General features: G+C 43.4%; 4 protein-coding genes across 13 annotated transcripts in view; 1 reads left to right on the top strand and 3 right to left on the bottom strand.

The window, feature by feature from the left end:
• Nucleotides 1-231: 231 nt before the first annotated feature.
• LOC118233343 lies at nt 232-20,945 on the bottom strand. 5 transcript variants are annotated; one of them, XM_035428953.1, is made up of 10 exons: nt 20,232-20,945; nt 11,453-11,473; nt 11,269-11,339; nt 10,582-10,599; nt 10,137-10,415; nt 9,527-9,823; nt 9,111-9,398; nt 8,744-8,922; nt 5,478-5,570; nt 232-5,305 (listed from the first exon to the last, which is right to left on the bottom strand). In XM_035428953.1, the coding sequence occupies exons 2-10, from the start codon at nt 11,467-11,469 to the stop codon at nt 4,883-4,885; spliced, it is 1,665 nt and encodes a 554-aa protein (XP_035284844.1). In that variant the 5' UTR covers nt 11,470-11,473; nt 20,232-20,945; the 3' UTR covers nt 232-4,882. The 5 variants fall into 5 exon arrangements, with proteins under 5 accessions (XP_035284844.1, XP_035284841.1, XP_035284845.1 ...); XM_035428950.1 differs by having other exon boundaries at nt 11,269-11,772; XM_035428954.1 differs by lacking the exon at nt 11,453-11,473 and having other exon boundaries at nt 20,232-20,944.
• Nucleotides 20,946-24,840: 3,895 nt separating this feature from the next.
• On the bottom strand, nt 24,841-29,749 carry LOC118234106 (tubulin beta chain-like). The gene is made up of 4 exons (XM_035430427.1): nt 29,504-29,749; nt 27,565-27,673; nt 27,164-27,274; nt 24,841-26,879 (listed from the first exon to the last, which is right to left on the bottom strand). Exons 1-4 carry the CDS (start codon nt 29,558-29,560, stop codon nt 25,822-25,824), a joined length of 1,335 nt encoding a protein of 444 aa, XP_035286318.1. The 5' UTR covers nt 29,561-29,749; the 3' UTR covers nt 24,841-25,821.
• A 972-nt stretch (nt 29,750-30,721) lies between these two features.
• Nucleotides 30,722-45,746, top strand: flot1a (flotillin 1a). The gene is made up of 13 exons (XM_035429983.1): nt 30,722-30,875; nt 36,639-36,699; nt 37,253-37,328; nt 37,566-37,656; nt 37,866-38,009; nt 38,686-38,805; nt 39,242-39,337; nt 40,095-40,247; nt 40,828-41,009; nt 41,452-41,497; nt 42,006-42,143; nt 42,227-42,391; nt 43,477-45,746. The coding sequence occupies exons 2-13, from the start codon at nt 36,657-36,659 to the stop codon at nt 43,495-43,497; spliced, it is 1,275 nt and encodes a 424-aa protein (XP_035285874.1). The 5' UTR covers nt 30,722-30,875; nt 36,639-36,656; the 3' UTR covers nt 43,498-45,746.
• A 3,565-nt stretch (nt 45,747-49,311) lies between these two features.
• znf384a (zinc finger protein 384 a) overlaps nt 49,312-60,948 on the bottom strand; it is a 17,131-nt gene continuing 5,494 nt past the window's right edge. For 4 of the 6 annotated variants that reach the window (XM_035430865.1, XM_035430863.1, XM_035430864.1 and 1 more), the window contains 7 exons: nt 56,841-57,007; nt 56,653-56,729; nt 56,069-56,293; nt 53,746-53,913; nt 52,931-53,009; nt 51,866-52,024; nt 49,312-50,803 (listed from right to left, as the gene is read on the bottom strand). In XM_035430865.1, the coding sequence (XP_035286756.1) occupies nt 50,420-50,803; nt 51,866-52,024; nt 52,931-53,009; nt 53,746-53,913; nt 56,069-56,293; nt 56,653-56,729; nt 56,841-57,007 (1,259 nt within the window). In that variant the 3' untranslated portion in view covers nt 49,312-50,419. Of the gene's footprint in view, nt 50,804-51,865; nt 52,025-52,930; nt 53,014-53,745; nt 53,914-56,068; nt 56,294-56,652; nt 56,730-56,840; nt 57,008-60,948 lie in introns of all 6 variants that reach the window. The other 2 variants (XM_035430868.1, XM_035430869.1) reach the window with 2 other exon arrangements.

Genomic DNA, 60,948 nt, shown 5'->3' with positions numbered 1-60,948 from the left:
TACAGCTGGACTGATTATATGCTGGTTTGCACATTTACCTGAATTCATGCAACTTTTGTCCACTCTTAAAAAGAAATGCAAGCGCTCATTTTCTACCCACACAAACACAATTTGGCAAGTTAGTGAAAAATGTTGACTGAATACATTCTGCATGCATTCACATCACCTCTCTACAGAAAGTTTTTAAAAAAAGAAATGAATCACAGGAGACAGGACACTTCCTTTCTTGCGTGTCTTTTCAAAATCATTTTTTTATTATTACTTTAAGTCATTCCTTCAAGAAAACATGTTTTACAAAAATCTGTGGCAGATGCAAAAAACAGTATCATAAGATCTATAAATGTAAAACATCACATATTGTTCATTAAAAACTGAAAATAGAGTTAAGGTTTATACATGGTAGTGAAGTACAATATGAGTCAGTGGAACATGTTTTGAGAGTGCAGTACTCATTTTTGTGTCATAGGCATTGTGTCCTCAGTATACAACAATCCTTTAACCATACTACGAAAGTTTCAGCTGTTGATTAAATATATAAATCATATTTTAAGCATGCTGTACCATAGTATAACTTCAGTGTGTTGCCATACTGTAATGTGTTCAAAACATATCGGAAAAAAGGTTAAGTGCAAAAGCCAATACTGTTATTAAAGACTAAATTAATTCTGTACTTTTCAGGCAAAGGCATAAGAAATATCAATGACCTTTTATGATAGTACTGTTCATGTGAGATCGAATATATGTTTGTATATCATATTGACATACCCATTTCAATAGTAATACTACTCTGACTGTACAGGCAGACACTGATTGGTAAGGTTACATGTATATTAATGCAAACTTGCATAAAACTGTCTTACAGGCAATCTAAAAGCTCAGCATGCTTCAGCAATCATAACATTTTTATTTGTAATTGTGCGCATAATATATGACAGGAATTATTATAAGAACGAATATTTATTATATTAGGTATATTACTAGTCGCATTTGTAATCGTGGCAATAAAATATTACTCCTACTGTGCCTAGCAGTATCAAAATAATACTCTTGTGTATCTGGGTTTGGGTTATGATTCAATGATGATGGCTCTAATGGCTCCTGCAGAAAGAGCCACCAACATTAAAAAAAAAAAAAAAATTGTTTTGATCTCTCAGGCATTAATTCACAAAATCAATGAGAGTAATTTCTTAATTAACATTTATATTAGATGTAAATATATTTGCATGGGATGGGAAAAGAATGAGGATTATTGTGCCCTTTGGATGTGAAAGCTTGCATAAGATTTGCATAAGTAAACAGCTTTATCTCTACGCATGCAATATATACAGAGATGACTGAAGGGGTCGTGGTGTTTGTATGTACTATATACCCTGCATGCAAGGTGTGTGTGTATGTGTGTGTGTTAAAACAATATTGTGGTTGTGGATCAAATCAAAACCTGGTCCCTCTCCAATTCACATAAAAGGAGAGGTCTCTGCTCTGAGTCTAGACACTGTAGGCAGTGTCACCTGGGATTAATGGATGCTTTCTGACTAGAATGACTAAAGGCCTTTTGCAATGCCAGTCACAATTATTAATCTAATCAAAATCCAGGAAAGTGTGACAAATCCCTATTTCTACACCCTGCAATGAATACCACAAATTGAATGTATATATAATATAAATGTACATACAATTGTAATGCCCTTATGAAAAAGGTATATGCCTGTCTAGAAAATCCAAAGTACAAGGAACAGCTCAGTTATTGTCAGCATCTCATATGTAGCTTTATACTTAATTTTAGAATCATCATATCAATCATTATTTAAGCTGTTTCATACACAGACTATAAAGCACAGAATGACACTTATTAAGCTGACAATACCCCAGACAGTGTTGTGTTTTATTTTTTCAAACATCTATTCCTTATAGTTTGGATTTCACTTGTTTCATTTGTTGGATTTCATATGCATTCTTTTTTCATGTGTGAAAAAGACACTCTCCATTGTCATATGTTCACATCTGCAATACCAAATCTTTCTCTCATATTGTATATGCTCAAAAAAGCTCCAATTGTAAAAAGAAAAAAAGAACATAAAAGAGAAAATTGTTTAGCTTTTGGCAGATGGATCTACTTACAAGATACAATTTCATGATGTTATGAAGTTTTGCTTTGAACTTTTGTTAAATAAGTGAGTTTTTGTAAAATCTGTGCTTTTTGTGGAGACCCACTAAATGTGTTTGCCTCATTGCTTTGAACTAGAGGAATCATCCATGGATATCTGTGCTGTGCTGAAATGGGAGGTAGAAATGCTAATTCATCCCAGCAAGATGACTGTAACCTCCGCGTATGTCATGTGACAGCGTCCCTCTACTTCTGAAATGAAACCTGGGCCTTCAACAAACCTGTCCACCTGCTCAACCTTTCCAATGCACTAAAATCCACATCCACCCTTATACTCTCTGTAGTAAAACACACATTCCCAACACTGAATTGGATGAATAGTTCTTCAAGTTGGCTGTACCCTGACTGTACCCATGTCTATTTCCTGTGTTTCCTAAAAAAAACATCTCATATCTGCAGTCTCATATCTGGGTTCAGTAGTGATTGGCCTGCTTTAACTCAAGTTATAATTGAGTGACTTTGAGCCTTTTAATTGGATGAGAATATGTTTCAAGTGGACATCAGTAATTTGGCAAACAACATCTCTAAATAACCTTTGGACTGTGGCTCCCCAGGATCACAAGTGAGCACTACTGATTCAGTCCTTCTGTGGAAGGGGTGAAAACCCAGGGTGGCTATCTCGGGGGTGGTTACATGGTCCTCAGGGTTTTACAGGCACCAATGAGGGCGGAGGTGGAGCAGTGTGATGTAACCATCATGCAGTCCATCGTCTGTGGATCTGCAGGGCTGTGGCACGCTCTGCAATCCAGGGGGTGCCTCTCTGACATCAAAAGGGTGTCGGTTTGACGAGTATTAAAGTGCTCAGTGTCTCATTGATGTGTTCAGTGCCTTGGATGATGGTGAGCAGTTGTAATATGGAGATATCCAGTGGGCACGGTGGGTGAGACATGTTAGGCTGTTGTGGGGCACAGGCATCTAGGTGTTCAGTAGGTCTGCGGTGTTGCTGCTCAATCTCTTTGAGTATTATGATGTTGCCGTCATCGCAGTCCCTCCTGTTCCTGCTCTGCTTTGCCCAGGAGCTAGGGCCACATGGGAGATCAGAAGCGTACGGATGGGGTGACATCCAGGGTCATTCAAAACTGTGTCCATTGCCAGGATATGTATAGTGGGACGAGTTTAGGGATCCCCTAAAGTTGAGGGTTTGACCTCCCAGTTGGCTGTTAGTACAGAGAGGAGGGCCACTCCAGAAATGCCACTGGCTGACTCCTGGTAACCTCAGCCACAGGGGTGAACTCAGCTGCATCTCCAGCACCAGGTTTTGCGTTTTGCTTGCGTACGTAACACTGGATCCCAACGACAAAGTCACAGATCGGTTTAAATGCATCGCTAGATGCAGGACAAGAAATTGCGGAGCTGTGATCGAGCCACCTTCCTGTCTTACATTTACATAAGGAACCAGATGGCAGCCGTGGGATGTGTTAGAGCTGGACTAGGTTCTTTCAGTTTGGGCATACGGAGGTTAAATACTATCAGGGCTCCATTTATATGGGAGTTACATTCTTGAGAGACTTCAGAAAGACACATAAAACTATAACAAACAACTTTGTAAAGAATTTTAACTGGCAGCTTAGCAATGCTGATGTTGTGAATAAACCTGATGTGAAAATTCTAACATGGCTGAAATGGCTTACTAGAGAATCTATCCAACACTGCCACTTTCTTCTTCATCTATTTCAGATTCTAAATAGCGGTAAAGGCAGTTGGCTGGGTGACCTTTATGAGACTGTGTCCACTACCACACAGTACCGGAGCAGTGCAGTGCTATCAAATGAGCAGCTGAACACATACATTCTGGCGGCTCTGCATCTGTGTAACCATGGTTCTATGCCATGCACAAAAAAAGGGACATGATTAACTGACCATGCTTATCTGACATTTCCCCCAAAGAAATAACTACAGTGTAAATGGAGACCTGATTAGTCTCACACATTTGGGGAGGTTGTGTTGCGAGTCAGAGTTTGGCGAGGTTGGCATTTCAATGTTATCATTTTGTGAAATGCTGTCTCAAGAAAATCTGAGTTTGTAATGGTGTCTGTTAAGTGCAGCGGGTGGCTGTTCATTTGAGAGAACGTCTGATTTGGAGTGGAAGCTAACAAGCTGAGGGTTTTCAGGCGCTGTGATCCAATGTTCTTAAGTGTTTTCTGCTCTTTTCTCGACGGTTTCATGTTCTGCCATTTATTTTCTCACTGGTGTTTTGTGTGGGATCTGTAGGTATTCTTAATAGAGCATATATAGCAATAACAAGTTCTTTGTAGCATAAGCTATACAACGTTGAAACCCAGCGTTTTAATGTATGGTTCAATGTATGTTTTTTTAGAATGAAACCCTGGGTTAGTATTTGTTTGGCCATGAACCAAGCATTTACCTTATTGTACCAAACATTTTGGTTTTCTTCAGCGCATAGTTCATTTGAAGCATACCTGAACATGTACAAAGACTGTAATAAACTTGCTTGGCCTATTTTCAGGTAGATCAAAGATGCAAGTTAACATGTGTGGTTAGTGACAGTCATGCATCATAATCTCAAAGAACTAGAAGCTGTTAAAGCGTTACCCATGGATTTTGTCCCTGCCGTATTAGCAGCGAACTGAACTTAGCCGTGTGCGTTAGGGGGGTCTATTTGCTGGGGAGCAAGATTGTCAAGATTTTGGGGGTTGGGGGGCGCCAAGCTTCTAAAAGATCGGGGGGCGGGGGGGGGATGGGGGGGGGGGTGGTCCCTTAGTTGGCAGCTTTCTCGCCGTTGCCATCCTGACCGGCGCCGGCATCGCTGGGCGGGGCGGAGTCCTTGTCCGCCTCGTTCGCGGGATCAGCTTCGGGAGGCGGAGCCGCCATTTCGTGGCCGGCCCCGGGGCTCAGGCCCACCTCCGGTGAGGACCCCACCCTGGGCCCCTGCGCGGTGCCGCCGCTGCCCCCACCAGGTTGAGAGTCGGGGGCCTGCTTGGTGCTCTGGACGGGGTCTGGGGCGGACGTTCCATTGGGCTTGTCAGAGTCCAGGAAGGATAGGTACGACGGGGGCACGTCCGTGTCGCTGTCCAGCGGGAAGCCGGAGATGTTGAACTCCACCCCCGAGTCGCTCGTTTCGAGGAAATTTTTATCCGAGAGCAGGGTGTGGTAGCGCCCCCCTTTGGACACCTCTAGACCCTAAGGGCAATAATTCAACATTTTGTATATTAGAAGCAAATTATTTCTATTATTCTGTTTCTTACATCTGATTTACTTAAGGGGTTAGCTCATTCAGTGCTCATTCAGTTATAAGTGTTGCACAATTATACCACCCCTCCTCCCTCCCGGAGCTGTATTGGACCCCGCCCACCTTGATGTCAGCTTCTGTGTTGTCGGTGTTGCTGTCCCACTGGGACTTCATAGTGGATTCCTCAGTGAACCTGGTGTAGGCCTCATGGACCACCTGCCACCGAGAAGAAACAGAGATACATCTGCACAGGAACAGGCTTCACAGTAAAATCCACAGCAGATGCAGCCGTACAAAATACAGCAGCACGCTCACACAAGGACCACACACACTAAGCTGACACGAGAAGCGCCTTATGCGTACAGATTAGTGAAGGTTCTAAGAAGAGAATACGCATTGCAATATTGTGATAGGCTCTCGGTGGTGGAAAATATAGTTCCGGCAGGCTTGAAATAAGGACTAGATTCTTCGAGGGCCCACCTGCGATGGCAGATGTGGACGGTGGGCGATTTGTCTCTGGGAGCGGAGATTGCAGGGATTAAGTCAATCGATGGGTTTACAGGGGCTGACTCTAGGGGTGGCCCGATAACCGTGGAGCAGAACAGGAAGCCCATCAGAGAGCTCTGTCCTACTCCGGGATTTCCCGGGGCTCTCCTGTATCAACAGGCTCTTTGATGGCAAAGAGTTTATCGAGCAAACAAAGAAAAAGCCTGACCATATTTAAAGCCCCAGCTTAAATGCATCCGAGAGAGAACCTCAGGAGAGCAGACCGAGCCCTCACAATGCCACAATAGCCAATAAGCCTACACAGGCTTTGAAAAGAAACATTTTGAAATGCTAATGATTCACACGTTGGTGAAGAGCGCCTGGTACACAAAGTCACACACATGAACATGAACATACGGAGAACAAACAATAAACAAGACACATAAGTACACATACTTTATAGGGCTGTCAGTCGATTATGTTTATTGACTGATAAATATATATTTTTTGCAGATTAATTTTGAATAGTAAACCAAAATGGATTTGCATCATTTACTTGATCCATCCATCCATTATATAATTCACTTATCCTGCTCAGGGTTGTGGGTTAGATAATGTATGGATGGATGGATGGATGGATCATTGACTTGATTGGTTTGCACAATTACTGTGCATTTGCACGCACAAACAAGGTCAGACATTCAGACAGAATTGTGCCGCTGGATCATTACAGTACATCATGTCTGCTGGCTAAGCCTTTTCCCGCAGAAAACCTACTTTTATCTAATCAATGATCACATTCTTTATATACCACTTTACCACTTTAATTAAAATAATGAATGCATGACAATAAATATGGTAGACACTGTTTAAAACAACATTAATCACACTTAGTGGATTGATCTAATTTATTACCCAGTAATCGCTACAGCCCTAATGTTTAGACACACAATACACAGACATCAATCGACAAACAAATACACAGAAAGAAGCTTCACACCATTAAGCGTTAAGACACAAAAATAAATAAATGAAATGTGTGTAAAGAAAGTATCTTCATTTTATGGAAATATATGACAATATATTTCTCAGTATGTCATGTTCATATGACTGCAGTTATTATAAACAAATAACTGTAGTTTTTAACATATTTACAAAAAATTCAAACGGAACATCAATTGGAGCACAAAACAAGTGCTAAACCTATGCGATGTGTATACTGAAGAGCCATCCTAGTGCAGTAGCACAAACACCAATACAAAACCTTATAACTATGGAATAAATCAGGAACACGGTATCTCACCAAGCAGGAGTTCCTTCTGATGCTCCGACAAGAAGAAGAAATGTAACGCAAGTCAATAGTTAACTAACCTTCTCCAGCAAACCGCTGTGTGAGACATTTAAAACACTCCAACATCGACTCTAATTAGTCCCCCTGTTTGCGCAGACAGGGAAATGGCGTTCATTCCAAACCGCTGATGATGATTAATGGAGTCATGTGCGCCGACGACTACACAAGCTACACAGGAAAAGCGAATGGAACACATGGATGTCGTTAATTGGTCTCCATGGCAACACACAGGATGAATGGCCTAGGCGTTTTAGAGGATGGGAGACGGGTCTCATCCTGAAGCCCGTGTGCTACACCCACCTGCAGGAGACACCGGGTTACGGTTCGAGTGGGATTTCTACTGCAGCTGTTTTTGTTTATTTTAGAACATCAGTTCTTTGCAACATGGCGATGGAGTGCAATGCACAGCATATTTATAAGAAATGTAACGCAGCCTACAGTGTTATACAAATATCAAAAGTTTAGTATCGTCGAAACAACGGGTCGAATGGGTCAAACAACAAGTACAGACAAAAAGGGAGGGAGAAAAAAAGAGAGAGAAAGAGAAACAAACACGGAGAGATCGACAGACAGACGTGCAAGAAGACTCAAATTCGCTAAAAACGCGCGTGTGCACCTCGTTTCCATTAATCGCATTCGGCTACACCTGAGCGAAGCCAGCGCGCTATCCTTCAAAATGTCGGTTTGAGTTTCAGTCTTTTTTTTCAAATCCGGTAACCACCCGGGAGATTAGCTGTCCTTCGCTCAATGGATCCGCATGCGGTTGGAAAAATAAGTCCCTTCTGGCACACTGAAAGAAATGGAAATCATTTCTTGTCCTTACGCCACATTACAGCACAAACGGCGCTCAGGTGGTTGAGTTATCCCACACGCTGCCTGTCTGTTACTGTTGATGGAGCAAATATGTTTTCCTTGCTGATGACTGCAGTCTGCACAGCCGCTGGGAAGCTCCCTTAATATCTTAGAAATCTACCGACTGAAAACATGCTATAAACCTATTCTCATGTATGTATTTTGGTAAGGAAAAAAAAACTCCAAAAACCTTTTTTTGGCATTTCAGCTATCATTGGCTGTTGCTGTTAGGCAAACCGATATGGCTTTCAAGGAACCAGAAAGAAAAAAAGGTAATAAGAAGAATGCATCTCTGCCTAGGAGGCAAGCGTTATTAAAGGGCTTGTCAAATAAATTGAATGTGAAATGTTTTTCTTCTGGACCAGAAAATGAAACAAAAAAGATGAAAATGAAAAAAGAATAGCTATATACTGGAGTAGCTATAGATCTGGAAATGAACATTGTCACAATAGCACCTTGAGGTCAAGGTGCCACGCTTGGGTCTACCACAGGTAATGAAATACACCTGGGGAGGTGTAGCAGTGTGCTGAGGTGTAGCAGAAATTTGCCCGATGGAAACAGGGCTGCAGCTTCTCTACCCTGCTGGCTTTCACATTAACTATGCGCGTCACGTTCCAGTCGGTGACTGCCAATCAGCAGGTCCTCCCTGCGCTACAGCCTTTTCCAGGGCTGTCAAACGGGGAGGAAACTGGGGTGTTACCTGGCGGAAGGTTTCGCCGTCCCCCTTGCCAGCCTCCTGGGCGATGCGCGCTATGGCCCTCGCCCGCTTGGCTCGATAGTGGACCTTCGCCAGGCAGGACAGCAGGCACACAAACAGGAGGAAGACGAGCAGCGACAGGAGAGAGATTATCGCCACGTAAAGAGGGGGCAGCTTGTAGGCTGAAACGGGGAAAGAAGGAGCGAGGGAGAGGGAGACAGAAAGAAAGGAGGGAGGAAGGGAGAGTGAAAGGCAAGGAGAAAGAGAGTAAGGGAAGGAAAGGCAGCAAGAGAAATAACGGAGAGAAAATGTTAAAAGGCTAAGGTCAGAGTAAATCCTCCGCTTCCATCGATCGAACCTCCCCTCTCACCTTCCACCTCCACTTCGGTGTTGGAGATGACGAAACCTTGCAAGTCGGTCACCGTGAACTGCCCCGAATCACTGAAGCGCACCCGCTCCAGGATTAACATGGACCCATCCACTGAGAGCCTTTTATCCAGGCTGGGCTCCCCCGGCACCACCAGCTCCCCCCGGTCCAGAATGAGCCGCGCCCTGCCGCTGGACCTCTGCCTGTACTGCACCGTGACTTTGGAGGGGTCCAGAATCAGGTTGATCTTCAGTGTGCCGGCGTACGGTAATTGGACAAAGACCTGGTGCTCTGAGGACCAGAGAGTGAAGGCGAGAGAGAGTTTTGGAGAAGGGAAAGAAAGAAAGAGTCGAGGGGTTAGATGGGAGGGAGGAGAGAGAAACGAGCTTGTTCTCTTTTTCTCTCTCATCCCTTCTCACCTTTCACGTTCAGGCACGTCCTCTTCCTCACTTTCTCGTCAGAGTCCAGAATGGTGTAGCTGCCCTCGTCTGAGCCAGTCACGGTGTGCAGGATGACCCTCTTCTCTGACGCGGTCAGACGGGCCTTGTACTCCTCGCTGGGGGTCCAGGTCTGGTTCAGGAGCAGCACCGGGCCGTCCGAGGTCTGGTTGAGCTGCAGCACGCTGGACCGGAACTCCAGGGTGATTGGGCCCAAAATTTTGCTCAGGGAGATCAGGTACGTTTCGCCATATTTAAGATTATGCTCTATGGTGCAATCTGAAAGAGCCAACAGGGGTACGGTCAGACTCATCAGAAGCTGCAACTGTACATCCATTTGCAACATGCAAGACAACTCTCTGTTTTGTACAGTGTATTACGCCCTCTGGGTAAAATGCACTTTAATTTCAAATAAACTTTAAACAACAATCATTTTCACTTTCTTGTTCATGTGCTAAATATTCTTAGTTATTTTTAGTTTGCGTTCCAACTTAATCATCGGATGAGACGCAGAATATTAAAATGGGGAAGAGGGTGACAATGGGGTTGAATCTTCAGACAGAAGATGAGGAACAGGAGGAGCTTCAAGTACCTCTGACCATGAGAATGATGTGCTTGACGTCCTCTGGAGTGTCCGTGTGTTTAATGACATACACGCCCTCGTCCTTCTCCCCCACGTCCTCCAGGATCAGGTGACTGCGTTGGGGGTTCAGCTTGGCCCGAGAGCCAAACAGCACCCCGTCTCTCATCAGAACGTCCTCGGAGCCCTCCGGGCCAACGCTGGGCTTGAACAGCACCTCCGTGGTCTTCAGAGAGGGAACGGGGAGGTGCACATCTTCTCCAAAAAAAGCAGTGTAGGGTTCTTCTTTCACTGGCAGCAAGAGCGAGGAACAGAAGCCGAGAATTTTGACACAGGAAGTGGCAACGTGCCTGAGTAAACTCACAGTAATCAGCGCTAATTTACAGTGCGGTTATTCTTGTAACTTTAACAATAGCTATGGCTCATCGGCAGGATGATGACAAGCTGAAATGCTCACCTTCCAATCTCGCAGACGCTGTGAAAGAAAGAGAAATAAGTTTATTTTAAGAAAACCTTTTGTCCTGGTATTTTTTCCCCTCCAGGAAAACAAAGTTTATTGTGTATTCACTTACAATTCATGCAAAAAAAAATTCCACTTTTAATTTTGGCATACAAAATGAGGACTTCTCAAAAATATGAAACATTTGTTTTTTATATCCAACTTAGTCTCTGCAAATTGTGAATCAGAGAATCCATATGACTCCTTTTTAAAATGAGAGGCCTTAAAACATTTGATTCCACAGGTTCTGAACAAAACACAAAATCAATAGAGCAGATACTGGTAAATTATATGCTGTCTCAGATTCTCAATGTCCAAAATAGAACAACAGTAGCAAAAAAATAGAACTGCTGCTTGGTATAGATATGGATAAAAAAATAGAAAAGACAGATGGTAAGGCAGTCACACCCTGAGATGGATGTGCCTGAAGACTGACGCAAGTTCAACCCTTTATCTCCCCCTGCCGATCATTTCTTAGTATAACAAGTTACATCTCTAATACAGTATATTCACAAATCATGCATGTGGAGAAAAGCCATAATCTGCATGTGCTATTACAAATACACACTTAACACTATATCTATGCACCACATACACCACACAGCTTATGTTTATTCATGCAGTTGTGCTTTTTATGGTACTTACCCAGGAAGAACACAACACTGAATACAACCACTCTAGTCATTTCCATTTTGACCAAACTGACCATTTGTCCTCTGAAAGAACAAAACCAAAAACATGGCTTATGAAATGGTAGACACATCAGAGACACATTACTCATTTCAGACCAGGGGATCAATGCCATTGTATCCTTGAGCAACATACCAACCTGGCTTCAGTAGGCATCCAGCTATAAAAAGGGGTAGTATATAGAAATGTAAGCTGTGTTAGTCGTTCTGGAAAAGCCATAAGCCAAGAAGATAAATGTTTCAGTGTTTCAAGCAACTAAACCAAAGCACCTATAATAAAACCATACAAAACCAACAAAGTTAACCAGTGAGCATGACTGTGCTGACTTTTGTGCATTTTAATGGAGCAACAATGATAGGGTCTCATTGGCTGGTGTCATCATAATGAAATCAATTCACTTGCGTGTCTCAAATTAAGTTCTCAAGTTCTTGAAGAACTGTCCTGTTCCTCAGTTCAACACTGAAACACAGGATGAGTACTGATATATAATCCTTCACTGAATGCATTATATTGACCAGGTTTAAGAAACAGGACACTTTTTTATTTTACGATAAATGTACAGTAAATGGCATAAAATCCTTGTGTGAACATTGTTTTCTGAAAGCATTGTGCAATGTAGGCTTATTACAACAAATCATAACAGCATTTCAATTTTTTTTTAAATGCAAAAAATTACAATGACCCTAAAATCACAATCAAATATTAGTACTAGCAATAAGAACTGTATACTAATGACAATAAACCGAATTACAAGTGTGATTTTCTTCATTATGAACTCAGAGATTGTGCAGTTCTCTCCTGTCCACATTATGCCACCTGCACCTAACACAGGGAGCCCTGCAGTCGAAGCGTGTGCACTCATCCGAAACTCTCCCCCGCGCCCCAGTGACACTGCAACCCACAGGGAATGCAGAAGAGTTTGTGGGGACCAGGGAGTGGCCACGTCTGTCATCCCCAAGCACTACTCACCTGAGGTCAATTGGCAAGCAATTGGCCAGCTGCTAGCCCTTATGAAGCAACAGCCCTGGCCTGCATACATCCCTGTTTTGTGCTGCCAGTGGTACACTGCAGTCCTCTCCCTATTCTTGGGGATCAGCACCATTAAAGACGCTGCTTGTTGCATTCCACAGTCTGTTGCTGCTGGAATTTGACTGAAAATTACCAGAGCTCTTTGTGAGCAATGAATTTGCTTAAGCGACTCAGAAATAATGTTCAAACAGTGTTCCTTGTTTTTATTTAATTGCTCGCACATTCATGCAGAATGAAAATTAAATATTGTTTGCCTGTGGGATGAATTGAATTGTGACAGTGTACAGCTTGAGATACAAAATTGTTATCTGGTGCCCTTGTCATTATGTGTACACAAAATTCTCCAGAAAGCAACCTATCCAAAGAAGCCCGCCTCCCCCACCTGCACAGCACTCTCAGACAAGGCCAGTTTACAGAATTGAGTTAAATGTGGGGTTTTTTTGGGTGGAGAGATGCTATGGCATATCTGGCAACGCACAGTCACAAATTAAGTGCAGCAGAGGGAGAAATTGAACATGTGTTTTGCTCAACTGCGATGAAAAGGAAGATTTGGGTAAATACATTCTTTTTCACCAGAGCAATACCAAGAAAGATGAGGACAGATTGTTTCACAAAGATTGTGACAGCACTTCATTGTGATAATACTATTTATATATTTATTAGATAATGCTATAGAGAATCTCGCCAGGACAGCTAATACGTGTACTTATTCTGTATTTCAACAGTGAAATGTATGTAACTGTATCCCATGCATCTTGCTGGGTGTTCAGAGATTAAGGAAACTGATACTTTTTTAGTTGGGTCCTTTTATATGATGCAATATCTCTTCAATTCATCAAAATGGTGGGTCGCTTCTATACCAAGTAAACTTAATCATCTTAAACAAAATGAGACTTGCACACTTGATATTGTGGTCCAAAAAATAAAGCTTTAATACAGCACAGTTAATGTTTTGGCTTGCAAGCCTTCATCAGAACAGTCAAAATACTAACTGTGCTATATTAAAGCTTTATTTTTTGGAGCACTATACCAATTGTGCAAATCTCACTTTGTTCAAGTATTAATAATCTTTTGCTTGTGCACCTTAGCTATTGGGCTGATGTGCATGTATTTCTTCAGACATTACAATAAACTTAATCATCTGTCATCTGAGTCTCAAACTAAAACATCAGCTTTATTCATGAGTTCAACAACATAATTAGAACATTACAAGAAATGTGCCCAGCAAACTTGAAGTGGCAATACATATGTATTTGACAAGAAGAAACAGTGCCTCCCCTAACAAGCTTGAACCTCCACTGGGCTTAATTTGTCACGTTTCGGTAACAAGTTCAGTCTGGGGACAGATTTCTGCGTCTTGGCAAGCAGTGTTGGACTGGGGGTTTTTTATTCTCAGGAACAAACTTCAAGAGGGTATTTGTCTAGTAAAATACAGTTCCTGCATGATTCATCTGAGATTGAAGAAGCAAGGCATTCAAAGCATTGTCACAACTGCACACCTGTTTAATTTCAGGGACAAAAAATGGCCTGCAAGTTTCTATTAGCTCTAATATTAGTATATACATGTCTCCCCTTATGAAACAGTCCTACATATTAAATAAAATATATCACAATTAGAAGACATTGATAATGTACATCTTGTAATAGAAAGGAAAATATATAAATTGTTAACACTTTTGAATATTGGAATACATTGTTTTTAAAATACATTGCTGTGAAATACATTTATCTTTATATTTTCTGCACATTTACAACATATTGCACAATATTCCATTTCTGTATCATAGATATACCTTTCCAAAACTGGAAAACATGACTATTTTACTTAACTCATAGGCCTTTCATATAAACTGCAGACAACTGCTTTATGATGCAGATAAGAGTGGAAAATAATTGTGAATTCATTTGATTTTCATTGCTAACGATCACTTTGCTGTCCCGTAAAGTCGTTTCCACAATGACCTAAAAAAACTTAAATAGACCACATGGTATCACGTAACCCCTACAATCAGCTCATTGAAAGCTGATAAATTATTTAGCAAAATGGTACTGGCAAGTTCTTATTTCGAGTTCAATTGATCAGGAAAAGCTTTTTCAATCAAAAGAATAATTAAATGGTTTCTAAAACAAGAATGAATCTGGAGAAGCTACAAGTCCCTAGTACCAGGGTAAGCATGTCACATGATGAGACTAACAGCAGGCTGAACCAGGGGCACCTTGGCCAGTATGGAGCAACTGATCAACCGGTGGCCCATCATGTGAACCCTGTCCAGTGTCACTGGAATCAGTGGGAACAAAGGAAAGGCATAGAGTGTCAGTGGTGGCCACTCATGGCCCAGGGGAATCCAGGCTAAGGGTCCCAGGGAGTCTGACATGCAGAACCAGCAGGGCAGGTAGGTGTTCTACCAGGAGGCAAACAGGTCCATCTGCACCTTCTGAATCTCTCCCAGATCTGCACTACCTGAGGGTGAAGCCTAAATTCCCCCTCCGGTAGGCCATCTATGGAGAGTATGCCTGCTGCTATGTTCAGGGTTCCAGGGATGTAGGCTGCTCTCAGTGAGAGCAGACAATCCTGGGCCCACATTAACAACTCAAGGGTCATTTTGTGCAGGCCCTGAGACTGTAAACCACCCTAGTGATTGATGTGGGCCTCAACCGTGGTGTTGTTCGATTGCACCAGGACATGTTGACCAGGCAGAGGAGACAAGAAAAACTAGAGGGCCGGGTGAACTGCCCTGAGCTCCAGCAGATTGATATCCTGCCTGGTCCGGGGGAGGGGGGGGGGGCTTCAGCGGCCACTGCCACATAGACCACTCTGTATACTGCAGCCCAGCCCTCTAAAGAGGCATTGCTGCACACTAATTTCCTGCAATGGTCACTGCTCACACTCACTTCCTCTTTCAGAAAGAATAGCACCACACACTCTGGGCTGCCATGCACTCAATTGTCACCAGAAGTGAACAGAACCACTGTTAAAATGGTTGAGATGTTGAGATGGAGGAGGCCCAGGGGAACCAACATTCAGGCCGTCATGAGTGAGCCGGATAGCTGCTGGCACTCCCAGACAGACCAGCCCTGTATTGCCCATGGTACCCAGTTGTGGAAATCACAATAGCAACAACAAACTCCAAATGAAGTGACTAGATAGTTAGCTGCCCCAAGCTATGGAAGAGGCGCAAGTATACTTGCAAGTATAGAGGCGCAAGAAACAAAAAGCTCTTACCATTGAAATGGAGTGTGCCGAGAAAGGAAAGAGGAAGTGGCAGTCGCAGCACTACCCGTACATCGGACTAATTGAGAAATCCTATCTCAGAGCGTTTCCTGCCGCACAGAAGGATACCATAGTGGGCTGATCAAATAAAGTGAAACAACTCTATTTTCTACACAAATACACAAAGGGAGAAGCACTAGGATAAGTAACATTAATTGTAACTAAAACTTGTTGATGAACAGGGTTATAAAACGACATTTCTTATAACAAATATTTACAATACTTGAATTGATGAAACCCATGGGCAATCAACCCGAAGTGACGTTATTGATTGCTGAACTCAATGAAAGCTATGACTGAACTTGAAAAGTAAGGATCGTCATGCTTGACTTGTAATATGGCATCAAAAAGGACTTACAGTATCCTTCGGGATACCAAAAAAGAAGGTCAAGAAAGGAAAACTTTCACAGAGAAAAGATACAACATTCATTTCACCTATAACCTGTTTCTATGGAAAATGTATTTCTGTCAGCCAGCAACTGTTACGTCTTCTTGTTTTGTGGGGTTTCTGCCTGCCTGTGTCTGGGTCTTCAGCTAATTGAAGACCTGATTCCCTGATTGCTGATGATGTGCACCTGTGCCCACCTGACAGCTTAAAATGAATAAAAGCCTGAAGACATTGCAGATATGGGGCTTTCTTTGACTTCTTGGCACTAGTTTTTGGCTGGCTTGGTTGTGCATTAGAACACTTAAATTACTGCGTTTTGCCATATGATTTGTTTTCTGTTTTAGTTTTGTGTGGGTATACTTTTCTGTTGCAGTTGGCCAGGCAGTTTTTTCTTTTTTACTTTGTTTTCAACACCTTTTCAGATAGTTAGGTCAGAGTAGGGAAGTAGGGGTTTGCTGGAAGACTCACTCCTTTTGCTTTGCCCCGGTAGGGAGGGTCAGTATTGCAAATTGTTTTAGGTAAGGAGTAGTTTAGCTTTGGCCTGGTTACTGCCCGGGCCATCCTGTCAACCTACGTATGGTAATGTTTTGTATGTTTGTCTTCATCTTTAAATCTTTTTGTTATATGTAGACGTTGACTCCTTTTCTGGTTTGTGGCATTTATGTGTTACTGTCTATCATGGTCCCTGGTTAGACTTTTGTGATGTAATGGAAACAAAAAGAATGCTACCAGAACGGCTAGCTAGCCAATGTTAGCTACGACCTAATATGAAGGAAATCCATTGATCTAGCTTGCTAACCCTATAACATTCAGCTGTTTCTCCAAGATGGCTAAGCTAGTAAACTGGCAAGGTCAAACTAGCTAGTGAATTTAACAAAATCATCACTTCTTTTCTACAGAACTCTGACCACTGAAAAAGTTGCCCACTGCAGCTTATATGAAAATATGCTCACTTGTAGTGCCACTAACTATCTCGCATTAGCACTGATTGCCAACTAGCGAGCATTAGCCACTACTAGGTTGCTTGCTTTGGCAAGAGATCCAGAGGTAAAATATATTGCAAAAACGGTTGCACATTGCACTTATGAATTTGATCTTAAATGCCTTATTTTTGACATTACTGTGTCTTGTTGTGTATTGGTCATAAATATATTGCAGCCCTAAAATTGCCTACCTTTCTCTGGCTAGTTTGCTAATGTGTTGTCTATAGTAACTTAACTACTGAGGTTCCAATGGTTATGTAGCTAGTTTCATTATCTATGTAAATTTAATAATCATTCAAAAATAGAATTCTAGGCATAATATCAAAGTATTAGCTATTGTATACTTACAATAGCAGGGGTTAGGTAACAGGAAATCAGGATTTACAAAGGAGTCTTTGCATTTTCTCTGTCCAAAGCCAGCAGCTTGGTACAGTAGTCTCATTCTCTGGTGCAAAATGGAGGGTGGTGGAGCTCATTTTGTGTACTTTCCTTAACTGAGAGTGCACAAACAACTTCTGTATTGTCAAAGGATATCCTCATGTGGCCAGTGTAAGTGCATGAGGGAATTGGACTGCAGCCTAAGGACACTCATTTGCGCAATGAATGACACTACTTGGTACACATTTGTGGTTGTGTAACTTCCTGTCACAGATATTTTTCAAACCGCTGTATTGTTTTTCTTTTGAAATGTGTGATACTGAGACCTATATGTTCAGCTAATGACTTCTGGCAAAAGGTTGGTAGCAACAGCCCATCTTTGTGCTTGGCATCAGGAGTCAGGCATTGGAAATCTTCAGCCTTCTTAAAATTGGTCTTACTATAAATTAAGTATGTCCAGTGTCCACATCTTGCATATCCAACACATCAAATATACTTGCTCATCGAGAGCCATAGTTCAGGGCTTTGTAAACTTCGTCCTATGGCCCCCACATATGCTGTTTTTGTAAAGCCAACTTCTTTATCAGTTAAGGATTTTGGAAACATTGGGTAAGTTATTTCCTCATTTTTCCCTTATTTTAACACAATGCAGGTTTAGTTCATTGTTGCTTGCTTTGTTTATGAACAAATTTTCCACAAACTTTGGAGGATTAACTCTAAGTAGGCGCACACACAAAAAGTATTTAACGTTAAAAATCCTGTTTTACAAAACCATCTGTATGCTCACCTGCATGCAATTTTCTCTTGGAAAAACTTCAGTTTCTGCGTAGGTGCATTAGCCTAGTATCCCACCCCATTAACTCCCACAATTACCCATAAATGGTTCATGGAACCCCCATTATGAATATTGATATGCGTTGCATCTTAAAGCGGCACAGTTTCACACAGCTGCAAACATGAAAGTCAGATACATCAGAATAAAACATACAGAGATTGCATCAGCCTATAGGCTATATCTTCCCAATGAAACACCTCACCATCAAAATGAAATCACATTGTTGGACCTCACATTCAGCATTCGATTTCAGAATAAAAGAGCCTTTTAACCTTATGATTCTGTGCTGTGGGACTCGCCTCTCTGATGGCATAAGCTAAAACTCTGAATGTAACACATGGGAGGTGTCGCTGGCGATAATATCGTTTTTCAGACAGTCTGGGTGCTTAAATATGGACTTTCTCTGTAACATCAAAAAGACTGAAACTACTTCAGCTTAAATGTTCCTCTGACAAGGGACGTGATTAATGGAAGGCTGTGTATTTTTATATGAAGTGAAGGGATTTGAGTGAAATCTGTGTGGAAAATGTGCATACACATGGGTCATAGTTTGCATAACTGTATGTTTTGATGTCAAGTTTGTTCTTATAAATCCCATATCCACAGGGAAAGTGGTATACACATATTTTTTTGTGTGTAAGCACTGTTTATAAAATAGGTCCTAGGCGTACTGTTTAAAAATTTTCACCTCTCTGTCTATAAATCAATTATGCATGTTACCTCTGTCAGAAGGAATCATTTGCTATACAGTGCATGACAGAAAAATGAAAGAATTGCTAGTCTGAAAAGTATTCTGCCTGATTCAAATTCCTAGAGTGAGCATATGGGACATTCATTCTTCAAGCCATGCTAGCTATTTCAGAAATAATGTGGTTTTAAGAGAGTGAATCATCCCTCAATAGTAAGTTTGGGAAGCCCTGGTCTAAATTATTTGTTATTGCATATTTGTTGCCAAAATGAGGATTTAGTTTGAAACCTAATCCATTCTGTAACTTGTAATTCTTTTGAGTCTTTGCATTATGGAACATAAGCTTAGGCTACACTTGCAGTTACCACAATTTATTATTTCCAGCAGCTATGGAATAAATCAGCTGTTGGCTCATAAACAAGATCAACACTACTTTAAAATCTGTGTTCACTACCTTCACACCTTAATCCACATCACACTTTAATCCACATCCACAGGAAAATTAAAAGTACAACTCCTCAATGCTTTTACACATTCCTTCATCCTTTCTCCTCATGCACATTATTACATAACTATTGCACAAGGTTAGCCCAAGAAAAAAGGAGTGCACATGATTTCATTAACAGTACAAGGTTGACCTGAACACAGAAGACATGAAGCTCAACTAAATGGTATCCGAATTATATCCATTCATTGAAAATCTCTTTAGGCACAAAGTAATTACCACATGCAAGTATAAATCGATATATTGTTCTACATCACTAAAGAGCGCAACAAACGAATCTGCGGGGTTTCTCTCTCTGACACACACAGTATAGTATAGGCCATATAAAACATTTTCAAGAACAAAACAACGGAAAATGTGTTAATTTAAAAAATGCGACGCAAATATTTGAATGGTAAACTGATGAATCAACACGAACTAACGCCTGTTCTTCGTATTGTAATAAAATAGGATTCAGTGTGGTATTACATTAGTCTAGTTCGTTGAATGTTGCCTTGTGTTAATCCATATATTCAGATTTTATTAGTATACAGAAAATATAAAGCGTAAGATTTTCCTACTCAATATTTGAAACCAATATTTAACGATGTATAATTCCTCTTTTAAATCGCAGAGAGATGTTGCTAATATTTTTGACACGTTTATTGCGCTAACAAAAGTAACACGCCCTAACGTGACCTAAATAGATAATAACCAACCACCTAGGTTATCAAACCCCAATGCAATACGTAAAATTATCTGACGACCAGAGCAAAAACTGCAGAATTTAACCCATCACTCTCCCAATTTAATAAAAATCGAAACCATTACATGCATATGATAAGTAATGGGTTGTAATTACCTTAAATCAACGAAATCCTATCCGAAATGGTTGGATAAAGACAGGATTTTAAAAAAATTGCTAGAGTATTTTTGCTCTCAATGTATCGGTCTTTACCTCGCGCAAACCAGTGAAACGAAAATATTAACTGGGGTTAGATATAGAGAAAAATCTGTACTGGGTTCCTCAGTTGTCGCCTTGAAGTAAACATCGGATGCGCTCGGGATACCTCGGTCATCTACGGCTATTCAGTCTTCGAGTTCATTTTAAAGTGGCATATCATCACGTTGACAATTAATGTTTTTAATTTCACATTGCATTTCAATGTATTTATTTTATAAAGCAAGAAAGGGAAATAATACGAAGTTAATGTAATTTGCGTTGCCGAGTAATGGTAAACTGTGTAGCAAGACACATTTATGAAGCCAGCAATATGCTGACAACATGATCAAGGATCACGCACGCGCGTTCGTTAAACTGTATTTTCCGCTGATATGTCAAGCATGCTGGAAAGCCAAAGAAAATCACATATGGAATAATGAACGACAAATACAGATAAATGGTGACTGCTTACGTCTATGCATTCTCTAGATTATAACAATACAGTAACGTCTCCTCGTTTTTGTTTCCTCACGATCGAGTGGAGGAAGTTGGTTGGATTTAAGCAGTAGCCCGTCAGCGAAGGCGAGGCAATTACCCTGCTGAAAGGCAGTCTGACCACAATAAGCATTTTTCTTTTTGTTGTGTAAATTAAAACAATTTGTGAATTAAATGAGATGCCTCATTGTATGTGAACTACATTTTGTTATATCTGGATTTAACATCTTCATTCTGAAAGGTTCCACAAGCTGTAGGCCTCAGTGTTTTCCTTTGCATTTATGGTTGACTTGCTTACACTTGAAAAACTCTTACCATAATATAACTGCTTTAAATGGGCTGGTAAAAAAAATGATTCCACATTTGTTACCAATGCCTGGTGGATGAATGTATTATTAAGATCATGCAAACCATTGTAATTTGTTTGGTAGGTATCTTGACAGGAGGAAAATTACGCCCCTACCAAATGATCATTATTCCTTTATCTTTGTGTGGGGAATATACATACAGACTTGGTTGGAGATGTGCAAGTGAAGGCCTGGTCTTGGACTCAGATTTTACCCGCACATAGCCTACAGCTGAGTGCTTCCTGCAGAAGTTTCGTGTTTCAACAACCTTGCTCAATCAATTTAGGTCCCCCATGTCGTAAAATAGACAGCGGTGGCATTTTTATATACTGTGTCTTAAACCAGTAATAATGAGCATACATTTTTGTTGCCATTGTTGATTATATGTTCAGTCATATGGTGTCAATAAGGTTTTCATCTGTAACCTGGACATTCTAATTAAAAACCTGGTGTCTATCATCACTTTGATCAACTATGATCAATAGTCCACAGTTTTGGGACACAAGTGCCAAAGGGTAGCATTGGCATAAGTCAGCCAGTGTACCTTAGAAAACTGCTGCAGTTTGTTCCACTGTGGGTAGCCTCACAAGCCAGTCTTTTTCACTTCGTTCAACAGACACTGTGGGTAACCAGGCACTCACATGCTGCTAGTCGTCATAAGTGTGGCCACCAGGAGGCCTTAGCTTGAACGAGAGCAATTAAATTAATACAATGCCTACAAGAAAAATGCACCACTGTTGCGTGGTAATGATACATGCATTCAAATTCAACAAATTCAATTAAGGACTGCGGCTGCACAAATAAGTTGAGGAGCTTCCAACACGGAGAGAACTATTGAAAAATACATTTTAAAAGGAGCTGGGTTAACATCAAGGAATCTGTCATTTAACAATTCAATGTAACACCGAGCATTTCAAACAGACCGCGGTGTGGATGGGGCATCAGGCGGGCGTTGTTCAGAACGAAAGCTCAGAGCACACAAAGGAAAGGGGAGGGGGCGAACATACAGAGACCACGGGTACGCCCTACCTGCTAGCAGCTACTCCTGGGTCCTAAGCACTACTGGTTACATGAGTAAGAAATACACCCCTTCTCCAGTCAGCCCAAGCTCTCAAAATAGTCAAATAATTATATTCATTACAATCTGTTGGTAGAACATTACTCTCTTTGGTTGATGTAAATCAGGTATAGCTGAGTCACAAATAACCATTCAAAAGTTCAGAGTTATACTGCAGGAGTCTAGTTGTACACATGGATAGGAGGAAGGTACATCAGTAAGAGTGACTAGGATGACAGCCCTGTCTATCAATCATGTTTAATTTCATGCTTTGGGTATGAATGTACAGGACTGAGTCAAGGGATATTTTTGGTTCTGTTACTATTATCCATCTGTTGCTCTTAAATCAGTCAACACAATGCATGTATTGTCATTGTTAAGCCATTTTACTTGGTGAATTACAATAATATATCCATTCATACCTAAACTGATACCAAGATGGAGCACTGTTGTTGTACCCTTGATAAAGATATTTAACCTCAATTGTTCACAGATTGTATATAAAAATGTATTCTTTGTAAATGTATCTTTATCAGATGGTATCTTCACGACACTCCTCACCACATACCATCACAGGTATCCAGTCTTCCATCATATCGCTCTCTCTCTCTCTCTCTCTTTCACACACACACACACACACACACTATCTCTCTCTCTCTCTCTCACACACACACCTTTGAGGTATACAGACATGTACAATGACACTGAAGGGAACCATGGCAGTTTTAAAATGAACAGGAAACACTTTCATAATACAGACTAACACTGTTACTATATGCGGAGACAGTGAGGTAATGAACGGAGCATATTTATTGGATCTTGGGAAAGGCACTTTGCGCTCTGAATGAGTCAGACCACTGACGGGGAGAATGGTTGAGAGAGGGAGGAGAAATATGTCAGGCAACTCATACAGATGGCAAATTAAAACAGGCAGATACCGGTTGTATAGGAGTGGGCACCCCTCAGCTGACAGAGGGCATTCTGGGAAACCAGCAAGCTTGCTGTTTACCCATCTGTCATATCAATAGTGACTGAACTGATTTGCACTCGACAGTTTATAAAAAAAGTATGGAATAGAAAATTATGGATATTACCAATAATAAATGAACATTTACAGCATTGTTTTTTCAGATGTGTTTATTGTATTGGGACACTGCCAAGGCTGCTAGTTAAAATGCACTCATAATGAGGGTACATGTAAATGTACTGCATTATCTTTGTTTGTTTTTGGACTAAAGATGTATAATCCAGCTTTCCATAACGAAGGGCCTAATCTACATACCTGAGGTATGGACATAACACAGTTGTGCAAGGTGGAGGCTGACTAATTAAACGTGCAAAGCTGGAAGTGTACAGTCGACTGCATCCATTTTAGTCCCTTTGAAGGAAAAAAAATCACAAAAAACCTGAGCAGGTGAACACCGTATTGTGTACACTGAATATAAGCTAACAAAAAGGATTGGAAAAAAATGTTAGATTTGTAAAGCAGCCCTGTGTTCTTGTAGGCCTCACCTTACAAAAGGCAGTAGTCAGTACCTTAATGGCAGGTGTGACAAAGGCAACATACGTATGATTCAACCTCAGGAATACATGTGTACCAACGGCTGCCACTCTCCTAGGTCCTTCAGATCTGCAGCATGTACGTACCATTTTAGGAATAAAGGTACATGCTCACTAATGAGGAAGCAATGCTGTTCTTCTTATAAAGGCAATGCCAACAAAACAGACTTGCATTGTTACTGTATACTGATGAACCAAATAGAAACGGCACTTATCATGTCTATATGGTATTTGTGGGAGTGTTTGCCGCATTGTTGTTTCATCTAATGAGCAGTTCGGCCTTAGCTACGCCACCCTGGAGTATACCTCCTTCAATCCACGCTGCGGTGGCCACACAGATGGATGCCGCTGTAGGGTTCTTGTCTGCCAACTCCTACCACAGGGGGTCTTTGTTTTGGTTATTTTTCCAGCTTTTAACTTACTGCGATGAGTTCATCACTCCCTGTACTGCGACGTGCCCCACAGTCCGGAAGCAAATTCATACCCTACCAATACTGCGAATCGGAGTCCAGCAGCGTAATGGCTAACTGTAAAGCACCCTCGGCATTTGATTGTTGTGTTCTCGACTGAATATGCGGGTGCTTGTTCTACATATTTTCCTACATATTACACTTAGAACTGACAGTAGAGAGCTTTTCCATTTTTAGAATGATGTTTTTTATTGACCTAGAGAGACTGTTTCCTTTTGATAATTTGATGAAATAGTTTTTCACTTCATTGAATTGTAATTTTATACACTAAAACGGAATAAAAAATAAATCTGACCTTCACTCATGTCCACTTCACCGTTGGGCATAGCCATGAAGATTACAATAAGATTTATGATAACTCAAAGCTACCCGTACCACACACAGACTCACACTGAACTACCCATTACCATAGCGGATATACTAAATCTTGACTTAATATGTACTTGGATTTATAACCTTTCTTTGTCTGCCTGCAGCATTTAAGCTGATTTATTATTGGATCAATCTGTGTTCTGGTTCAGTCACCCCAATTTCCATCCATATGTTTGCACTGTATAATGGATGTGTAGAATGCAGAAAAAAAATCAGCCTAAATTCAATTTCAGCCATCACGAATTTGCCTCATGGCCATTTAATAAAAACATAGGACAGGGAAAATAATTGGTTGTTTGAACATGAGAATAAAAAAACTGAATCATTTACCGCAAGATACATCACACAGCTGAAAATAATTTGACAACTTTATATTCTCAGGATTCCTCCTGTCTCTTCTTAGCAGTCTTAACGCATTTTCTTTCAGTGAGATTCACTCTCTTGGTCTTTACTTTCTTCCATGATTGCGCCATCCTTAGCTTGACATGTGTGCTGATTTTGTGTCATTGCGTTCCTCTCACCAATTTTTTAAGCTGACCCCACTTAACCTTTGACACCACTCATCTACTGTTCTCATAGCGCAGTGATAGCACTCGCATCACACTCGCTGGTTGGTTAGGCTTCGGAGTGTTGTTGCTATGGCTCGGTGAGCAAAACATGGCGGTGGAACAAAAGTAAAGTGGATAAATAAATGGATAAACTTTCTTATTCGTGTGGTTTGACCTCTTGGCTCTTTCCTTACATTGACCCTATGACATCTCCATATCCCTCTTTCTTCAAAGTTAATGTGGCTGGGTTGAAAGTCTTTTCCGTCGTTGGTTATCTTCATTCGACTGATCAAAAGGCTAATAACCTGGCTCTTATTTTGACTTTACTTCAACCTGTAGCAGCATAGCCAGAAATATTTGTATAGTTTGGCCTGCACAGAACTAGGTGGATCAGAACTATCTAGGCAGGCATTCACACCTGGGTGCTGTGGTTCAGCCAAGGCCATGATATTATTTAGCTGGCTGTGGCCCACCCTGGTCCACCCGTGCCCATGCATTGATTCATTTATTTTTCCCCTGGCTGCTTCCCATTTAACCCATTTTCTTTTTTTTTCTCACTTTTGTGTTTTTGTGTTTATTGTTGCTTATATCCTTATTTCCTTACTGTATGTGTCTACCTCCCTCAAATCAACCCCAGATTTCTTCTTTTTTATAATTTTTTCAGTCATCTTCGTCAGCCTCCTCTTCAAACTCTCCCTCCTCGTCAGCAGTGGCGTCCTGGTACTGCTGGTACTCGGACACAAGGTCATTCATGTTGCTCTCGGCCTCCGTGAACTCCATCTCATCCATGCCCTCTCCAGTGTACCAGTGGAGGAAGGCCTTGCGCCTAAACATGGCGCTGAACTGCTCAGAGATGCGCTTAAACAGCTCCTGGATGGCCGTGCTGTTGCCGATGAAGGTGACGGCCATTTTGAGGCCCCTGGGTGGGATGTCGCAGACGGCGGTCTTGACGTTGTTGGGGATCCACTCCACAAAGTAGCTGCTGTTCTTGTTCTGCACGTTCAGCATCTGCTCGTCCACCTCCTTCATGGACATCCGTCCGCGGAAAATGGCGGCCACGGTCAGGTAGCGCCCGTGACGCGGGTCGCAGGCAGCCATCATGTTCTTGGCATCAAACACTTGCTGGGTGAGCTCAGGCACAGTGAGGGCATGGTACTGCTGGTTCCCCCTGCTGGTGAGAGGGGCGAAGCCGGGCATGAAGAAGTGAAGGCGGGGGAAAGGCACCATGTTCACCGCCAGTTTTCGGAGGTCGGCATTCAGCTGGCCAGGGAAGCGCAGGCAGGTGGTGACGCCGCTCATGGTGGCGGACACCAGGTGGTTGAGGTCTCCGTAAGTGGGCGTGGTCAGCTTCAGGGTGCGGAAGCAGATGTCATAGAGGGCCTCGTTATCGATGCAGAAGGTCTCGTCCGTGTTCTCCACCAGCTGGTGGACTGACAGGGTGGCGTTGTAGGGCTCCACCACAGTATCCGAGACTTTGGGGGAGGGCACCACGCTGAACGTGTTCATGATGCGGTCGGGGTACTCTTCCCGTATCTTGCTAATCAGCAGGGTGCCCATGCCGGACCCTGTACCCCCGCCCAGGGAGTGTGTGAGCTGGAAGCCCTGCAGGCAGTCACAGCCCTCGGCCTCTTTGCGGACCACATCAAGGACCGAGTCGACCAGTTCCGCACCTTCGGTGTAGTGACCCTTTGCCCAATTGTTTCCAGCTCCACTCTGACCTGAGAGGTGACAGAAATAAGGAACAGGAAGTGGATGGCAACAGGGAACAGAGAACTGATACTTAGGTCTCTACATCACATCCTTATGAGAAAAATGACAAGAATCAAACACTCCTGCTGGGTAACTTCCAAACCTCCCTCAAAGGAATACTTCCCCAATTTCCTTCATCCCACAATTCTGCACACTTCTATTCTATACAGGTAGAATCATCTTTGGGAAAAGGTTTTGCCCATGCATCCTCCAATATCCCACTGTTCTTACCTTCAGTTTTACATTGACTTACCAAACACAAAGTTGTCAGGCCTGAAGATCTGGCCAAAGGGTCCGGACCGGACAGAGTCCATGGTGCCAGGTTCCAGGTCCACAAGAATGGCTCTGGGAACGTACTTTCCACCTGCATTGGAGACAGAAATAGAGGAAAGACTCGACACCAGCTCAACACAGTGGACAAACATATCACATCATGTCAGGTGTTCATTAAAATACACGACAGCAAAGTGAGTAATCCACAGTTATGAGCATTATACCCTCATTACAGCATGTGCAAATATCTGCCACATTAATATCGCAGAGGATACATCCATCACCTTCGCCTCTTCTTCGCCCAGGCCCAGGCTAGGTGCTTTTGCACTATGCAACTTCACAGCAGTGACGGAGGTAGGGTGTGGGTGGGTGTGGAGGTACCTGAGGCCTCATTGTAATAGACATTGATTCTGTCCAGCTGCAGATCGCTGTCTCCATGGTAGGTGCCGGTGGGGTCGATCCCGTGCTCATCACTGATCACCTCCCAGAACTTATTGAGAGAGAGAGAGAGGGGGCTTTAAATGGTCCATTATAGCAGTCTGAGAAGCACTTTATAGGATTTCCATGATCCAATAACATAACATAACATAATGACGAGAAGAGGCCGTTCAGCCCAACAATGCTCACCATTTTCCTGACTAAACTGTACCTAGTGCTTGGATTACCGACAGACTAGATAGTATCTAACATGGTATAAAGCACGGTCTTGAAAATCCCCCTCTACTACATGACCTGGCAGGCTATTGAACACATTGACCACTCTCTGCTTGAAAAAAATGATTCCTTATGTCTGTACAGAATTTACCTTTAGCTAATTTTCATTTATGTCCTCTCGTTCTACTAACAGAACTTGAAGAATCTCTTCTAGTTCACTTTGTTGATCCCCTTTATGAATTTAAAAGCCTCAGTCAAATCACCCCTAAGTCTCCTTTTACTAAGCCGAATCATGGAACACATAGTTCATCTTAACTGTTTAACTGATTGCTTTTTAAATCAAATTTGTCATTATTAGTTTATACTGTTTGTGTATGCTCAAAACAAGGTCATTATATCAAATAGTATACCATAAAGTACCACTGACACTGAGTGTCCAGATCAGTTTAACACTGCACAACCTAGGCAGTATAAAACTGTCTCCTGTTCTAAAAACCTCCGTAAAATTCTTTTCATGTGACCAAAAGCTGCATGAAGATCATGTGCATCCGTCAAACCATTAGTGTCAACTGGAATCTATGGATATCGACCAATTATTTGAGTATTTATCGTTTACAATAATAAAGAATATGCACTGGCTTCCCTTTAATTTCAGCCATTCATCTCCTTCTTTCACCCATTTCTCTCCCCGTTCATTTTGTTCTTGTAGGCCATTGATTATGTCGCCATCAAGTGGCAGACCAAACTTTTTAAATTCACACAATAAACACGTCATAACCATGAATTGTTATACACATCCCATATAAAATTATATGCATAAATTTCTGAATATATTCCATTTACAAAAACATTGACATCAAATAACTGAAAATAAAATAAAAGATGACAAAAAATATCATGAAATATCTATTCAGCATTTTAAAAATCTTTGCACAATTTGAGTGTTTTTACTTTTCTGATTATTGTGTAGTTATACTGAGTCTAATAAAGAGTTTAATTAGTAAAAGAAAGCTTGGAATTTCTTATGAGGTAGACCGAGAGATCCTCCCAAAACTTTGTAGTTACAATAGAGGACCAGAAGAGACATACATTTACAAGAAGAGCAGACAGTAAAATGTCCAGTGTTAATTTAACTTTTTACAGATAACATTTGTTCCCAGATTCCAGAGCGGGACCAAATGTTATCTTTTAAGAGTTCTCCTACGTAACTTCTCCTACGTTTTTCGAAGGGATTGCTAGCCTACTGATTAGATCATTTCAGGGACTGAGAGCAGACGAACAATGAAAAGACCCTACATACGCCCAATACTGAGTCATAGCCAAACCGACTGTTGGCTTATTTTCTAGCTGTCCAACGTTATGTGATAATACGGTCTGGGGATATTTCAGTTAACATATCTGAAAAAATATTAAGCCTACTAAATCTGCCATTAATTGAAGAAAATATTGGGTTTATAGTTCACTTAGACACTCTATAATCTCACCATCACGTGTCATCGTGTCAATGATTTGATTTGTTAACTTCTGGAACACTGAATTTTCATTGAAACAGCATACAGTAGTAGGCTATTGTAACTAACCTAAAGCTATTTTATATTTTGACCATTATTAACTTGTAGCTTGCAATATTTAAAGTAGTCTATTAAAGTAGTTTATATTTCCTTACCTTAGCCCCAATTTGGTTGCCGCACTGGCCAGCCTGTATATGAACTATTTCTCTCATTCTGATAGGATTTTAGAAAGGTTGAGTTCACTCAGACAATATATTAAGGACTGCACCAATTCGAGTCCACTACTGATCCAAATCCCGATCGCTTTCGCTAGTCAATAGCAGACACCGCACCAGTTCTCTAAGACGGGACAAAGGCTTTCTTTGGACTGTAGTCAGACCGCAGAACTCTATGATATGTTCCTATATACGCTCTATGAGTCAGACAGAGACAAGCCATTGTGATTGGCCGAGGTTGACAGAAGTCAGTGAATTTTAACAGCGATTGGATTTCGGGCTATGGGGAAGGGGCTTCTCAGCAACAAGGCGAAAAGCATCGGAAGTGGACAGGGAGTGCCGCCGGACGGTGTTGCCGGGACAGGCTGTTCCTATAACATTTTTGAGCAGGCGCAATGCAGGAACCACGAATAATAATATCACATAAATAATACGTGAAATCATTTGTCTGAATTCACTTTTGTGCATTCTGGCAACATAAAGATGACGTCCTTAAAATCAAATCAAAATCACACTTTCCCTTTAAACGTCCTTGAATCATAGCCTACAGATGCTCACATTTATGGACGACAAAACGAATCAGCGTGATAGGTTTGTAAGTCTATGTTTGATCCATGGTCATTAGTGGTGAAACGAAATAGCCTGTTGATAATGACGTGGCATAGGCTAGTTTAAGGTCCTGAGGGAGTTTTGAAAAAGGAAAATGGCAACAATTACGTTATAAAGTGTCATACGCGGTCAGCATAAATAATGTATCTATTTTTTAAATTATTTTTTTAAAGAATTTGTATCCAAATGGCATTGGCATCACACGCTCTTTGGTATAGTATGAATAAAGCACAAACAGCTTACTTTTTGCAGGCCTGCATTAAGTAGGGCAGTAACGTATTAACTGCAGCAAACAGGTCTCATGTCGACAGGCTGCCAATGATTTGTGCTTTTATTCCCTGTAAATGCACATAAAATCTTACGTTCATTAGCAGACAATTCACCGCTGAAGCTTACTGTACTTAAACATTTACTTTATTCCAAACAAATAACGAGGAGGGTGTTGCTGAATGAAGTTAAAGAACTACAAAAAATCTACAAAACATCAATGTAACGGTATTGACAAAACACAAGTAGTTATTGCACCATTGCGAACAAAAGAGGGCGAACGAGTAGTTCCTCGCTGCCTCGCAGTGGGCGTGGACATATTGCGGAGGGAGAAGTGGGGAACAGCACTTGACGTAAACCCAGCAGTAAAATTTCTCGTTTGCTAAATATTTGACAAGTTTCCACATTCTCTATTTTCAGATCCAATCCACGGTTGGTAAGTTAAATCTCTAAACATCGTTTCGAGCGTGTACAAATGATATGACGTGTCTTTCTCGCTGTGGAACCCAGGAATAGCTATTCATGGAATTTAGCTAAACAGCTAACTACTTAGCTAGCCTGTGTTAGACACGGACACTGGATAGCGAACATATTGAACTATCGTAATTTTATCTAGCTGGCGTAACTGGGCCTCTCTTGGGTACCACATTTGCCAGATTGGTGGGCGTTGCTATAATTAGACAACTTGCGTTGCGCTAAGCTAATAGATAGCTAGCTAGCGAGCTGATTGTATGTTTTGTTGATGTAAGTTAGCGTAAGTGCTTGACTGTAGCCCATGGAGTCAATGTGCCGTTTTACAGTCGCTTGTTAATTAGATATACACAGCGTAGCTAGCTATCTGATAAACAGTTGATGTATCGGCAAATTTTGGATGTGGTTGTATTCGAAAATGCAACATATCACATAGACGACAAGCTAAATATCAGTGTCCCGTAGCTAACTACATAAACTGGTTAATCTACAGCTGTTTATAAATCGTGGCTAAAGATGGAATATATATGCTAACAACTGCTGAGTCGGTCAGGCAGGAAACGAAGCTAGTTAGCTATCGTTACCTGGCAGTAAATACAAAGGGATATTAAAAGTAACATTATTTCAATTAACGGACAGTTAACAATAACCCATTTACATTTTGTAGATTGAGACACGCCAGCTGCTAGCTAATGCCAATCAATTTAAGTTGTAGGCTGTACCCGTCGAGTTATTTAAAAACGCCAGACCATAATCAAGACATAGCTAATCAAACCGAATAACCATGTATACGGTGCGCACATGGGTGCGCATCAGAAAGAAATAGGCGTGGATGCCGTCTTCGAGATATGACTAACTTCACCGCAGTCGTCGGGCAGTAGCATAATTAAGAAAGAGTCGGTCTTTTTCATTTTAAGTTAAATGTCCACGTTGCTTTATACATTTGCACCAAAAACAAATATTTGTCACGGATTATACAATTCCAGTTTACCAATGGGATTTATAAGTGTTTTTGCCTTTCCCAGAGCACAGATGGACAGGTCTGATTCTGTAGTGATCTTATTGAAAGGACACCATGTATGGTGCCAACCCGAAAGTGGTGAAGGCACTGGCTTAAATTTATGCAGTGTAGTATTTGATAACACGGGGGAAAATAAACTTTTGTTACACAACAAGTACAGTTTGACTTATTTGGCAGTCAATTGTGACGTTGTAGTTTGGAATTCTTGAACCAACATGGTAACCATGGGAAAGATACGGGGAGCTCGCTTCAGTCTCAATACATCAAACAATTGCATTTTGCAACATTTTAAGTCTGTTTAAGTTGAAGGTCGTTGTACCAACTACCGTCTGAACGTTACTAAACGTGCATGTAAATGCATGTACATGTTAGTGCGTGACGAAGCGTTTAAAGATGACGTGCTGTACGGCAAGCAGTGCACAACGGAAGAGGCCTTCCGCGGGGCATAACAATCTGAGTAGTATATCAAATGCAGTGAACTTCCAGTTTATCCTTATCATATTATAGGATTCATTTTGAAGATTTTATTATTGGAATGTTACAGTTTGACAGGGCATGTCCCATACGTATACTGCACAGATAGTTTGGCACTTTTCAGGGTTTCCTACTGAAAGAACCACAGTGACCACAGACCCTCAGCCCTTAAGAACATTACCTTCTGTACCCTCTGGCCTCATGTAAATGCACAGAATTCAGACACAACTTCACAGGTCCACGCAATAAACCCCCAAACGGGGGTTCTTTTCCATTTTTTCTGTTTTTCCTGCCGATTTTGTCATCACAAATGCTCCAGTCCTGCAATCAGTAATTCTCCCCACCGGACATTTTGCTACATCTGCCAGTAACAACATTTGATCAAAGTTAATAGCATCAAGAGTATCTATCTACAGCCTACAATACTACGAACTACTCCCACTACAAGAAACGCCTACTACAAGGAACACCCACTCGAGAAAAATGCCACAACGTATTGGTCGACTTTAATGCCAATGTCAAACGTGTTAATCCAGTCATCTTTAAAGGCGTTTCACATCGTAGGCTACAATTTTGTGTCCATCCGGGGCATTCTTGGAGAAATTACTTGTTTATGTGAACAGTACTTGATTATTAAGCCTACATAAAATTTGGAAGTTTAACAACTTCAAGTTCAACTGCATTTTCAATCAATGAATGAAATAAGATTGAAAAATGTAACGAGAAATGTATTAGCCTTTAACGTGCAGGCTTTGTCCAATGATAGGGAATCACATTATATTACATTTATTTGGCAGACACTTTTATCCAAAGCGATGTACAATAAGTGTATACCAAAGGTAATTGGAACAACTACAAAAGACAGGTTCAATAAAGTACATTGAATTGAATTGCTACAAAAATTATTTAGGCTTATGTCTGACAGGCTAATAAATCTGCTAGATAAATGACAAGTGGCTTAAAGATCCAGAGAAAAACAAACTGGTTTGACTTAACATGTTATTCACATGCATGTCAGTGTGTAATTCTGCCATTGTGATGATGTAGTAGGCTAATTCAACCCTTTTCTGTATGAACTGAATTAGCATAAATTTTTGTTGGTTTGTTTGTTTTTTGTTAACCTACATTTTGTGTATGAAATGTAGGTATATGTGATGGTTAAATTTATTTAATGATAACTGATTTACTGCCAATCTCACAAACAGAAGTGCAACCGAGTCTTCACAGTGCATTCAAACCATGAACATTACACAAGTACGGCATGTCCGCGATCTGAATTGAGTCAAATTTAACGTGGCTTTATAGTTACAAGTTAACAGCTAGCTACAGCTACAGAGCCACCTTGTTAGCTAGCTTCATAGCTAATAGAGCTACATACAGGCTTAGTGAACCAGCGTACCTGTAACTTGTATGTACCCATGCGCAAAACAATGTACTGAAGTTTAAATCATATGATAGCTTTTTATCCAATAAGGGGTTGACTGGAACAGATCAGAAGAGGAAGGCAACTGTTATTGCACCCAGCAACAGGTTTTGCAGTGATAGTGTTACTGGATTTATTTGAGAATTTGTATCTATTTTTATACAATCTATGGTTTGTATCCATAACATTAGCTAGCCCAGTACTAGGCCAAGTAATAACTTTAAGCCAGGTAGAGTTCAGTACTATACTACATAAACCACTGATAATATAGATAAATTATCAACTTCGGTAACCATACGTTACCTTTGTATGAGAAGTGCTTTATAAATAAATAGCAATAATGAAATGGTTATCTCCACAGAACATTGTTACTGCTCCATGAAGCCAGTAATGTCAAACTCTCGTTCTACTCTGACATCCCGTGTGGTTCTTTGGTGTGATTTGGAAACCTAAAAATTACGCTTCCTCCTACAAGACAAGTCTCCTACACGATCAACCCCTTTCTTGCAGTCCGCAGACAGACCCTTCTCAGATACTCGGATACACTAGCAAAATGGATATATAAGGAAACACGCATGTAATGCTATTTCAGGAAATATAACACGTTTTTAAAACTTTGTGGTCTTCATCTTCGTTGTGTGGAAGCTAGCTTGCTTGCTAACTAATTATTGTAAAAAATTAAAACAATTGGCTTTACAGCTGTATAATATTAGTCCGAAAATATATATATATATATATATATATATGGAATGCATTCTGTATCATTTCACATGCAAACCACATATCGTTTCATGGCTAGGGATGGGATCGTTAGATTTTGACAATGCTCGTGCTAACACAATACTTTTGAAATGCTACGGTGCCCTTGCGATTTGGTTCGCTAGGTACCAGTTGTATGCGAACCTGTGCCACGGTGCTACCAGATTTCTGTACCCAAACAATATTGGCTACCTTAACTCACACAAATGAAACAAGCTCTATTCCAAAGCAAGGCTACTGAATGTTTCCTTAATTATTCCATGTAACTTGGCCCTGTGTTTTCTTTCATCTTACCATCCGAAGGCTGAAGGAATGAAGAGAATGTAACATAAAGGTAGAATGTCTACATTCTCTTCAGATGGTAAAATGGCATTGCTTTGGAATAAAGCTGGTTTAATTTGTGTGGGCCAAGATAGCCAATATTGTTTGTTGTAACTTGGCCTCATTGTGATATCAATAGTTTTAATGACATGCCTAGATCTTGCAAGTTTTAATTAATGACTTATAGACAGTGCTTTGTAACATTGTAACTTTGTAACTTTGTGGCATTTTTGTACATTGAAAAAGTTTTTTATTGAGATTGTTTTTTACCCAAACAGATACAATCTTAAAATACTAGTTTCAATGCCCTTTGTTCACTTAAGAAACAGCTGTGACAACATTAAAGCTCTCTTTTCTAGTAGAGTTCTAATGGCATCTCTTGTGAATGGCCGCTCCAATTTTTAGAATTGAGAGTGATGGTTTGAAATTTGCTTGTTGGGAATACATTGATTTAATTAATACACAATCAGAAGTTCTATAGGGGTTTCCTGCTGTGCAATAGGTTTATTGATCCCGTTTTTGTTGCTATGGCAATTGACCTGGCTGCATCTTAAGATTCTTGAATTGTAGTGCTTGTGGCAGCCCCTTGCTTCTTGGTTGGGATCTGTACTTTTTATTTTCTTCCAGCCCTTCTCTGTGCACTAACACCTATTCTTGCGAAACTTGGCATGCACTTTTTTTTTTTTACATGATGCAGCTTAAATTGCTTGTGCTCAACCAGTTGGTAGGAGAGGTAGGCTAGTCTAATTTGGCGGTTATTCTCTTGAGCAGCCCCACTGTACTGAAACACCATGCAGAATCCCAGACGTCCAGTTAAGACCGCAGTAAATGTCAATGAAAAACCGAACATCCTTTCATATTGAAAACAAACTTGTAGAATCAGCCGTGGAAGCATATACATTTCTCCACCAGCCGAAGACACACCCCATACAGTCTGCACTCAAACATGGCCACGCAAAACAGGACAGGGCTCTGGTTTTGTTGTGAAAACACCACCCTGTACACCCAGTCTTACAAACGTGCTCGTCTATGGCACAGGCATTGTCTGAGAGCTGGACATTTAATCATGTGGAGAATAGCCTGAAACTGAATGGGCCCTGACACTAACTCCTCTTAGACCCAGCTGCTTTGTTCCGGTTTGACTCAGGGACGAATGGACAGTGGGCTTCATCTGCATTCAGGACCACTGCTGCTTAAAAGGGGTTTATAGAGAATGCAAACTCGAAATTTTTGTGGTTTGTGGTTCCAGCATGTCCATTAGAAATTTTCCATTTGTTTAATTTGATAAAATTACAGTTATGTTCAGTCGATCAGTATAGCAGGACTATCCAGCTGGCTGACTGGGGACTTCCACAGATGTGCTCTTGGACCTTAGATTGTGAATAAGGGGGGGGGGGACATTATTCACATGCATCTGATATTGTGACTCTGTCCAGATCTGTTTCTGCGGTGTGTGCACAGTCCGTACTTAGTGACAGAATAAGACAGCTTTACAATAAGAAGGCCCCTGCTTTATTCACACACGTACAGCACATATGATTCATTCAGTGTCATGAATAGTGCAGGGAAAATGTATGTACTGCATATACACCATTTAAAAAAAAAAAAGAATTTGACCCACAGGAAATATTTGAAGATTGTGCAATACTGTGTTTGTACTGTAACTCTTTTCTGGTGTTGGTGCCTTTACACAGTCATGTTTATATTGGAGCGTTTGTGTGTGTTTGCAGCTGCTGCCCAGAGTGAAAATGTTCTACACCTGCGGGCCCAACGAGGCGATGGTGGTGTCGGGTAAGGCTTAACGTTGTGTGTAACCAGTATTACCAAGCGCTTAAAACGGCAGAGATGTTACAGATGCAGACGGTTGGATGCTCTGCACAAAGTTGCATAACCAATGGAGTTTCCTTCCCTGTAAAAAACGACCTTTGCCTCACTGCAGTTTGGTGGTGGTGCTGCTGTGAGTTCCTGTAAAGATGTAGCCTAAATCTTAGCATGTATCTAAATAATGGACAAACACTGAATTGGATACCTCAAATGTGATTTCCACAAATCTTTAAAATATTGGTTCAAATGCAACATCATGTTCTTGAGTATTGATATTTTGACACTATTTCTGATTTCATTATAATTCTCCTTCATTACAGTTTAGGATCGATGGCTTATTTATTTTTGTTCTGTTTGCTTTTAAATGGTTGAATATATGGAACTGGCTTGTATAGAATTGCAGGTAATGTTGTTCATGTGACATCACAGCCCATGTATGTGAATTCACAGCCATGTGTGCTTCACAGCCATACTGTATGTGAGTGACCCCATTGGCTGTTGGGTTCTGTCTGTCTCTCAGGGTTCTGCCGCTCCCCTCCTATGATGATCGCTGGAGGCCGGGTGTTTGTGGTGCCCTGTATCCAGCGGATCCAGAGGTATGCAGACCATCGCAAACTGCCCTTTTCTGTGTGTGTGTGTGTGTGTGTGTCTGTGTGTGTGTGTCTGTGTGTGTGTGCTTGCCTGTGTGTGTGTGTGTGCGTGTGTGCACGTGTGTGCGCGCGTGTGTGTGTGTGAGTGTGTGTGCTCGCACGGGTGCATGTGTATCCACGTGTGTGTGTTTGTGCGCGCGTGTGTGTTCGGGTTCTGTTTGTTAACCCTTTCCTTTCTCTCAGGATCTCTCTGAACACCCTGACTCTGAATGTGAAGAGTGATAAGGTGTACACCCGACACGGAGTGCCCATCTCCGTCACTGGCATCGCACAGGTCTCTGCACTTCCTCTTAAAGCATGAGCTTTAGGTCTTGGGTCAGTAAGCATGTATTCTGTGATACCCTATCAGAGATCATATTAATGTACAGTACCTTAGTGTGAGGTGGGTAAGCATGTTTACTGTAGTAATTCTCCATGAGGGTTAATGTACTGCAGTGTGAGGAAGGTCAGTGTGTCTGACCTGCTGTCACATCTCCTCTCCAGATGAAGATTCAGGGCCAGAATAAGGAGATGCTGGCTGCGGCTTGCCAGATGTTCATGGGGAAGTCCGAGCATGAGATCGCCCAGATCGCCCTGGAAACGCTGGAGGGCCACCAAAGAGCCATCATCGCCCACCTGACTGTGGAGGCATGTCACTGTACACCATCTGATAAAGAACTACACACTGAGACACTACACTGTCTGATAAACAACTACACACTGTGACTGTACACCTCCTGACAAACAATTACAGACTGAGACACTACATCGTCTGACAAACAACTACACACTGAGACACTAAACTGCCTGATAAACAACTACACACTGAGACACTACACTGCCTGACAAACAACTACACACTGAGACACTACACTGCCTGACAAACAACTACACACTGAGACACTACACTGCCTGACAAACAACTACACACTGAGACACTACACTGCCTGATAAACAACTACACACTGAGACACTACACTGCATGATAAACAACTACACACTGTGACTGTACACCACCTGACAAACAATTACAGACTGAGACGCTACATCGCCTGACAAACAACTACACACTGAGACACTACACTGCCTGATAAACAACTACACACTGAGACACTACACTGCCTGATAAACAACTACACATTGAGATACTACACCGCCTGACAAACTACACACTGAGACACTACACCGCCTTATACATAACTACACACTAATACACTACACTGATACATAATTACACACTGAAGCACTGCATCACACTAGGCTTACACAGTGTAGCAATACTACAGTATACAGTGGTATTCATTTCTTCTCCCTCTCTCCCCAGGAGATCTATAAGGACCGCAAGAAGTTTTCTGAGCAGGTGTTCAAAGTGGCCTCATCCGACCTGGTCAACATGGGCATCAGTGTTGTCAGCTACACCCTCAAGGACGTTCATGATGACCAGGTGGGTCCGTTTGTCCTCACTTCCTGCATGGTCATTGAGTGCTGGGTTGAATCAACCTTGAACCTGAATGGTCTTGTGTGTCCTTAATGGATGTCCGTGCTCAGTGTGTGCTTTGCTGGGTGTGCCTGGATGCTGGGTGTGTGTTTTGCTGGATGAGCCTGGATGCTGGGTGTGTGTTTTGTTGGGTAGCCTGGATGCTTGGTGTGTGTGTGTGTGTGTGTGTGTGTGTGTGTTGCTGGGAAGCCTGGATGCTGGGTGTGTGTTTTGCTGGATGATCCTGGATGCTTGGTGTGTGTGTGTGTGTGTGTGTGTATAGCTGGGTAGCCTGGATGCTGGGTGTGTGTGTTGCTGGGTGAGCCTGGATGCTAGGTGTGTGTTTTGTTGGGTGAATCTGGATGCTGGGTATGTGTTTGGCTAAACTCTCTGTCTCTGTCAGGATTATCTGAACTCCCTGGGGAAGGCTCGAACAGCGCAGGTTCAGAAAGATGCCCGGATAGGAGAGGCCCAGAACAAGAGGGATGCTGTCATCAGGGTGAGTCTACCTCTACCTCTCTCCTTCTTTTTCTCTCTCCAGCCTCCCTGTGTTCCTTTTCAAACTGTGCACACATGCACACACACACACATGCACACACACACACATGCACACACACACACATACATATACACATGCACACACACACATACATATACATGCATGCACACATGCACGTATGCACACACACAAGTGCTCACATGCACATATACACACACATACACACACACACATGCACACACACACATACACACACACACATACACACACACACATGCACACACACACATACATATACATGCATGCACACATGCACGTATGCACACACACAAGTGCTCACATGCACATATACACACACATACACACACACACATGCACACACACACATGCACACACACACATACATATACATGCATGCACACATGCACATATACACACACATGCACACACACACATACACACACACACATACACACACACATGCACACACACACATACATATACATGCATGCACACATGCACACACACACATACATATACATGCATGCACACATGCACGTATGCACACACACACATACATATACATGCATGCACGTATGCACACACACACATACATATACATGCATGCACACATGCACGTATGCACACACACAAGTGCTCACATGCACATATACACACACACACACACACACACACACACATGCGCACACACACACACACACACTCCGCTCATGCGTGTCTCTGTCTCTGTGTGCAGGAAGCCCATGCGATGCAGGAGAAGATCTCTGCTCAGTATCTGAATGAGATTGAAATGGCCAAAGCTCAGAGGGACTTTGAACTTAAGAAAGCCGCCTATGACATGGAGGTGTTCACCAAGCAGGCTGAGTCAGAGATGGCCTACCAGCTGCAGGTACGACAGACCGTGCGGCACAGCCATACTGCACAGCCACGTAGCACAGCCAGAAGGCACAGCCATACAGTGTAGCCATGCAGCACAGCTGTAAAGATGACATCGAGCCTGCCCACTCTAATTTGTTTTCTGCAACAAATATTTTGACGACTCCAATAACCATGTTGATTTAATGAAAATTGTGAATTTTAAATGGCCCAGTTCTTTGAATTGAAATGGTGAGTTGTTCCAAGAAATATTGAAGAGGTCCATTTGCTTGTCATTTAAGTCCAGTCTGTGGCTCCGTTTTTAGTCATTGTTACTCCAGCACCATTATTTATTCCCTTGTAAAATGTAGAAGTTTGCAGATAATGTTGAGCTGAACTTCAGGTGTGGTTGGTGGTGGCTGTGATGGTACTTGCTTTGCATCCATAGTTCAGTGAATCAGTTCTGAATATGGCTAGGGTTGTTTTGGCAGCTGTTTTGCAATAAGCAGCACAAACTGCGCTCTGTGTTTCTTAAAGTTTTTTTTTCTAAGTGGATCTAGCCCTCAGTGTCAGCATGTGAATACCAAACTGCAGGGACTGTCTCTCGCCCCCAGGTTGCAAAGACCAAGCAGCGCATCGAGGAGGAGAAGATGCAGGTGCAGGTGGTGGAGCGCGCGCAGCAGATCATGCTCCAGGAGCAGGAGATCACCCGCAAGGAGAAGGAGCTGGAGGCCAAGATCAAGAAGCCCGCCGAGGCCGAGAGGTACCGGCTGGAGAGGCTGGCCGAAGCCGAACGGTGAGTTCTGCTGCCCGAGCAGCGCCCCCCGCTGCCCCGCCCACTCCCCCTCTGCCCTGCCCACTCCCCCACCACCCCGCCCACTCCCCTGCTGCCCTGCCCCTTCCCCCACCACCCTGCTGCCCCGCCCCTTCCCCCACCACCCCGCCCACTCCCCTCTGCCCTGCCCACTCCCCCTCCACCCCGCCCACTCCCCTGCTGCCCTGCCCCTTCCCCCACCACCCTGCCCACTCCCCTGCTGCCCTGCCCACTCCCCCTCCGCCCCGCCCACTCCCCTCTGCCCTGCCCACTCCCCCTCCACCCCGCCCACTCCCCTGCTGCCCTGCCCCGTCCCCCACCACCCCGCCCACTCCCCTGCTGCCCCGCCCCTTCCACCCCCACCCCGCCCACTCCCCTCTGCCCCTCCCCCCCTCGTGTTGCTGACCGCTCTTTGTCCCCGCAGGATTCAGCTCATCATGGAGGCCGAAGCTGAGGCTGAGTCTATCAGAGTGAGTGCCCTCCACCCCCACCCCCCCTTCGCCTGCCCATCCGCCGTTGCTAGGCGACCTGCTGGCCTCTCTCTGAGCCCGCAGTGCTCCTGGCCATCTCTCCATATTTCCTGCCTGTCTTTCTGTCTCGGCTCGTTTCTGATTTAAGACTCGACTGAGCCATTATTCGGGACTGCTTACACAGTACATATTCTCTCCCCCCTTCTTTATTTAACGTTGCCACTCTTCCTCTGTTGCTCTGCCTGTTTTTCCCTCCCTGTGTCTCTCCCCCATCCCTCTCCGTCTCCCCCTCTACTCTCCCTGTCTCCCCCTCTCTCTCCCCATCTCCTCCTCTTCCTCTCTTTGTCTCTTCCCATCTCCTCCTCTTCCTCTCTTTGTCTCTCCCCCTCTCCCTCCCCGTGCCTCTCCCCCTCTCCCTCCCCGTGCCTCTCCCCCTCTCCCTCCCCGTGTCTCTCTCCCTCTCCCTCTCCGTGTCTGGCCTGTGCGTCTCTGTGCATCTGTCCCTCAGGTGAAAGGCGAGGCTGAGGCCTTTGCCGTGGAGGCTAAGGGCAGGGCGGACGCAGAACAGATGGCCAAGAAGGCGGAGGCGTTCCAGCAGTACCAGGAGGGGGCGATGGTGGACATGCTGCTGGAGAAGCTGCCCCTGGTGAGAGCCGCCCCACACTGAGCGCGTGCGGCCCGTGCCGCTCTGGAACGGTCTCTGAACGCGCGTTTCCTGTCGTCCCGCAGATCGCCGAGGAGATCAGCAAGCCCCTCTCCGCCGCTCAGAAGGTTACCATGGTGTCCAGCGGCGGCTCGGAGGTGGGGCCGGCCAAACTGACCGGGGAGGTGCTGGACATCATGACCAGGCTGCCCGCGGCTGTGGAGAAACTGACCGGAGTCAGCATCTCACAGGTGAGACTGTACTGAGTCCTGACAGGAGCAAGCATCTCACAGGTGAGACTGTACTGAGACCTGACAGGAGCAAGCATCTCACAGGTGAGACTGTACTGAGTCCTGACAAGAGCAAGCATCTCACAGGTGAGACTGTACAGAGACCTGACAGGAGCAAGCATCTCACAGGTGAGACTGTACTGAGACCTGACAGGAGCGAGCATCTCACAGGTGAGACTGTACTGAGACCTGACAGGAGTCAGCATCTCACAGGTGAGACTGTACTGAGACCTGACAGGAGTCAGCATCTCACAGGTGAGACTGTACTGAGACCTGACAGGAGTGAGCATCTCACAGGTGAGACTGTACAGAGAGACCTGACAGGAGCGAGCATCTCACAGGTGAGACTGTACAGAGACCTGACAGGAGTCAGCATCTCACAGGTGAGACTGTACTGAGACCTGACAGGAGTGAGCATCTCACAGGTGAGACTGTACTGAGACCTGACAGGAGTCAGCATCTCTCAGGTGAGTCTGTACTGAGACCTGACAGGAGTCAGCATCTCACAGGTGAGACTGTACAGAGACCTGACAGGAGCAAGCATCTCACAGGTGAGACTGTACAGAGACCTGACAGGAGTGAGCATCTCACAGGTGAGACTGTACTGAGACCTGACAGGAGTCAGCATCTCACAGGTGAGACTGTACTGAGACCTGACAGGAGTGAGCATCTCACAGGTGAGTCTGTACTGAGACCTGACAGGAGTCAGCATCTCACAGGTGAGACTGTACAGAGACCTGACAGGAGCAAGCATCTCACAGGTGAGACTGTACAGAGACCTGACAGGAGTGAGCATCTCACAGGTGAGACTGTACTGAGACCTGACAGGAGTCAGCATCTCACAGGTGAGACTGTACTGAGACCTGACAGGAGCGAGCATCTCACATGTGAGACTGTACTGAGACCTGACAGGAGCAAGCATCTCACAGGTGAGACTGTACAGAGACCTGACAGGAGCAAGCATCTCACAGTCTCTCTTAATGTCACCCTCTCGTGGATGTGTACCTTAGCACAGCGCTCATCCATCTCTCTCTCTTTCCGTTTAGTTATCTACGCGTGTGGCCTGAAGAGGAACATGGGCAGACCCCAGAGAATGAGAATCGACACCTGTTCCCACTACCCTGCCTGTCTGACTGAGCGACTGCGACTGCATGTGATTGGATTCACAGCCTACCCTTAAACCACTTCCCCTTTCTGGAACTCCTACACTGTGTCCGCCTGTGTGTTTGTGTGCACGTTTCCCTGTCTGTGTCTCTCTCTCCACGCCCTTCTAAATAACTGCCTCTATCCACTGCCTTGCTATCTAACTAACCCAAAGTGCAACTTATATTGAAATCATGTGATCTCACTATCCTCATTTCCATCTGATATTCTACTTCATCACTCAGTCTTGTACAGCAATACGGAAGCAATGTCCAGTCCTAATCCAGCCTCTACGGTTCTATTTATAACCATTGTTCATTTTCTATGGATTTGACTGGAACAGAGAAAAACCACTCACGCAGGCGAGGGATAAATACACAATAGATGCATATCAGATGATTTCCTGTTTTCTGAGCCAACCAAAGGCCCAGTTTTACTTTTTTCCCCAAAAAACAAAAGAATCAACTGTCCTGCTGGGGTTGATGATGTGGTTTCAAACAAGTTTCTTTTTGGGGATTTCTGAGGTAATTCTCTGTGCTCTTTGGGGAGAGTCCGTCGTCTTCCCCGCAGGTCTCGTACTCGCGCTTTTGCGTTGCTTTGTCGCATTTTGAACCTCGCCAGTCGCTTATTTTTTCCCGCCACTCCTTGCTGCTACGAGGTTTCATTTGCGGAGCCAGGAAGCCCACAGGGAGCAGACTACACCCAGGTGCTACCCAGCTTCGTCTGAGATACTGTCTTCTGCTATTAGAATCAGAGGTACTTTTTTTACGCCAGGAACATGAACACCTTGGCGACAAGTGCCTTGTTTCACAAGGTGGCGGTTTCAGTAGGGAAGTGGTCGTGCTGGAAAAGAGGGGGAAAGAAGTCGTTAAATGAACAGAGGACCAACAGGAGTTTGCAGGGAAGGTTGAAGGAAGGGAGAATTTAGTATGTGTGACAGCACTGAAATGAATGCGCTGGCTTTGCAAATCTTTCATAATGAAGGTCAGGTGCTACTTTGCCAATCATACAGGCAACTGTTGTGCACTCCCATCATCAACATTAAACACGTAAAGCATTTTATTCACTGTCCACAAGATGGCAGCAACACACTAACCTCAACGCTACAGTTGGGGGTTAGTCATTTTGAATGCTCTCCACTGCAGGGCTACAGTGTGTGCTATCAGCAAAATGAGAGCCAGAATACTGGTTACTTGAAACAATTTCCACTAGTTACCTCGGATATAAATTAATTACACATTAACATGTTCACAGTCAAGTGCCTGGACCCAGTAACCAAACTCATTGTCCTCTCACGCTAATATAAAAGCCTTTTTAATGTAGTCTATTTATCAATGTCTGCGGTGTGATTCTGAATTCTGCATTTTAGTTAGTGTGCTTTGTGAATCACCTTCCTGCATGCGCTTTTATGATTATTCTTGTTTGTGTGTTAAAAACATAAAATATTAGAAGGGGGGAAAGAAATAACTGCAAATCATGAGATAACACAAAATATATCAGGAATGTAAGACTCTTGCAGTACTTTTTGGAATCAGTACACTACAACAGGTATGGACATCCGGAAATAAAAATTAATGATGTTGATTGCAGTCACAATCAATGGACTGTTATGCATAGTCGATTATGAAAATCTGACTGACAGTTGCTCAGTTAAACGTGATAAAACATATCTCAATATGCAGTTAAGATGTACGTATTCTAGCTATTGAACACCTGTGTCACTATTCGTCATGGTTGGTGTTGCTGTTACTATCTTGAAATGGAAACTGCTGTAGACTAGAACACTAGTTGCTCTGTACTGCTGCTTAGCTATAGACAAACACTAGACTCATTTTCTAGGGGCTCATTAAATTTGTTATTTTGAGATGTCAAATGTGAATTTGTAGGCCAGTGTGTGCTATCAGTTCTACTATCCTCATTTAAACTTTATAAGTTGTATTGAACTAGCTGTTTTTTTTAAATTCCAAGAAAAAAATGTTTGTGGTGTTAGTTTGATTTTGTTTTTGTACTTTGACGACTTGCCAAATTGGAATTTGCTTTTGTGTAGTATTGAAATTACTATTAGTGCACTGGGATATTGAAGAATATTACTGATAATATGTTTGCATTTTCTAGGAAGTATTACCATTTAACTTCATACAATATACAATCCCCATGGTAACTAAATCACAACTCTGGAGTGTGTGTCGTCATTCTTTTTGTGTGCGCATGTATGTGATCTAGTGTGGTTTTCAGATTGATTAGTCCACCAAAGAATATCTACTTTTGTTAAAGAAGCAGTTCATCCATAAATAAAATAAAGCCATATTTCCACTAACCTGGAGTGCTATCTATCCATCCAGATAGCTTAGATTTGGCTAATTTTCTAGCAATGTCTCTCTCCAAATATAATGACATGGTTACTCACAAACACCCACAGACCTTGTTGTGCACAAGTTTACTGAAAACTTTCAACCAAAGTATACCTCGCGGAGACATATCCAAACAGGCCAGTATTCTGCAGCGCAGTGTCAAAATTGTTTCAACAATGCTGACACTGCATCACAGAATACCAGTGTGCTTCGGATGAGACTTTGCAAGGATATACACACTTGCCGTACTTCAGTAGGAAGTGGTTTTCAATGAAACCTTGCACAACAAGGTATGTGGATGATTGTGAGTGACAGTCATTACATTTGGAGACAATGCTGTTGAGTTTATCCAATGTAAATTTTTGGTGCTTTGAGCCACACACACGTTGGCACCGTTGAGGTTCGTTGTATCAGGGTGAGCTGCAGCAGATAGCTAGAAAGCTCATCAAATCTCAGTAAAACTAACCTGACGCACTCCAGGTAAATACAGATCCTTTTCATTTTTGAGTGAACTGCACCTTAAGATGAGCATCCCGACCTCAAAAGGTGACTTCTGAACATCTGTAGAATAATTACCGCATGGAGGATTAAACTCTGGGCTGTGAACACAAGACCCTGCGGTACATGGAACTGTCCCTCTCAGCTTGTGTGTTCGTTACATGGAAAGCCTACCGCCAGCGATGCGGGTGTTAGAACACTTCTGTAAAAGCCACTCTGCCACCTTCGTCCCGGGTCAAGCTTATTCACACAGCAGCCAGCATCACAGACGCAGTGGGCTGCAAATAGTCTACCGGCCTTTGAGCTCCTGGCACAGCATGCAAACTTGCTCAAATCACATCCTGGTAGATATACAGCACGGTTATAAAAGCACTTTCATTTTGCTGTTTCCCTGATGTCCACGCCACGTTATTCAGTGTTGTTTTGGAAGCTACTAAGGAGGGTGTTACAGGATTAAAGTTTGCGGTTTGCATTTACAGTGGACTTGTCCAGACATGGGAAAGTTATTCATATTCGTATCAAACACACAGTTGAAAGATCACAAAAATAAATATGTCAGATGTTTCATCAGTGTCATTTTTAGCTTTTTAAGTTCCAAGTCAAATCAACCTTGATTGCTTGTGGGTATGAAAATCCCCTGTAAATGCACCGTACCAAGAACTCACCCAATTCTGTGGTCATGCTTGTGAAACCACACCACAGGGTCCTGAGGTGAGTTCATAAGATTATATTTTTTATATATGATTTTTTCTATTACACATTTGAATTACCTTAGACTTTCTGATCCTCTCTGGCTTATGCAGTGTTCCTGCTAGTTTGCATTGATTTGTGTGATATTTGACACAGTCTCACACACAGTACATCAACCAGTCCGCCGATACAGTTAGCTGCAGTTAAAACACGTACCTGAAAATACAGAAGATAAAGCAACACACACGGGAAGGAATAATTGTAAAAACAAATTTAAGATTGATAAATACACAGTGCATGCTTTACACAGGAGCTGGCCTCCTCCACACACCCCGGTCTTGTGCTGGTGCTGGTCCAGCCCAAAGGGGGAGTCTGCTTTCCCCGCTCACGTCAGTCCTACCTGGCAGCTCACAAGCTCCGCCCCTTCCTGTCCTCACGCTGTCTTTGGGAATCCTGCGATGCCAGCTCATCCAGTGCCAGCAATGGCAGAAGCCATCCATTTCACAGCCGTTTCACAGCCATCTTAGCACAGCACCGCCTGCCTGTGATATCAAAATAGCATCTCCCTGTTAAAGCCAACAGCCCTCTGGGTTCCTGGGATGGGCAGTGGGGGCAGCTGCAGTGACCTCTGGGTATTGGGTTTCTGTGGCAGGGGTCCCAGGAACTGCTGCCCTGTGTGTGTGTGTGTGTGTGTGTGTGATAGAGCAGGGCTGTCAGTGTCCATCTAGTTCATTGTGACTCTTCCACACAAATGGTTACTTTTATTTTTTTTTGATTCATTACTGAATTTTTTCCCACTTTTCCTGTCAAGTACCATTTGTTTCTTCTCCGTAATTGGTAGTGTCATGAAAAAAATTGTTTATCCTCTTCTTCTCGCCTATTTTTTTGTCATTTTAGATTAAAGCAGTGAAGATTCTCATCGCACACGACTGACTGAAATGCTTCATAACTCATTAAACTAATAAAGCTGGACAGAACCCCACTTGATTAAACCATAATGTTATATAACAGTTCTTTGTTCCTGAGAATTAATTTTTCAGTAATGAATTTTTCCATAATCTTCTCCACATCCAGCCCTGCCAGCACATCTCCTGGGCTTTCTGCTTTGCCCTCTGTGTGTTCACTGCAAAGTGGGCTGTGCCCATTATGTGGTTGCTATACACTTAAAGCACGTTTCTATTAATACACAGCTCACATCCACAGGTCACAAGGCTCCCGGCATGGGAGGGGCGGGCTCTCTCATCTCCATGGCAACACGTTAGTATGCTCCACCTCTAGACCCCACCCCTTGCCTGCACTGCACCCTGTTCAGTGAAACAATGAAAGACACTGTGATGCAATCGGTCACAAGATCTTCTCCCAGCAGCTCAGGTCTAGTGGAATGATGGGAGATAAGAGTACTTGAGATGGAGTACTTCTGGAGCTCCCTGGTAAAGTGATGACTCAGACCTGTAAAACCCAGGAAACTGGTATAGCATTTTAGATGCACAAAGAACATGGGACTTTTCCATGACCCCTGCTTCCATCTAGTGGACATATTAAGCAATAACTAAAGTAAATACAAATTAACCCAAACTAATTATGCTGAATTAATATATGAATCATGATAATAATATAAAAATACTTCCTAGCTTTATTATGCACAGTGGGATTTGTAAATGGCTGTAATGTATTGACTGGAGCATGTGGAGGCTGTTGCATCTAAAAGCCCATAATCACATGGTAAAAGAGAACAGAACTAGCTAAATGAGGGTGTTGGATCTGTCAAAACTCTGCCGTACACAAGCTATTCAACAGCTCTGAGCACTCAGCTGCAGAACGGACGAGCCCGGTGTGGCAGCACAGACAGAGGGCAGCACCGATAGAGAGCAGCACAGACAGAGGGCAGCACCAATAGAGAGCAGCACAGACAGAGGGCAGCACAGACAGTGGGCAACACAGACAGGGGGCAGCACAGACAGAGGGCAGCACAGACAGTGGGCAACACAGACAGTGGGCAACACAGACAGAGGGCAGCACAGAGGGCAGCAAAGACAGAGGTCAGCACAGAGAGATGGCAGCACAGACAGAGAGCAGCACAGACAAATTGCAGCACAGACAGAGGACAGCACAGACAGCGAGCAGCACAGACAGATGAGAGCACAGACAGAGGACAGCATAGATAGCGGGCAGCACAGACAGAGGACAGCACTGGCCGGGTCTGTTTCTGCGTGGCTTTTATTGTCCTGTCAGGAGAAACAGTTGCTTTAGGTGCGTCAGTCTATACAGCATGGAGAATCCACGAGAGTACTGCAGTTTATAAGTAATAATAGTAATAAGAGCAATAATAATATTATTAATAACAGTAATAAGAATACTGAGAACCATGTTATATGGTAAGACACATAATGAAATACTACAAGAATTATACCTAACAAAAATCAGCCAATCACAGCCTCACAAAGCTCAAAGAGCTTCACAAGGTTGTGGCTGGCTGACCTCCAGATACATATCAATGATTCTGTTTGAGTTATTTCTTTCACGTTGGTAGATATTTCTTTTTTGTTTTTTAGAAGCAAAAGAAGTCCTTCCCTTTTTTGAAGGTTTGTCTTAGATATATACAGGTATATATATTTTACAAGAAAGACTAGAGTTACCTCCACCTGATGAAGATGATGATGAAACATAACTATGACAGCTGTAATAATGCTGTCAGTGTAAGAGCTTAAAGGAAATTCATGAACAGTACCTGGCAACCAAAAACTGTCAGTGTTGTTACCACAATAACCATCATTCTTCACTGTTTCAGCACCGTTCTCAATAGAGCTTTTCAGGAAAGAGCGGGAAAATAAAATGACAGATGCTAACAATAAAAAGAGCAAGAGCTTCTTCCTCACTCTCATTCGCCTCCCAATTCCTCTCTGACACGGTAGAAAAATACAAAATGAAATATTTGAGGCAAATAATGAAATGAAAGGTGAGAGACAGAAATAAGAAAAAAACACAAAGTTCAGGTTCTGCACTCCGCCTCTCATTCTCTCCTTCTTTCCCCATTTAGTGTCTTTGCTCAGTCCTTTTCTTTCCGTGGCATCTCTCCATTACGCTCCGACCACTTCCCCGCTCCCTTTCTCCGGTAAACAAAGGGATTCAAATCCATAGGATTAAAAATCCATCTTCCCAACCATTCCGCAGACCTCACCGTTTCCCATCATCCCCCTCTTCAGCCTGTTTGAGAAAATATCAGCGCCACCCACCTGCAGTTTATGCAGCCTTCCCATTCTTTACATGCGGCTCCGCCCCTGGCTCCGCCCCCCAGCCCCGCCCAGCTCTACGAGTTCATGTGCTCCACCTGAATGGCGGAGGTGGAGACGGTGAGGCAGAGGTCCTTGTGGGCGGCCAGGTCGGCCACGCTGACCGGTTTGTACTGGATCTCCCCGGCGGACACCGTCTTGTACTGGTGCAGGTCAAAGGGGCAGGGCACGCCCTCCGACTGCGGGTAGCTGCTGGGGGTGCCGGAGTTGCCCTGGGCCAGCCCCTGCCTGGAGCCACCTCCCCCGGCTCCGCACCCCTGCCTGGACCCGCCCCGCGCCCCTCGGCCCTGCCCCCTGCCCCTGCCGCCCTGGCCCTGCTGGGCCTGCTGGGCGGCCACGGCTGCAGCCACCGTCAGGGGGTCGGGGTTGTGTTTGCGCATGTGTTTCATCAGGTACGTCTCCTGGGGAGAGAAGCACAGCATTCATTCAGTATTCAGCACCTGCAATGCACGCGCATGCACACACACACTCACACACGCACACATACCCACACATACACAGAGGCGCACACACACACACCCGCACATACACAGAGGCACACACACACACATACCCGCACATACACAGAGGCACTCACACACACATACTCGCACATACACAGAGGCACACACACACACATACCCGCACATACACAGAGGCACTCACACACACATACTCGCACATACACAGAGGCACACATACACGCATACCCACACATACACAGAGGCACAAACACACAGACACACACACAAATGTACACGCACACACACACAGACACGCCCGCATGCACACACGCACATGCACGCACGCACACACAAACGTGCGCGCACAAATGCACACACACACTCAGACACACGCACACAAATAGCTCACAGCAAATGGAAAGGCAACAATTGGATAGGCACTGAGGACAGACACGAGCAATAAATTACCCAGACTGCAGTAAACCCTTCTCCTGCTCAAGCACCCACAGCTACATCCACAGCTACTGCCTGATTAAGGGCAATTTTACACTGTTTACATCAAAAGTAACTGAGATCTTTTTCACAGTTACAGCCAGGCACTATCGTTTGTGAAACCTATAAACATACACATAGGGCATATGTGCACTCACACAATATAAGAGCAATGGATGTTTAATGAACATTTAATATTGTTCACATTTTTGCCCCTTTTAGCAGTTTATCAATGACCTATCAATGAAAGTAAATTTAGTAATCTAAAATGACTGTAAAAATCTGGCTCTGTAAGAAAGGACAAGAGTCCATGCAGAACCCCAGGTTGTCAGTGGGGTGTGGGTGTACAGTACAGTGTAAGTTAGGGGGTGGGTATGGGTTTGTAACCCACCTCAGACCCCAGCCACACTGTTTCAAAAGCCAGACTAACGGAAGAATCAGGATCTGTAATCAGTGGGCGGGGCTCTGAAGTGAGGCGGGGCGGAGCTGGGAGCAGAAAGGGGAGTGGTCTGGGGCAGACGGGCGTACCGAGGTGTAGGAGCGGTTGCACAGGCCGCAGGAGTAGAGCTTGGCGTGCTTGACCGTGTGGGTGGTCAGGTGCACCTCCAGGCTAGCTGAGTCCGTGTAGGCCCGGTGGCAGTTGTAGCACTTGAAGGGCTTGTCCTTGTTGTGCTGGCGACGATGGGACTGAGGGTCCAAAACAGAGCAATCATTAAGCAGGGAGCTGCCCTTCTAAGCATCCGAAAAAATCAATTCTACCTATTTAAAGTGTCAGCATTACAAGGCCACGCGTGAGGTGGGTTTACCCAACTAAACAAGTACCCCACAGCAGAGTCCTAATCGTTCAGAATATATATATATATATATATATATAATCGGAAATGCATTATTTTTTTCCTCTAATGAATGCTACAAGGCGCAACAGTGCCTGCTAAATGTTCAAATGTAATTTATTATCATTATTTTTTATTTTAAGATATCGGTGCCCAAAGTGGAGCTGAACATGTCCAATTTTCTGCCTAATTTAGAACAGTATTATTTGGAATCATCAGCCTGTTAGCTATTAGCAACCACAGCCGCCTTCATGCGCGATCACCGTCTCACACGCAGTGGACAGCTGTGCGTGGCCATACGGCGCTACCAGGCGCGGTCTGCGCTGGCACGGCCTGGATCTGACCCGGGGCTGCGGGGCTCATCGCCACAGCGCGGTGCCTTAACCGAGCGAGCCGCCCAGCAGCTCCGCAAAACACCATTTCTGAGCCAGCTGTGCTAGCCCAGATCAAGGATCAATGCAGAGACAGGGTGTGAATTGTCAAGTTTTCAAGTGGGCTGGAAACAAAAGTTTGATGCCATTGGCCCACTGATGACTTAAAACAGTTATTAACACTGCCATAAATGAGTATTAGTAATAGTGAATACTGCCAATGTCTGGCCAATGGTGTTTAGACCCGTCACATTCTGTTGCCGTGGGAACACATCAAGCGCAGGACAGAAATAACTGGTAGTTTAGAACTACAGGTACCTGAACCTTAACATTTCCCAAGCAAAGTACAAGTTTTATGGACCTGAAAATTAACAAACAGATAAGATTACCTGTAGGTTGGACAGCTGAGTGAAAGCCTTTTCACAGCCTGGGTGCACACACTTATAAGGCCTCTCCCCAGTATGAATCCTGCAGAGACACAATCCAGAAACCACCATCTATAGCCTGCAGACACAGTAGTGTGGACTATGTAGTATTATAGCCTGCAGTATGTACTCTTACTGAAGAGAGCATGCATTACAGTCTGCAGAGAGTAGTGTGCACTATGTACTCTTACTGTAGAGAGCCGATATTAAAGTCTGCAGAGAGTAGTGTGCACTATGTACTCTTACTGCAGAGAGCATATATTACAGTCTGCAGAGAGTAGTATGCACTATGTACTCTTACTGCAGAGAGCATATATTACAGTCTGCAGAGAGTAGTGTGCACTATGTACTCTTACTGCAGAAAGTCTACAGACAGGGCAGTGTACACTTGCTTAGATTCAGGATCTTGTTTTTTTTATCTTAGTTTTATTATCTTTTACTGAAAAAATTGGTAAATAATACTCCTCATAAAACACTGCTCTCAGAGTCTCTTAATGTTTACGGAGGACGTGATCAGCTTAGACAAACCGAAACCAATATCTGCAGCAAGCCTACCCCACATATCATTTGTATGTGAACCCTTAAAGTGCAATAATCTGTGAAAACTGCCGAGACGCTATATTAAAAGCTGGCAATAAAGCGAAAGGGAAAAAAATAAACAAAGACATAGAATACAAAGAGAGAGGAAGAGAGGGAGAGAGAGAGAGAGGGAGAGATGTAATGGGAGAGGGAAGGAGGAGTGTGGGTCCTGTGGGGTCAGTGTTCCCTGGGGGTGTTACCTGCTGTGCTGCTGTAAGTGACTGAGCTGCCGGAAGGTTTTCTGGCAGTAGGAGCAGGTGTAGGGCTTGGCCCCGCTGTGGATGCGGATGTGCTGCGCCAGGTAGCTGGAGTTGGCGAAGGACTTGGAGCAGTGCGGGCACTTGTGAGGTTTGCCCTCTGTGTGGTTTCTAACGAGGCAGGGAGATAAGAGAGAAAGGGGGAGGGAAAGAGAGAGAGAGAGAAAGAGGTGTCAAGCACCCAGGTCAAATGGGCTTGATCCCGCCAAGTCTGCTCGGGCCCTGGCCGTGAGCCCAACAACAAAACCTCTCCAGTGCCTGAGCCGGGACAGGAAGGACACAAACACACACCAAGCACATCCACCTCTTCATCTCTCTCCCTCTCCCTCTCCCTTCCCCCCTCCCTCCCTACCGGCCTCTTCCAAAAACGGAAGCTCCTGTTTCCGGAATGTTCTACAGGCGGTACGGAAGGACAGACCTACATCCCATTCTCATTTGAAAGATGAAAATGCTGCACGTTCCACATACACAAGAGTAAAAGTTTCTGGACGGAGGTGTGCATTTGCAGAGAAAGGCAGTTCCTTCGGGGACACGATTTTTGAGAAAAACAGGAAAAACACACAAGATATGGAGGGAAACATAAAGACGAACGATGGGAAGGGACAGATGCCACAGCAGACGCTACAAATCAGTTTATTTCCTCGCAGAAAGATGTACGGGAAGAAAGATGGAAGAAGGAAAGCAGGGGTGGGGGAGGGGGAAGAGAGCGAGGAGAGGAAATGGAAAACTCATGTTCTTATCTCACGAGCGTTTCTCTGTGTATTTCTCCATTACTCTGAATGGACACTCAGGCTGAGTTTTAATATTTGTGTCTTTGTATGTGTGTACATTAGTGTCAGGAATAGCATGGGGGGAGGGGGGAGAGAGAGACAGAGAGAGAGAGAGAGATGAACACATTGACACAGAAGAAGAAAAGCAAAGAGAGGCTGAACTCAAAGCAGAAGACAGACTGATAGACACAGAGACATAAAAAAACATAAAAAACACTCTGAGTGTTTCTAAGAGCCAATCACCAGGTACAGGACAGCATGCAAATGCAAGCCACTTAATCTGTATTTCGCCCACTTTAATATCAATTCCTAAAACATGCACTTATGTGTATTTGCATATGCACACATGCTTGTGCACGCACACACAGACACACACACACTCATAAATATTTTCAAAATAAAGCTGAAAATACACAAAGTATTTATATTAGGGGTGGGACATTTTACTACATCCTCTTAACAATGACAAGCTAATTTGTCATAGCATTCACACGAGCACGCTTTAATTTTGTTTCATTTTGTACCTAAAGCCCATTTTACAGCAGTGGACCCACGTAAAGGCATCAGATTTTCTCTGGCGTAGGCTAGCCTGCACGGCAGCGCTCTTCGATAAGATGAAAGCTCGTTTTGAACTGTTATCAGGCCAGGCTCCAGCATGCCTGCTGTCCTACGCTAGGCGCTGTGGTGGCCCGGCGGGTGGGGGGGCTTGGGGGGGTTTGTTGGTAAGCGCAACACATAGGCTGTACAAGCTTTCACCCATTACTATCGCAATTATTTTTGCGATCATTTTGCAAAAAACTATTTCGGATTTTCAGATTCTGGCCAGTACTAATTTACTTGAGTAAACAGGCCCACCCCTAACATATGTAGCAACAACATTGCACTTTGAAGGTTAATATCTTGCTCAGCTGAAACGCCAAATGAATATTTCATATACGCTCCCCAAAATTACATTTCACTTTCCAAAAGCAACTTCAAAGAACATCACATGCCCCACAAAGTCTCATCCTGTACACAGTAACACTTCGCTCACGCAGTAGTCATACAGAAATCTCTAGTCACACCTCTCCAACACACATACGCTCACACACACATATGTGTGCACAAACACACACAGTCTCACACACACATACCCACATACACAGGCACGCAGCGTGCACAGTCTCACACAGTCACAAACACACACAAACGCAAACACAGTCACACACACACACACATTCTCACACACACACACACACTCACATGCAGACACATACACACACACACAGTCACACACACACACACCCCCACATGTACAGGCACTCAGTGCGCACACACACACACAGTCTCATACAGTCTCACACAGTCACACACAGTCACACACAGTCACAAACACACATACACACACACACACACACACATACAGGCACGCAGCGCGCACACAAACAGACGCTCCCCGCGTAGGGCTAGCCTGCGTCGCTGTGGCTGGCTCTCGCTCCCAGCAGACGGACCCCTACCGTGTGTGCTGCTGTAAGTGACTGAGCTGCCGGAAGGTTTTCTGGCAGTAGGAGCAGGTGTAGGGCTTGGCCCCGCTGTGGATGCGGATGTGCTGCGCCAGGTAGCTGGAGTTGGCGAAGGACTTGGAGCAGTGCGGGCACTTGTGCGGTTTGGCCTCTGTGTGCGACTTGGCGTGGATCTGCATGTCTGACTTGCTGAAGAAGGTCATCGGGCACATCCGGCACCTGTGGAGGGGGTAGAGGCAGTGAGCCGGACTCTATGGGTCAGAGGAGGAAACAGCATCACCAAAAAGTTAAACTCTGTGGAATGCAATGGAGAAGACAGAACAGAACTGAGAGAGAGGGAGGGAGAGGTGGGGTAGTGAGGATCAGGAATGGCTCAGTGAAAGTGAAGGGTTTTGTGGCCACCAGTGTGATGGACCGAATCGCAGTGATGCACCCCGCATACAAATGACTTATTTATTGACCATCAGTTTGAGCAGCTAGCTGTACACTCAGTCATGTCTGCTGTGTAACAATAAACAGTAATCCTTATTTTACTGGGTGCACATTGGTCTCCTCCTACATAAACACTTTTCTCCTACCGGTAAGTTTTGCTTCCGTCTTTGTTGCCATGGTCGTCTTCATCGTTAGAGAGGTCGTAAGGGTCAGCCGCGTGGTGCTGCAACAACAACGAATGAACGGCTGAATGAAGACTCGAAAGATTTTCACAGTGCCAGTCTTTCACCAGATTGTCTGCCTGTTTGCTGATCATACATCTAATCATTATTACCTGTCCTCCTGCTGCCAGGTGTGCCAGGATCAACGCATCACTTCCTGTAGGGAGTGTGTGACCCGTGATGGGGCCTGTCCTAGCCAGCTCGGACTTCTTCTTTCTGCCCCTCTTTGAGGGCGTTGGCATGACAATGGCTGGGGCAACACCGGCATTTTCTTTCTTGTCTGAATCAGGGAAGAGAAAAGAGAAACATGGTTGGACACCGCAGAAGAGAAGAACCTTGCAAAATCAGAAGAAGTTAGCCCTTGATTCAAGGAATGATTCCCACTCCACATGAACTACATTTCCCATTATATTTCGAATTATATTTCACCTAATAAGTAACCCCTAACGTGGAGGTTATTTCATCATTTCACAGTAAGCTCTCTAGTTGAGGTGAGCGGTAACATCATCCTCCAGGCCAGACTTGGAGAGCCAACTGCAGGGGGAAAAGTAGAGGCAATGCCATCTCCAAATCGCTAGAGTACTACAACTCTAAACGGATGATCAATTTTCCAAAAACTGCTCACTTCAATGCAAGCTTTCGACAGCACTCAATTGTTATTACCACATTGAAAAGCACATTGACAGAGTATCTGTGTCTCCCAACAAGCTAATGTGCCTTCAGACTTCCACTCCTGCGTGGAACAGCACCTCTGAGGCTGGTAGTGCACAGATCTGTGACATCACATGATGTGTAATTTCCTCCCAAGTGTCTGAACCAGGGCTCCTGCTGCAGTGTCAACATCAGCAGCGCATGACACTCAAGGGCACGGCCTGCAAGTGAGAAGCAGCCAGAGCCCTCTCTACAGGCCTTCAGCCAAATCCAAACACAGAAGAGCAAGAACCGTCCCCTTCGTCATATTTTAGATCCAATTTTTTGGATCGCTTTGATTTCAATTCCAAGGTTTTGGCACAAGAAAAGTCAGTAACACACGCATATCATATATTTAGACATTTGGTTTTCAGGATTTAAATACCATGATATGCATCATCTTGTTTTGAAAGGGAGTCCTGCTGAGAGCAAATAGTCAAGCTTACAAAACACTTGCCACGCTCAAGAAGTAAAATCGTGACATTCAGCTGCCAGATCAGTCTCAAAAATATTGCCATTTTTAACACAAGTTGTAGTTTAATACGGGCTCCACTACAATCCTTTGCATCTTCAAACTAAAGCCATTAGTTCAAATTCCTTGTGTACCTCCGTGACAGTGGAAAACAGCTACTGAATAGCTACCATCATACTACAGTGCTGTGAAAAACTATGTGCTCCTTTCCAGATTTCCTATATTACCGCGTAAGTGTCACACTGAACGGATTCAGATATTTAGACAAAATGTAATATTAGAGTAAACACAAAACACATTTTAAAAGTTATTATTTTGTTTATTTAATGAAAAAAGTGATCAAACAGCCATACCGGCCATGTGAAGTGTAATTATTCCACTAAACTTAATAACTGGTTGCACCACCTTTAGCAGCAATAACTGAAACAAATGCTTCCTATAATTCGACATCAGTCTTTCACATCACTTTGGAGGAATTTTAGCCCACTCTTCTTTGCAGAACTGCTTCATTTCAGACAAATGATAGGTTTTCGAGTATGAACTGCTCGTTTCAGGTCTTGCCACAGTACCTCTATTAGGTTCAAGTCAGGACTTTGACTAGGCCACTCCAAAACTATAATTTTGTTTCTTTTCAGCCAATCAGATATGGACTTACATTTGTGTTTTGGATCATTGTCTTATACATTACACATTACACATCAGCTTAAGCTCACAGACATTCTACTTAAGAATTTTCTGGTACAGAGTGGACTTAATGGCTTAATGACAAGTCGTTCAGGTCCTGAGGCAGCAAGGTATCACCACACTATCACACTACCACCACATTTGACTGTTGGTGTGATGCTGTGTTGTGAGAGGAGCACTGCGGTATCTTTTGATTAGCAGTGGTTTCCGCCCTTGATACTTTCCCATGAAACTAATTTTAGTCCAGTATCTATCTTATTGGGGAGTCATGAACACTGACCTTAGCTGAGACTAGAGAGGCCTGCAGTTCCTTAGATGATCCCCTGGAATAATTTTAACTGTCTGGAGTTGTCAGTGCACTCTTGGGAGAAATTTTGGCAGGCCAGCCACTCCTGGGAAGATTCAACACAGTTCCAAATGTCCCCCATTTGGAGATAATGGCCCTCAGTGTGGTTCGATGGAGTCCCAGAGCCTTAGAAATGGCATTGTAACCCTTTTCAGACTGATGTAGTTCTACAATTTTTTCTCATCTTTTCTGGAATTGCTTTTGATCATGGCATAGTGTGCTTGTAAAAACTTTGCGGTTACCTCTGATGTTAATGTACAATGTGAGTGAAGTTTAAATTCAGCAGGGCCGGCTACATCAAGTCTAGCTGTGTTCAATCGGCGGAATTTAATTATCAATTGAGTTTGGCTAATAGGTTGAATAACTAAGGGGTCCATTACTTTTTCACATGGGTGATATAGGCGTTTGATAACTTTGTGTCATTAAATAAATGAAATTATTTTTGAAATGTGTTTTCTGTTTCCTCACGATTATATTCTGTTGTCTATTCTTATATTTTGTATAAAGATCTGAAACCATTCAGCATGACAAATATGCAGTAATCAAGGAAATCTGAATGGGCACAAATACTTTTTCGCACCACTGTATACACAGCTCCATGTAAATGGGAACATCAGTGTTCTGCAGATGCATTTGTACAACAGCTGGGGGCAGTACTGCTGTTCCATCAGAGGGAGGTGGCCAAGTGCAGATCTGCATACAGCATTCAGTCCTCTGCCTCCTCAACTACTACATCTGCTGCCATGGCCGCGTCTTTGGAGGGACGTGCCTTCAGATCAACGTTTTGGAGGTTCTTTTGGAACCAACTGTTTCTTTTTTTCCATTTTGAAAGCCCTATCCTAGGCCTGCCTCGGCACTGTGACAGGACGATGTTTGCTGCCGTGAAAGGAGCATGCAGCATTTCCCCCCGCAGTCTGGCAGCTCAGATGCGCAGCCACTGCGTCGGTGTAGTACACTGCATGTGCAGCTGGCGCAGGTGGGCTACAGGCTGCAGCCACCAGATGTGCTGGAGCAGCTGCGGGTCCGGACTGAGGGGAGGAAATTCCCTCCCTGGGCGGGGCTACGGCCGATTGAGTACTGGCCAATCAGGCTGCCAGGATCAGGTATGAGAGCTTGGGACATATCACACACTGAAACCCAGTGTGCAGCTGGATGAGTCTCTCAGCAGCCTCCCACCAAAATAAAAAACATACTCTAAAAATCTGAAATAATCTTTTTATAAAACAAAAAAATTATATAAAACATGTACTTTGCTTTTTTTCAATTAAACAAATAGCCACCAAACATATAAGTTGATCTGAATAAATAAGCTATAGAAAAAGGTAAAAAGAGAAAGATGAAATACCAAAACCGATAGTGTGCCAATTTTGACGGCAATTTACGACTAGTATAAACGCATACTATTTATGTTTAGGCGGCTTTTCAAGTTCTGCTTAAAATAACTATCTCCAAGCCGAGGAAGAGACGGGTGTGGTGTCTGACAGGCCAAAGCTGGTATTAAGATTCTATTGTCAAGTTATATTTCCTGTGAAGGACTTTTAACTATGGAGACACGTTTTTACAGGTTTCTGTATAATAAACAGGACACACAGCATGATGGTAAGAAGCAAATAAGCCGTCGACAGGTATGAAAAACATGTGCTAACAGTTCTAAATGTTCGGGCATTAACCTGCCACACCTGCCCTCCTGGTTAGCTACTGAAGAGAGCTATTAGCTTGAACAGCTCCTATGCACAAATGGACGACCTTTTGATTTTTGAGGTGAGAAGACAGGCATGGTAGTTCAGACAGAACGCTATTGCCGCCTGGGTATGGCGAGTACCTATCCATATATTATTATTTATTCCCAAACAAAATATTTATTGATGCTCATGAAAACATGCATTAATTCATCAAATCTAAAAAAAATGTCCAATATATTATTTCTGGTTGAATCCCTGTGGCTGGAATTCCATCGAAATGAACATTATGTTCCCAAAAGAACATTGCCATATCAGGGCCTGACATAATTCATCCGTCACCAGCAAAT

Source organism: Anguilla anguilla, chromosome 8, assembly GCF_013347855.1.
Source record: "Anguilla anguilla isolate fAngAng1 chromosome 8, fAngAng1.pri, whole genome shotgun sequence".
Lineage (NCBI taxonomy): Eukaryota > Metazoa > Chordata > Actinopteri > Anguilliformes > Anguillidae > Anguilla > Anguilla anguilla.
The sequence above is the reverse complement of the archived record's forward strand: the minus strand, read 5'-3'. Positions and strand labels throughout refer to the sequence as shown.

Excerpts from the sequence above, each read along its gene's own strand:
- LOC118233343 (XM_035428950.1), bottom strand. The coding sequence starts at position 11,446 with ATGTTGCTCAAGGATACAATGGCATTGATCCCCTGGTCTGAAATGAGT. Across the intron at positions 8,923-9,110 it reads CACCGAAGTGGAGGTGGAAG|CCTACAAGCTGCCCCCTCTT; the intron begins GTGAGAGGGGAG and ends TCCCCGTTTCAG. Across the intron at positions 5,571-8,743 it reads ACGGCGAAACCTTCCGCCAG|GTGGTCCATGAGGCCTACAC; the intron begins GTAACACCCCAG and ends TCTCGGTGGCAG.
- LOC118234106 (XM_035430427.1), bottom strand. The coding sequence starts at position 29,560 with ATGAGAGAAATAGTTCATATACAGGCTGGCCAGTGCGGCAACCAAATT. Across the intron at positions 27,275-27,564 it reads CTATTACAATGAGGCCTCAG|GTGGAAAGTACGTTCCCAGA; the intron begins GTACCTCCACAC and ends TCTCCAATGCAG. Across the intron at positions 26,880-27,163 it reads GCCTGACAACTTTGTGTTTG|GTCAGAGTGGAGCTGGAAAC; the intron begins GTAAGTCAATGT and ends GTCACCTCTCAG.
- flot1a (XM_035429983.1), top strand. The coding sequence starts at position 36,657 with ATGTTCTACACCTGCGGGCCCAACGAGGCGATGGTGGTGTCGG. Across the intron at positions 39,338-40,094 it reads AGAGGGATGCTGTCATCAGG|GAAGCCCATGCGATGCAGGA; the intron begins GTGAGTCTACCT and ends CTCTGTGTGCAG. Across the intron at positions 42,144-42,226 it reads TGCTGGAGAAGCTGCCCCTG|ATCGCCGAGGAGATCAGCAA; the intron begins GTGAGAGCCGCC and ends GTCGTCCCGCAG.